At 42.5% G+C, this 72,089-nt stretch overlaps 1 protein-coding gene and 2 pseudogenes across 1 annotated transcript; all 3 read left to right on the top strand.

Moving 5' to 3' along the window:
* The first annotated feature begins 13,953 nt into the window (after positions 1 to 13,953).
* LOC148342087 (uncharacterized) lies at positions 13,954 to 27,323 on the top strand (annotated as a pseudogene).
* Positions 27,324 to 28,822: 1,499 nt separating this feature from the next.
* On the top strand, positions 28,823 to 32,036 carry LOC148342088 (uncharacterized). Its single transcript, XM_088286810.1, has 2 exons — positions 28,823 to 28,959; positions 30,723 to 32,036. The coding sequence occupies exons 1-2, from the start codon at positions 28,836 to 28,838 to the stop codon at positions 31,700 to 31,702; spliced, it is 1,104 nt and encodes a 367-aa protein (XP_088142936.1). The 5' UTR covers positions 28,823 to 28,835; the 3' UTR covers positions 31,703 to 32,036.
* Positions 32,037 to 36,266: 4,230 nt separating this feature from the next.
* On the top strand, positions 36,267 to 46,108 carry LOC148342089 (uncharacterized; annotated as a pseudogene).
* Positions 46,109 to 72,089: the final 25,981 nt, after the last annotated feature.

The raw sequence follows: 72,089 nt of genomic DNA on the forward strand, positions 1-72,089 counted from the left end.
CACCTCAATAAACAAACACCCACTTACGACAACAAACCACATCATACAAATCAAACACCACATAATCTCGGAACTGGAATCAGCAGCGTCCATCCTGTAAATCAGCCTGAATTCATCAACAACAAAATCAACCAAACAGGAAAAATAAATGGTTAGGGTTAAAAATTAACAAATATAGCATATCATTCTCCCAGAAGGTGATCCGCAACCTGCAAAATCAACATAAATCACATAACCAACACAGCGTCTGTTCCTTTAGCAACGGCTGAGCATTCAAGCTGAAAAAAAGGTTAAAAAACAAAACATTCCACGAAGTCAGAAATGTCTTTTGGTCTCAGTCTCTGGCACGAATGCCATATATAGGGTCACTGTCCACGTTTTTCGTCTCATAGTCGACATCTGTGTCACCTCTCATACAGTCCAAAGTCATTCACAGCTGGTACAGTCGTGTCCAGCACTATTACCGCAATAGGCCTTCTCCATTTGACTAATTTGGTTGTCAAATGGTGCCATAAGGTGTACCACTTCCAAATTATTCGTCCACACAGATTTGGTCAAGAACCGTCACCGATCAGTCAGTGTATCCCATTTGTTGAACCGCACAGTTTATGCAGTATTTAGTTCCAGGTGAGAGGAATTTATCCTCTTATCTTGATCACATCATCTCCAACTCTCAATGAACTTGAATATCTTCACACATGCCTCTTCAAGCATGCTACCTTTTATCAATTAAACAATTCACCGCGTGGTTGATTGACTCCCATTCTCAATATATAGTCTAAGTGTATTTTAATGGTGGCCACCCACACACACACACACACACACACCCCGCACTAGTGACTGACACATTTCCATCCTCTCACAAAACCTTTAATCACACGCAAATGAGTCATTTCACAGAATCAGAGCTAATTTTCTTCAATCAACCGCTCCAATCCACCATTACCAGTATTATTGCTTTCCCCAACTCCTTTCCAACCAATTGTAGTCCAATAGATTAGATGGATATCAAGTGCAAGACCTAATTTACCTTGAAAACAACTCCGCCTCCTCATTGGCTCTAATCTCCTCAAATTAATCCTAAAATGAATATTGAATTGTATGTTTAAAGTTCTTCCCGTGGCCTTCCCAAATACACCTATAATCCTAGAACATGGTTCAAATCCCCTCTTTGTTCGCTTCAATTGTTAACAAAACTGTAATACCTAAGGTTGTGCTGTATCTTCAAGTTCTTCTGTTTAATACATCTTGGAATACAACTGTTCTTTTTCTTCCCACATCCATGTGTTTATCTTCTCATTTGTAGTCATCCCGAACCTCTCTTGCAGGTTGTCAAACTCTATTTTGTTTTGTCTTGATTACTTACTCGTTTATTTAATTATTTGTATTTCCTCAATGTCAATTTACTACGTTCATGCCTCCCCTTTTTCTAGGTCATTTTATTGTCTTCGGTGTGTAATTCCTTGGTGTTGTCACATGATCTAAATTACAGTAGTTAAATGTATATAATTTCTTTCTGTTTTGTAACCCCCTATAAGATTTCTCTGACTAAAAGTTTGTGGTCATTCAAATTCACTGTTCGAGCTGCAAATCGTTCGTTCCTAATCAATCTACGAAGGCTTTTTCCTCAAGAATTAATCTGTCAAGATAACTATGGGAACCCTACAATGTCCCCCCTTGAGTGTTGCCTCAAAAGAAGAAAGTTCGTTTTTTTTTTTTGTTTTTTTTCTTTTCCCACGTTGGTGTCAACCCAGAAAGTATTGATAGAAATGTATCGCCTAATCATCTGATCAAATCTGGTGATTTATAATTTACCACTGGCAATTTCTAACTGAGCTGCATTAAGTCCCACTGTTAGTTGTCGCCACGTGTATATTTTCCTTCTATTTTAATTTAATTCCATATGACTGCTACTCTTCTAAGATGTAACTCACAAGTATTTTATAAATCAGTTGCCCTATACGAATAGTTAAATTGTTTCCTCTTACTAGAGTTCGTATAGTTAGATTGAGTGATTTAACAGTCCAGCCACCTGCAGACTGAATTGAAGACAGCTCAACTTCCATTCCATATTCTAAGTTTCCCAATCAGGTCATTTGTACTCTGCTTCTTCCACCCAGGCTTTATGAACCCAACTCAGTGGGGGAGGCTGAGCTCCCCCCTTTGACACCCCTCGTTGTTCACTACCTCAAAGCAAAGGCAGAAGACATCTTCTGTTGGGGTCAGAAAAAGGAGGTGAACGCAGGATTCTGGATCTGCCTGTTAAATATTTAGACACAATGTTAAATAACATTCTATTTATGAAAAGTCATTAGTTATGGCTAGCCTACTTGTAACTGTATATTCCAATTCATGGAATTCCATGTTGTATACTCTAGTATTTCTGTAGTGCTGTATGGTTCTGGCCATATTTATCAAACATTTTCCTGCCCCTGACCAATTAAATCTCTTGACACCACACGTAACTTACTCAACTTCCCCAAATTCTTTTTTCTAACCATTCTCACTGTCCGCCAAGAAAATATTTCACTGAATCCCTTCATTAAGAATTCATTTTCTTTCGTTCTTCCTTAAAACAGTTCTCAACCCCTCATTTTGCACTTCCTCATTCCTTCAAACGTCATTCATTTTTCCAATCGTACACTTCCTTAAAACAAGTTCTCAACCCTTCATTCGTTAATTATGTAAATTACTCGTCCTCTCCTTGGCCGCCCTCGTGTGCAAGCCTATCCTAGACGCTCACAGCAGAAATAGAAGGGAAGGGGGGGCGCCTCACTGTTCATACGCCGATCACGCTGTCCCCGGGTTACCAGGGGTTACGCCCCCTACCAAAGGCTCCAGTTTACCGGCCACTCCTCCCTGCCAATTTACGAGCAGGCAATCTCAAGCCAATGGCAACAGCTCCTACCCCCTAAACTTTCCACTCGTTCCAATTCACTTACGTTTTTCTTACTCAACCTACCTTGCCTCTCAGTTAGAGAACCAAATTCTGCCCCCGCACCTCAGGTTTGACACCCCTTAAAATTTCACATTTTTTGTTTTTCAAGGCACAATTTTGATAGAACATTCCTTATCGATCTCGTGATGCCCCCCTTTAACCATTTAATGACTCTTTCCCCACATTTTGACACACAAACAGACGCAGACAGACACAGACACGGGCCCACTCCATAGAAGACAATGTTCACGAAAAGAACAGACACAAACAATAAACTGACAACAATTCAATCTATTTCATTTTGGCTTATGATAATTCTCGTTTTGATGGCTATTTTTCTCGAAGCTATTTCATGTACACAACCCTCTAAGGTTGGCGGCCAACGGCCACGCGTGCACGCGTAGCACAAAGACGTGTGCGCGTTTTGGATTTTCCTATATTCAGTCATTTTTGCCATCCTTACTTTCTTCATCCTTATATTAATACAATCACATTATAGTTAATATTATTATCGGTACGTCTCTATTGATTTTCAAAGCGCTTGTCTATCATTATCATTACTTCTGCAGACTTCCAAACATTTCTCTTGTGTGCACATATCATTCATTTACTGGTATACCATTATTAAACCCCCTAATTAGGCCTAATTTCCACGTACTTTCATCACAACTCTTTATAAACCCCTGCGCACATCCTGGGCCAATACGGGGCGGACCGCAGCCGGGTTTTTGATTTTGCGTGGCTTTTACCAGAGCGCATTTGATCACCGGATATGTCTCAAACAGCGGAATCGAACCGGCTTGACAAGGAACCTCCGTAACATACCGATCACAACGACAGCTCCTGGCTCCGCGCCGTCAACACTGAAGTGCGTCTCGTGCCTCAAATGCGCTCCATGCCTCGCTTGCCCAATACTATACGTGGGAGCGCACTCTCTACTTCTGTGCGGATTTCTGTCATTCCAACACTGTCCGGACTTATCTTTTCATCTTCTATTTCTCTCTTTTCATCTCATCTCTTCATAAACCCCTGCGTACATCCTGGGCCAATACGGGGCGGACCGCAGCCGGGTTTTTGATTTGGCGTGGCCTTTACCAGAACACATTTGATCACCGGATATGTCTCAAACATCGGAATCGAACCGGTTTGACAAGGAACCTCCGTAACATATCAACCACGACGACAGCTCCTAGCACCGTGCCGTCCACTGAAGTGCGTCTCGTGCCTCAAATGTGTTCCATGCCACGAAGTGCCGAATACTATACATGGTTGCGCGCTACTCTTCTTATCTCATGAGTTAATTTTTTCATCCCAGAATTTCCTTCTAAACTTACGCCCTGGCCAGGGCTTATCTACTACTTTATTGTCTATAGCTCGCTTCTTAACTTCTCAATAGCAGTTTCAGAATTTTATACTTCTTGTTTCTCATCTCTTTAACCGCTAGAACTTTTTTTTTTTTTTTTTTTTTTCTTCATCTTCTGCATATTTCTCCCGCACTAGTCTCTTTACTTAGTTTCTTTCATCATTTTTCCTACTTTATCTAATGTTCTTGCATAGTGCGGTTACTTTGACCTTTTCTCATGTCTTAATCCTTACAGTGGCCTTTCCCACTCCAAAAACCAAGACATAGGGACAGCATTTTCCATGACCAACCAACCAGCAGACCCACACGCACAAGCTCTCTTTAACTGCCCCAGAACCCCCGACCGCTCAGACACAGGCGCCCATCCATTGTGAGTAAAAGCATCTCACCTCAAGTTCAGCCGGCCGGCTGTTGAACGCCTGCACCCCAGCACCCGGAGGCCCTCGCTGGAGCACGAATCCTGTTCGTGACGCCAAAAATGTGGTAAATTTCCGCTGTTGATGTGCGGGTCTGGCTCAGCTCCCCTCCGGACAGGTCGCCAGGCAAGGTTGGCTTGGTGATGGAAAAAACTTCTGACACACACCGGTGGTTGGAAGAAGATTTTATTGATCTCAGCTGATGTCAGAAGTTCCCAAAAGAAAAAGGTGTCCCCTTCTCGTGCCTTCCCTTCTTATAGGGAAGGCAAACAAAGGACATGAATATCTAATTTTCCCTTATTGCATATGCATTTTATCCAGCTGTCTCTTAGCTGACTCCTCAAACTGCCCCCATGGCTGCGGGGCACAGACTCCGCGAAGGTGCGACTTCCCGGCGCCAAACCCCTCTTTTGTAAACCCCCTCCTTGGTACGCAGATAACCCCTGTTCTGCTTCCTGACCCCCCGTAGATAAAGTTAAAGTCTCGTGCCTCTCAGGGCGGCAATCTACGTGTCAAAGGGGGAGTCAGGAAGCCCTGAGGGAGTTCAAAGCAACAGTTGTCATGGCCATAAAATAAGTTGTCTATGTCAGACCTTGTGAAAATACACTACATTGGCTTTAAGGCTCTGGTAATGTTTTTTTCTTTTTGCTTATCACTAATAATGCACCCTTTCAAAGTTTTGATGTCTGTTTGAATTCGCCCTTGCTTATTGACTCTGATATTAAGGTCCAATTGTGTCAGTGCATCACGGCCTAATAAGTAAAATGCACGTTGATGTAGATCTCCTTCTACACACACTTTTATATGTTTGTTTGTTTGTTTTTTTTACGTCACGTGATCCTCCGTCGCTACCACGACTGGTCCTGAAAAAGTAATGTTTAAAACAGGACTTTCTGCTTTCTCCTTTTTTCTTCCTTTTCCTTCCTTTTGCTCAACACGTTCATGCTTTTTGTGCATAATTTATAATTTTCTTTTCCATTTTACAAGTTGGCCAATTTAAATTAGGTTGTTTTTGTGGCGGTTCTAAGAACCGAGCGGGAAGAAGACTGGACCCACAGGCAAGCGTTGAGGATTGAGGTAGGTTTATTGATAGGATCGGGGGGAGAGGAGCGGGCTCGGAAGCCAGGGAAGGAGGGCAGGTGGCGGAGCGGCGAGCCGGTGCAAGTGCGCCCGCAGCAGTGGAGAGATGCGCGCCGGCGGAGGTGCAGCGGGTGCGACGGGCGGAGAGCAGACCGGCGCTGTGGCGGGAGGAGCGCGGGCGAGGAGATCGGCGTGGAGGCGAAGACGGCGGCGAGCAGGCGGAAGCGGAGAATGGCAGGCAGGCGGCGTAGGGACGGCCGAGATGCGAACGGCGCTCTGGAACTCTGCGGCTGGCAGCGGAGGGTCGGGCTCGGACAGGCGCTGGGCGGCTGGAGGGAGAACGAGGACAGACAGGGGTTAACTCGGAGAGCATGTCACTAGAACCAGGCGTGTGCGAGGCGAACGACGACGACATGAGCCAGGTACCACGGTAGGTCACTGGATCATCCGGCGTCTGGCTCCTGGCAGCGCTGAGCTTTTAAACCCCGCGGTGATTGCTGTTGACAAGCTGCAGCTGTGCGGGAGCCGACGCCCTCTCCAGCCGGAGGTGTGCCTGGCGGGAGATTGCCGGAAATCTGAAAAGAGAGAAACTCGCCAGGCCCCCCCCCAAACCCGAACCCCCACAGTTTTATTTGAAAAGCCTGTATTTTTTTTCTCATTCCTGTTTCTTTGTCTTTCCCTTGGAGTAGTTTATTGGGCATTTCTTGGAGGTCTTCAGTACTTGATTGTGGTCCTGTGGTTATTAGGTCCAAGCTGTAGAAGGTGGAAGGGCCTCCTTTTCCTTCCAAGATCATCATTTGTTTGACTTCCTGTCCTCGTTTCATCACTGTCATTTTTTCTCCTTCTACAGTGAGAACGAGCTGGAGGGTTTTGATTAAGTCTCTTCCCAAAAGGTTGGATGGACATTCTGGAACTACGACTAACCTCTTGCCTCGATATAAACTTCCATCTTCATCTTCTATTGTGAGGGGTTTGGTATAAAACCGTTGCGCTGCCTTTCCTCCTACTCCTATCACCATGACAGCTTTATTTGACAGTTTGGTCCCTGCAGGTAGGGCCTTTTGATTACTGAACTTTCTGCTCCAGAGTCAACTATAAATTGTTTTGTTGTTTTCTTTGTGCCTAATTGTAGTGTTCTCATTGGTGGGTCCACTGAAGAAGCCATTCCAAACAAGACAGATAAATCTAAAACGACCAGTGGTGATTCTGAGGTTACTTCTTCTTCATCTTCGCTATTGCTGAGCAGCCTTTGCTCAAGTTGTTCTTCGCCTTGTGGCTGGTAACTTACTAGTCACATGTTACCGGTATAGCCTTCTTCTGGTGTGGTCTTCCTGGGTGGTTGACGGCAGTCTCTGGCAAAATGTCCTAGTTTGCCACAATTGTAGCAGCCGTCATCTCTGTTGGAAAATCGTCCTCGACCTTGTCCCCTAGCACCATAATATTTGCCGCGCCTTCGTCCTCGTCCTCTGTCCCCTTGACCTTGATAGTAGATGGGGGCGGAGGCCGCTGTGGAAAGGCCCTTCATTACAGCAGCCAAAGTGGTCGATGTGTTTCGCTCCTTCTCTTTCTTCTGGATTTCCTCGGCATGGGAGGCATATTCGATGAGCGTATCGAGGTTCGCAGTTCGCCATCCAACGTGGTGTTTGCAGATGAAGTCTCTGGTGGATTCATGGATGCCATCTAGGTAGGCCGACTTCAAGAGGATTTGGTACGGGCTGTTGTCTGCATTGTCTTCCTGTAGGCCGCAATAGAGCCTGTAGACTCCAGATAACCTTTCCACATACCGGCGGACAGATTCCATGTCTTCTTGGCGGCATTGTCTGATCTTTGTGTTGTCTGGTTGCTTCTTGAAGATTTTTCTTGATTCATCAAACATGGCGCGGATTGCGTTTGCGAGCTCGGGAGCTCCAGGCTGGAGGGGCTGGCCTATGGCATTGTAAGGGTTGAAGGCACCTCTGATTCTGCCATATCTATATCCTAGGATCATTCTCATGCATGTTTCAAATTCTCTTCCATTCAGGTGGTAGCTATTCATCAGGTCGTGCATATTCTCAATCCATTTCTCCACATCCGCTTCGATTGGTGGGATTGATTGGCAGGCCGCCTTGCATTCATCTTGGGTCCAGGGCCTGTAGACCATGATGGTAGGTTCATGTGGGTGGCCATTTGCATCATCAGTCCCAAAAGCTGGGTTGGCTACGGCCACCATCGGGTAGGCCTCTACACTGGGTAGCGGTGGGTAGAGGTTCGTGGCTTGAAAGACTTGTGCTCTTTCGGGGTTAAGTGATTTTTCCATCGGCTGTGCTTGTGCTCTCTTTTTCATTTGCTCCCTTGTTCCAGCCGCGGGGGGTCGCTGTGTGGAATCGAATGAGGCAGGAGGGGCCGTGTGTGAGGAGCGGGAAGTGTCATTTTTCTCCTTGCTCTCCAGGGGTGGCATCTCATCGTCACTTGGCTCCGCCTCTGGGGCTGTGGCCGCCTGTCTTCCTGCTTGCGCGGCAGTGTGAGTTCGCTCGTTGAACAGTGCACTTCCTCTCTTGCCTCTGACTCCGGTCTCGTCATCTTTCTTTACTTTCATCTGATAAACCTTTTTCTCCTCTTTTGTTTTTATATCTTCCACTCTCTTCTTACTCTGTTCTACCCACTTTATGATAGCCCTCAGTTGCCTGTCCACTGATTTAGTGTTTTCCCCCTTTCTTATCTTCCTCTTTCTTTTTTCCATCAACGCACTTTTCACTGCTTCAAAATTCGCTGGATCTTTCAGACGTGGCTTAAAGTCATATTTCTTCACCCACTTCTCCAGAAATTGGCAACAGTCCGGGTCATACCCGTTCATAAACTTCACATCTGGGTTTGCTTTTAACTCTTTTGCTACATTCTGACCCATTTTCTGCTATCGTCTGGTCCGTTACTTCTGTTAAATCACACACACACACTCGTACATGCACGTACACACGCTTCCACACTCAATCACTCCCCACTCCTTTCTCTTTCCTTTGTTACACACACACACACACACACAGCTGCTGCGGCGCCAAAATTCACGCACACACCTCTCAATCAAAATGAGCAGTCTGCTTGCAAAAGAAATTCAAATAAAAATAATAAAAACCACCAAAAATAATACCTTATTATTCCCTAAATTTTAATGTGAAATTGTGAGTAGACCTCTAAGTAATAGACGCTACCGTGATGTCGGTTTGAACGAGTTACGACCTAATTTCTTCTTTTTGTAACTCCCTAAACAACACGATCGTGGTTTAGACGTACCTCAGAACGTTCTTTTATACTACCGTGCCCTCCGTAGGGGAGATCCAGCCTCCCGAGAAGTCCAGCTTCCCTTCAGCGCAATGAGTTATGGCCTAATTATTTTTATATAACTCCTTAGACTAGCACGATCCAGTTTCTTTTCTTTTCGACCGAACTACTGCAAAACGGCCGGCGCGCGCTGTCTCCCTCACCTTTTTCACTCCCTTTCCAATTATTTTAATATTTTAAAATGTAAAATGGTGGTACAAAATAATTTGAAAAACAATACCTGGTCTCCTCTGGATCAGCCTTGTCCGCTAAGGAACCGACATCCGGGCAGAGGCCGTAGCAGGAACTTGGAGGCCCGCTTTCTTTCAATGGGAAAGCGCTGACGTCAGATTCGGTGGCGTCCAAAATATCCAGCGACGAGCGTCTGTCCAGGTGTGGCTCCCCGGGTTTAGGCACCAATAAATGTCAGGTTTAAAAGGGTCCTGACGCCTTCATTAGACTGAATTAAATTTGCAGAGACCCAGAGAAACACCAGATAAAGCTTTGTCTTTTGACCGTTCGCGAAGTGGAGAGGGGTCAGGCCGGAACGAGTGTCTTACTCTGTTCAAGCCTTTGCAACCTCTGACTCTCACACCCTGCTCTGGCCTTTTATTAGAAGAAGAAAACCCAACCCTCAGCAGACAGAAGATTAACTGACAGTGGAGGTCTGTTTAGCCTAAACTAAATCACCAGAAGACAGGAGATTACTTAACAATGGTGGTCTGTTTTAGACTAAACTAATCAGCAGAAGACAGAAAAACATCAATAACTAATCATCAGAAACTCCAGCAGGCAAAAATCACAAATCACAGTGTAAAGGTCAATTTAACTATACACATCATCAGGATACAGTGTCTGTGTGTGTGTGTGTGCTAAAATAACACCGTAAGTGTGTGAAAGAAATTATCATTGATACAAATAATACAAATGAATAAAAAGATGATTAGAAATACACAAAATGACTACATAACGTTACTTGAAGTTATTGATCTTCAGTTTATCTCACAGCTGACAATAGGGTTCCCTAATTGGGGGTAGGTCAACAGTTTGGGTTTTGTTTTCTCTCGAGAAGACCTTCTGACTACTTGTTCTGTTTCTGGGACAATTTCTTCATTGTCAACAGGTTCTGATTCCTTTTCATTTCCTTGAGTTTGACTTGTTTCCTCATTATTTGTCTCATATGAATCTGGGAATGTGTCCATATCCTTGAGATGAGAATTCCGTTCTCCTTCCTTTTTAGATGTCCGGACATTATCCAGTTCCGCAAATTTTTCCACTTCAGGCAATTTGTCGGTTTCCGATAAATCTTTTGGAGTATTATCGGGCGATGTCAAAAGATCGGAATCTTTAGCATTATTCGATTTATGTGGTCCATCAGGAAGATTTGAATGAGTTCTGGGAAGAACTATCTTGTATTCCTCAAGTGACCTAGAGATCTCCTGTGGAGGACCTGATGGGTAACACGAGGGGTAGTTATCCTCTTCCTCAGAGTTGTACTCAGGTTCAGCTTCTTCAGGATCAGGCCTTTGATGTTGTCGTGTGTTCGGCCGACGAGGCTTGTCTTTGACCTCAGTAGATTTCACTGGGGCAGTTGGCAAAAATCCACATGGTAACAAAAGGTCTCTGTGAAGAGTTCTTGTAGGACCATCGTGATACTCTGGTCTTACTGTATACACAGGCAAGTTATCCTTTTGACTCACAACCACATGGACAACAGACTCCCACTTATCAGCCAACTTGTGCTTTCCCCTAATTCGGACATTCTTCACAAGTACACGATCTCCAACAGTTAGGACAGATTCAGTTACATGCTTGTCATATCTGCTTTTATTACGTTCAGCAGTTTTAGCAGCATTTTTGATAGCCACTTGGTAACTCTCTTGGAGATGAGATTTGAGGGCTTTAACATACTGGGAATGAGATTGTTGTTGACGTTGGTTCAGAGGAAGATTGAAGGCAAGGTCTATTGGTAGTCGAGGCTGCCTACCAAACATTAACTCGTAAGGCGTAAAACCTGTACTGTCATGTCTGGTACAGTTATATGCGTGTACAAGTGGTTTCACAAAGTCATGCCAATGCCTCTTGTCTTCATCTTTAAGTGTACCTAACATGTTTAGTAATGTCCTATTGAATCTTTCAACAGGGTTTCCTCTGGGATGGTAGGGTGAAGTTCTCACTTTCCATATTCCAGCAAAGTCACACAGTTCTTTGATAGTTTTTGATTCAAAGTCTGCCCCTTGATCACTGTGAAGCTTCTCCGGGAAACCATAATGGATGACGAAGTTCTCCCATAGGGCTTTCGCTACAGTTCGAGCCTTTTGGTTTGAAGTAGGGGTTGCAACTGCGTACTTTGTGAAATAGTCTGTGATTACAAGGACATCTTTTGTAGCACTGCTGTCTGGTTCAATTGACAAAAAGTCAATACATACTAACTCGAGGGGTCTGGTAACTTGTATGTTCACCAAAGGTGCGGCTTTCTCTGGCAGTGTTTTTCGGCAGATGCACCTGGGACAAGTTTTTAACTTTTCTTCAATGTCTGATGCCATTTTTGGCCAGAAGAATCTGGTTCTGGCTAGGTCAAGAGTACGATCAAACCCAAGATGGCCCATGTCATCATGAAGACTTTTTAACGCCATGGGTCTCAGGCTTTCAGGAAGAATGAGTTGATATTGGATTTCACCTACGTCTCTCTTTCGGTACAAAACACCATTTCGCAGCTCAAGTTTTTTTACTTCACGTAAAAATATGGGAAGTTGTGGGATTTCCTTCCGCACAGTCGGAGCAGATGTTTCACCTGTTTCAAGATGGTGTATAATTTCATTTATAGCAGGGTCATTTCTTTGACTTTGTCTTAACTCCTCTTCCGACATGCTTGAAATGACAGGAAGAACGTCACACTGGTCAAAACTATCAGGAATAGCATCAGCGGACATGGACAAAGATGTTACAAGTGGGTAAGTAAAAGCGTTGTCATCTGAATCAAGAGATTGGAGGACAAGATGTTTGTCACAAAGTGTTTTTACTACAGGAGGAGGAAAGTGAGTGAAAGGATCTGTACCAGGTAAGTGATGTTGAACAAACTGGCGGATTCTCTCTTGTTCTTTCAAGGAGACACTGTCATTTATTGGCTCTGGGTGTGGACGGCGCGATAAGCCATCTGCATCAGCGTTTTGATTTCCTGCTCTGTACCGTAGCTGGAACTCGAAAGAAGAGAGGGCAGACAACCAGCGATAGCTCGTTGCATCCAGCTTAGCGGTTGTCAAAATGTAAGTTAATGGGTTACTGTCAGTTATTACTGTGAAAGGACTTCCATATAAGTAATCACAAAACTTTTCGGTTACAGCCCACTTGAGGGCAAGAAACTCAAGTTTGTGAGCAGGATAATGGCTTTCACTTCTTGATAGTCCTCGACTCGCGTATGCAATTACACGCATCACTCCATCCTGTTCTTGGTACAGGGCTGCCCCCAGCCCAGTTGTACTTGCATCCGTATGCAATACATATGACAAGCTATGGTTAGCGAAACCCAAAACTGGGGCAGAAGTCAGTTTGTTTATTATTGTTTCGAATGCTTGTTGGCAGCTTTCTGTCCACCTTTCCCCAAAGGGAGAGTTTGGGTGGAAGTACTGGACATGGTTTGACTTGGAGCCATTCTTCTTCTTCAGCGGTGGATATCCAGCAGTGAGATTGGTAAGGGGTTTGACGATTTTTGAGAAATCTTTAATAAATCGTCTGTAGTAGCCTGCGAACCCTAAGAAGGAACGTAGCTCTCTTAAATCTTTGGGACTTGGCCATGTTTTTAAGACTGCAACTTTCTCTGAATCTGTTTCAACACCGTGCTGGGAAACAATGTGACCCAAATACTTCACGGATGTCTGAAAAAACATACATTTTTCAAGTGATAGCTTTAGACCATATTCTTTCAGACGATTAAGCACATGGAGAAGTCTTGTTTCATGTTCTTCGAGTGTTTCCGAAAACACTATAATGTCGTCCAGAAACACGAGGACTTCTTTTAGGTTGATGTCACCCATACATTTCTCCATCAATCTTTGGAATGTGCTGGGCGCGTTTGTAATACCTTGCGGCATGCGGTTGAATTCAAAGAATCCCAACGGACACGTGAAGGCTGTCTTGTATTTATCTGTCTCGTCTACCTCAATTTGGTAATATCCACTTTTGAGATCAAGGACGGAGAACCACTTTGATCCTGTGAGTGCCGAAAAGGTCTCTTCCAAATTAGGAAGTGCATAGGCATCCTTGATGGTGTTGAAATTCAGCTTCCGGTAATCCACACAAAGTCTTACATCTCCGTTTTTCTTCCTGACCACAACTATTGGCGAGGAAAACGGCGATTCAGATGCACGGATTATCCCTGCTTCACTCAGTTCTTGCAAATGCTGGCGTACAGCATCAATGTCTTGTGGTCGTATTGGACGAGGTCTGTGTTTGAAGGGAGTTTCATCACTGAGTTTGATTTGGTGCTTGACTTTGTTAGTGCAACCAAAATCTGTATCATGTAGGGCAAATACTTCAGGCATAGAACCCAATTTCTGCATGATTCGCTCCTTCCATTCGGCAGGGACTGGGGAATCAGAAAAATTTAGATGTAGCTTTTCAGGCTTCAAGATGGATTTCTTGTTGGGCTGCAGTACCTCTTGCACAGCATGCATTTCCGCTATGACACTGTTAGCAGGAATAAATATGTCATGTTCACTTTCATTTCTTAGGACAATTGCAAGCTTTTGTGAGGGGTTTTCAGGAAGGGTAAGTAAACAATTAGTGACAACAACACCACCAGGCAAGGAGGATGAGGAAGGGGACTCGACCACGACCCATTTTCCTGGCATTTTAGTGTCGACATGAACTGTCCCCTCAAAAACTTGACTTTTCCCAGCAGGAAGGATTTCAGGCTCTTTTCCCGACAGTGTGACAAGACCAAGGTTGCCTTCCTTTTTCCTTTTGTGCCTCTGTTGCAACACGTTCAGTACCACTCGGTAGCCGTGTGGAAGGACACTGAAATCTGTGTCAGTCAAAAGAAGACTTTCAAAGAGAGGGTCAAGCGCGTTAGTGCCAATCAGGAGAGAAGACTGGACATTAGAGCGCGTGTCTGGAACAATTAATGCAAGAGTGGGCACGATGATTTCAGTCCCAAAACAGTCCTTTGGAAAGGTAATATCAACACCAATGTAACCTGAATATGGAACATTTTCACCATTTGCGGCTTCAACTTCCAACAGGTCCTGAATTGGATGGATTTTAAGGTGTGAGAGATAGCTTTTGTAGAAAGACTGGGACACTGTAGTCACTTGTGATCCAGTATCCAGAAGACAATTGCATGTTTGTTCGTTGATTTGTACTTGAGCAGTGTATTTAGCTCCAATCAGACCTTTGGGTATTTCCACAGCGGTAGATCGTTTACGCGGGAATGGTTTTTTGGGTTTACATGAATGTTCAGTGGGACTAGTCTCAGTTTCAGCACTCAATTGTCCCGCCATGAGTGCTACTTTTAGTTTAAAGACTGGGTCTGACTGTTTTGTTTATCCCAGAATGATGGTTTCTCTCTTAGTTGTTTTCTTTTATAGGCAACTAAGGATGGATTTGGATCGTTGGTACATGAGGAAATGATGTGACCATCTTCGCCGCACTGGAAACAGTACCAAGGCTTCGGCCTTTTATTTGCAGTGGGAATTCGTTGAGGTACTACAGATTCTGCTTTTGTCTTGGTTTTATCTGTCGATGGGTTATGGTTTTTCTTCTGGCTTTGGGGCTCCAGCCTAGTTAATTGGCTCTGGAGTTCAGTGATTTGTGCTCTTAATTCCGTGACCATGTCGGGTTCGGGGACTTTCTCTGGGTGCTTTTTCTTCGGGTTTAATCTTGTCAGTTGACTTTGCATCGCAGTTATTTGTGTTTGCATTTCAGTGAGGTCATTTTGCATTGTTGAATCGGGAATATTAGCATTGGCTGCAATAACCTGTGATACTACTTTTGGTCTGGAAGCAGCAAAATGGTCCTTCATCCGATTTTTCTTTGCATTATGTTTATCTTCTCCTACTCTCAACTGTAGTAGTAGATTAGTGAATGTAGGTGGTTTATCTTTCATTTTTTCAAGCTGAAGATCTGCTAATAGGGCATTATCCCAACATCCGCGGCAGAATTGACGCAGAAGGTGACGGTCAGCTTCACTGGCAACTATGCCACCTCTGTTCAAAGCTTTGGAGAGAGCTGTTTGTAACCGATGGAGATAATGTGAAGGCTTTTCACCTGGGTCCTGAAGTGTGTTAAGGAATTTGGCAAAAAGCTCATCGCCATCTTCTACGGTACCAAAAGCTGAGTTCAGCAGTTCAAGATAAGCTGATGGTAAGGCATTAGGCCCAAGAGGTTTCACCACATTAGCAGCAGGGGAAACAAGACTGTCTAAGATTTTGCGTGAACGATGCAAATCAGATAGACAAGGATCTTGAAGGATGAGCTCAACACTGTGGCGCCATGTATCAAAATCAACCTCAGAAGTAGGACAAGGTATTTTACCTGAAAACTGTCTAAGGCGAAAAGAGGCAGTCATCTGTGAGACAGGAGCTTCACTTCGGACTATGTGCTCTACAACAACTTTTTGCACTTCTGGATGAGTTAAAAAGCTTGCTGGTATATCAGATGGAAGATCACTTTGTGGATGAGTGGCTGGTTCAAGAAGATTGATGTTCATGTCAGGTTTAGTCAGTTCTACTGTTTCACCTTGTGGTTGCTCATTAACTTGTGTTGGTCTATCCACAGTGGTTGTTGGTTCATTTTGTCTTTCTGAGATTGAACTCAACCTTTCAGGTGTTCCTGGGTTGCTTGCAACTGACTGAGCACACTTGGAAAGGTGCTCATGCAAAACAGCTTCGAAAGATTTTCCGCTTATCTTGGCAATTTTCTGCAGTTCACCGAAAAAACTGTGGGTGGCGCTGTTGGTAACAGCTGATACATACTCAGGTGACAGAGCTCTGATTTGGTAGGTGACTTCGTTCGAACACTCAAGTGTGTAGGGCAATAGGGGTTCAAGCGCTGTCAAAGCAGCACCACTCTCATATTCCACAATGGCATTTTTGTGGTAGGGAGACTGGGGTTCATCTATTCTTAGAGTTCTAACAATTTTCCCGTACCTGTTCAGAAACGCAGTTAGCTCCTCATCAACGTCTGTATCAGTTATCCCACTAATTATAACGGAGTTATGAGCTTCAATATTTTCTTTATCGACAATGTCCATTTTTTTTTTTTTTTACCTGTTTCGCCTATTTTAATGTCTGGGTCAAGGACAATTATCTGGTTTATTTCTCCTGGCTGGCTCGCCACTTCTGTAACACCTCTAGAGTGATTACAGTTAATTATAGACCAGTACTAGGTTCGACTATTAAGATATAGATATAGATAATATTAACAACCAAATAAAGGACCACAGACAATAGAATAAGTTTGAACTGCCGGCGTAATTTAGTAAATAACAGTTGTAGACATAGAAATGACATACAATTACACACAATTGACATACAATTTACACACAGTTGACCCAAAGGAAAAAGGGTTTCCCCTTTCTTTCAAGTGAATTTTTCTTTATCAATATCCTTTTCTGTTCAACTATTATTTAGTTTGGAAAATATAATTTCAACCCGGGTTGTTGTTTAATAAAGTCTAATTTTATGTTCAAATCTTACCTAATCTATACTCAATTACCTTACCTCACTTTGTTGAATAAAGTTCAGTAAGAAGTAAGTATTTTGTTTGATCAGTTAAGTCTAACTTCAATTTTCAACCATTTCACTGGATGTGGTTCACACAGTCAACATTTCAATAATACCGTTACAGCATTATCATGCATGGTTTACAAAAATAAATGTGACACAATGTACAAAACTCAAAAACAATTCAGCAAAAGACTGAATCAATCCCAATGTCCAAGTGTCTTGTTTGAATATTTGTGTTCCTCTAGTTGTCCTGAATAGTCAATCCTGTGTTCCGGGAATCCACTGCAGTGTAGCAGAGTAGAAAACGGATTAATCCTACCAGGTTGATGAATCAACACAACGTCCAGTAACTGCTCTCCGCTCCTGCGTGAGAAACAGCTCAAGGGGCTCGTGGGTGGCTCGCCATCTTGTGTCTCGTTCAAGAGTTCAGCTCCGTCATTTAGCTCAGAAGTTTCTGAACCAAACTTTAATGGCCAAGACCCGTTCAGTAATTAGTGCATCACCAATTGAAGGACAGGTTGGAAAACTAAAAAACGACTCCTTCAACATACAAAAATAACATTGAATAGCTCGGTCTCTCTTTCGTTTAACCGTAGTTCTCCTTCAGCTTCTTTATCAGGTATGAGAAGAATAAAATAAAGTGCGCATTTCTAGTCACGTGACAAACGGCATTATGTCGCTACGTGCCTTTCAAAATAAAAGCGTTCACTTAGCGCGGAATCATTTTGAATAATTACAAAAACACTAATTAAACAATGAATTTACCAGTGTTTAGCCTTTTAATATATTTCTATGTCATGTTGATCATTTTTTCCGCATCTACAATGAATATTTTGTTAATGACTGTTTTAATAACAGGCTCTTATTTTATGAGGCTATGTTAACCAGGGTTACACTCACAGTGGAGAAAAACCCTTTTCCTGCTCAGTTTGTGGCAAAAGCTTTTCTTATAAGTCAAATTTAAAAAGGCACACAAGAACACACACTGGAGAAAACCCTTTTTCCTGCTCAGTTTGTGGCAAGAGTTGCTCTCGAAAGTCTCATTTGATAAATCACACAAGAACACACACTGGAGAAAAACAATTTTCCTGCTTGGTTTGTGGTAAAAGCTTTTCTCTAAAATCAAATTTAACAAGTCACACAAGAAAGCACAGTGGCGAAAAACCTTTTTCCTGCTCAGTTTGTGGCAAAAGCTTCTCTCAAAAGTCAAGTTTAACAGAACACACAAGAATGCACAGTGAAGAAAAACCTTTTTCCTGCTCAGTTTGTGGAAAATGCTTCTCTCAAAAGGCACATTTAACACAACATACAAGAACACACAGTGGTGAAAAACCATTTTCCTGCTCAGTTTGTGGCAAAAGCTTCTCTGTAAAGTCAAGTTTAACAGATCACACAAGAACACACACTGGAGAAAAACATTTTTCCTGCTCAGTTTGTGCCAAGAGTTTCTCTCAAAAGTCGTATTTACGACGCCACACAAGAACACACAGTGAAGACAAGACATTCAGTTGCAGCGTTTGTGCTAAAAAATTCTCCACTAAACAGCATGCGGAGAGTCACAATTGTGCTGGTGAGAAAAGCAGCGATCCTTGAAGCTTAAAAAAAAGAAAACAAAAAACTGAAGGAACTGACTCTTTGTGGTAAGATGTAAATGTGATTTTGAATAAAATACGATATATTGAATTTTGCAAAGCTTTTTTATTGACATTAAGCGTGTGATCCGTGCCAGAAGAACCATTGTGTCTGAGTATTTGTATTTGTATTTGTTTTTATTTTTGAAAGTATACAGGGACAATGCATATTAATCAAACAGTTTCCTGTAAATATGCCAAATTATAGCCAATGGCTAATTTGCATCCGTTGTCCCTGAGTGATGATGATCTTTTTTTTGTTTTCATATCAAACATTATTAATGAAATTAATTGCCTTTGCCTGGAACATTTGTTAACATTATGCTTTTCAGTTGTCTTTTTAAACGTACTTAATGGAAAAGGTGTGAGAAGAAACAGTGCTTATGAAATCGTTGCCTTCCACAATCATCAATTAAATCACTCGTTCCACTTGCTCAACTGGCTTTCATTACGCTGTGTGAAAAGGTGAAAAACGTAACTAGAAGTTGAACTATAAAAAGAACAAGAAAGAGAAACGCAAATAGTCTCAGTTTCTCTCAAAGGTCTTGGAATGTCAGGAGTTGGCAACTTGATGGCGACTGGAGTCAGCGCTGGTTTTCTCGTTGTGTTTGGCTGGCTCGTATATGTATGGTCCATTGAACAAAACTCAAACTCTTCAAATATCCCCTCACATACATTTAATATTTCGCTTTCTGAATAAATTTCTGACTGGCTAAATACACTTTCTAGGTTGAGCTCCATCAAGCGTTTGGCGTTTGTTGCTAAGCAGAATCTCACTTCGGAAAAATATACCAAATATTTTTTTTCATGCTTTATTATATTTTTTATACATTTGGATTATTTATATAGTGAAAAAGGGAAATATTAAAATGTAAAATTGGAAATCACATACAGACTTAATTCAATTAATAACAAATATAGAAACATTTTATAAATATTGAACTCATTGAGAAGAGTCCTGATCTTGAAATAAATATTGAATTATAAAAAATACTAAAAAATTAATTCAATAACCCGACCCTGGATGAGTGGCAGAAAATGGCTGGATGGATGGAATAATTTAAATTGCACACATATTCAAAAGAACAAATTTGTTAAGAAATATTCAAGTGTGAAATAAAAAGGTTTAAATTGTTGAGAATTTTACATATTAAAATAATTGAATAAATATTGTATTATTACATAAGCAAGCTTAAATATAAATTGAAATAAATGAAAAAATAAGTTGTGTATTTTTAAATGGCCTAATTTAGATATGGGAAGTAATTCTCTTTTTGAAACTATGAAGGGACTGGAGCTCACAGAAGTGACCAGTCTTGGTTCTGAAGTTCCGATGTAACCAGATACTGCCCTGAGAGAAAATAGGCCTGAGCATTGTTTATGGTGGGGGCAATTCTCTCGCCACGTCAGTGACCTTCCAGGGTGTGAGAGTAATTTAAGGTGGTCACGAGTAGACTGGTCGTATCAAAGGGGAGACGCATCTGCTCTCCCTCTGGGGGACTTCTGGAGGGAAATCCAGAAGACTAGCGGGATGGGAATTGCATATGAAACAAGGGAAATTAGATATTCATGTCCCATTTGGGCATTCCCTAAAAGAAGGGAATGTCTGAGAGGGGGCTCGCACGTTTTTGGGGAGACTTCTTTTGACATCAGCATGTGACGAGAATAAAATCTTTCTTCTTTCTTTTGTTCTTTTCCATCACCAATCCAGCCTTGCTCGGCTGCCTCTCAGAAGGCAGCAAGGACCCACACTTCAAAGACAAAATATACTACATATTGAAAGAAAAATAATACTCAAATATTGAAATAAGTATAGAATTGAATGAATAAACAACAAAGAAATAAATACCTCCTGGAAAATATCATTATTTGCAACATTTGTCAACATTTTTCTTTCTTGCACATTATTAAACAGTCGTAATTTTTTTTTTTTTTTACTTTTACTTTTTAAGTTACTTCAGTGCATTTTACACCTGTGCCTTCGGGGAATTCCTACTTTGTTCTACTTGAATAAATCCCCATCAAAATACCATAATTTATGACACCACGGCTGGACAAATAATATCCAGAAACACACTTACGCACCACTGAGTGAGTGTTGGACGATATAGCTTCTCTTGAAAGGTCCGACTTGAAAATGTCCTTGCAAGTGTATCTGCAATAAAAAATCACACTTTTCCCTCCTTCGGCCATTGTGGTTTAAAAAAAGAAAGAATATATTTCAGATTTTTGAACGGTCGCCAGTTACGACTTTTTGGTGTGTTGGTTCGGCATAGCGCCGCACTGCCCCGCAGTATTGGAACTCACTGGATTTGCATCTTCATTTGAAGTTTGAAAAACACAACAAAAACCTACGATATTTCGTCCGAAAATTGACAGTCGGAAGTTTTCTTACCTTCTGCGCATGTTTACAAGTGGCGACAAGTTCGTTCAAATCCGAACATTTCGGATTCTGACATGACTAAAGTAGCTCGCATATTTTTAAGTAGACAATTCAGTTGCGAGTAAGGAAGGGAGTAATATTTGATTATTGGCTGTTAATTCATTAGCTCCATGATGTGACCTGACATAGTGTCAGTGACTGTGTTCTGTTTATGCTATGAAAACAAGACTGTGTAATTGTAATTCTGTTGTAATTCTTTCGAGGCACTGTCCGAAAAAAAAAATTCATGCAATTTGTAATCAGACACTTTGTCATCCAAAAAGTCACTCAGGGCAAGGTAATTTAATCTTTGGGCAAGAGAAAAAAAATTGTCACTTGCCCAAGTTGGGCAAGTAATTTGGCCACTCGGGCAAGGCAAATTTTAGTGGCACTTGCCCTATGGGCTAGCAGTTTTTAAAGTTAACTTCGAAGCCTACGAGTGAACCACAGCATTGTTGCAAGTTCGGTCGGAGAAACGTAAACGTCCCACTGCAGTTGCAGCAGCGGATTCTCCGGGCAAAGGCGGAAGTGACGTAAGAGCTGACTCGCCAATGTGGCGTTAATTTAGTTATTTTGTTAATTTTTTTTATCAACCGATTTCAAATATTATATAAAATATATATTAAAATAGAACAGGGGTAAAAACAAACACAGAGGCAAAGAAAGATATTTGAAAAATACGTGCTTAAAGCATGACGTCATTAGCAAGCGCGCAGCTTCCGAAGGACCTCGACCACATCCACCGACCCGTCCACACCGGAACAAAAAATCCCACCGCTAAATTCTTCTGATTTAGTGTGGAACTGACTGTAATTTTCTGACAGAATGTCCAGTGCTACTCTAAAGGACTACGACATAATTCATTAAGTCTTTGTGTCCCGATAACCTCATCTTCGCGCGTTGATGCTTTTCGGCGTAGTTAGCTTAGCTTGCTAGCTAGCTAGCCGCTAGCGAAAAGAGGCACATGACTCATCGCCAAGCAGAGATCAAGTGCGGATTTTTTGGAATTATCATTTGAAAATGTGTGCTAGAACGACACCCAAGTACAAAGAGGAACTTTGTGAAATAAAAGAAGAGAACGAGCAACATCTTCAACTGCTGGGCGAAGGTTACAAGCAGCTTCGTGTTGTGCCACTCAAAGCAGGTTTGTACACGTCTTACTCTCATTTGCTTTGTAAAGAACGACTTTCTATCGTTCGAAATATACATCACAACATTAAATTATTTGGGGAAATGCGTTCAAGGTTATTGCCGTTTTATTTTTATTTTTTGCTTTTCACTTGCCGGTCTGCTGAACATTTGTTGATGCCAAATTTAATCAGTGCAGGAAATAAATGCCATAGAAAAACCATTAGTGGGGGGTAAACTCCATGTTTTTTTCCAGTATAAAATTTGAACTGATTATTTAACATTTGACATATGACAATGTCAAAGTGTTCATGTTTTTCCATTCTTTATGAGTTTGCATTTACAATTTGCTTTGCTGTGCTTCAATAAAACGCCGCACAGGAGCGGGAAAGCTTTTCTCTTTGGCGGACTGCTCCTCGCAAGTGACAAAGACAATCTTGGCTGGGTGATTCATTTGTGCAGGCTTGTCTCGTTTTTGGCAAAAACTCTGACGTATCTTGTTCAAGCAATTCCTTACGGAATGATTGAACCTGACTCTAAAAACTGTGCACACTGTGGCAAAAAGATCAATGGCGTTGATGAATTTTAGTGGCTATAACACAATGGATTAAGTTTTTGAAAAAATCAAGTATGTATTGGTCTTATTTATTTATGAAATTTTTACTGGCTCGGCCAATGAACCTCGGGTGGTCCTGCACAGTTTTGTGCACGTGTGCATAGTTTCACCTCATCCAAACATTTAAAATTCATTGAATGCATCCATTCAGGGTTGCACGGATCTCATCAGTGAACAAGCGCATGCTGCAAGGAATGCATCTGCATCTTTTGCTAACTATGTGCTTAAAAAGGGAGAACGTCACAACCCCCTTTTCCACCAACAAGTCCAGGAACATTTAGTTCCTGGTCATAACGTTCCTGTGGCCCAGGTGGTTTGCATCTCCCCCGCAACTCAAAGTTCTTGATAATTTATGCAAATGGCAATTATGATGTATCAGAGGGAGGTCTTGTGTTACTTTGTTACTCATTACTGACACCCTATGGCTGTTAAGCATCATTGCAGTTACAAAATAATTCAGTGAACTCTAATAATATTATGGTGTATCTTAGTCTAATTTTAATACATATTGGATAACTTTAAAATACACCTTATTCATATATGTCAGAGTGAAAGTGTTGTTGCTTAATTTATACGTAGGGATTTTGATTCTTCACACGTAATTTTGTTTTCAAATTTATTTAGAAACAGAAATTTTATAAAAAAAATTAAAAAGGGGAATGTTGGAATGTACGAGAAACAATATAAGACAAAGTCGCTGCATGAGGTTTGACTTGACCAAACCAAATTTGTCTTTTTGTGTCCTCCAGACGTCAGTGCAAACGATCTCCGTTCTGTGAAAGAGGAGCCAAACTTGACTCACATCAAGAAGGAGGAGGAGGAGATTAACAAGTCACCAGTGAACGTTGTCCCTAGAAAGAGTGAAGATGAAAACAAGGATGAGAGTGAGGACAAGAGAGGGGCGGAGCCTCCAAGGAGCAGTTCAAGTCATCACGTGACAACAGAAGGTGATGAAGACCACTGGGGGCCATCACAAGCACATAATGAGGACACATTATCAGATGCTCATCATGATGATGATGGTGATCATGATGATGATAATGGGCAAGCTAAAGGTGAAAGGGCACGTCACACTGACTCATTAACTTTGTGTTTAAAAGGGCACAAAAAAACACACAGTGGTAAAAACCCTTTTTCTTGCTCAGTTCATGGTAAAAGCTCTCAAAATGCAACGTTAACAAGACACACAAGAACACACACTGGAGAAAAAACATTTTCCTGCTCAGTTTGTGGAAAATGCTTCTCGGAAAAGACATATTTAACAGAACACACAAGAACACACAGTGGTGAAAAAACCTTTTTCCTGCTCAGTTTGTGGCAAGAGTTTCTCTCAAAATTCAAGTTTAACAATCCACACAAGAACACACATTGGTGAAAAACCTTTTTCCTGCTCAGTTTGTGGCAAGAGTTTCTCTCAAAAGGCAAATTTAACAAGTCACACAAGAATACATAGTGGAGAAAAACCTTTTTCCTGCTCAATTTGTGGAAAAAGCTTCTCTCAAAATTCAAGTTTAACAATCCACACAAGAACACACAGTGGTGAAAACCCCTTTTCCTGTTCAGTTTGCGGAAAAGGTTTCTCTCAAAAGTCTCATTTGGTAAGGCACATGAGAACACACAGTGGTGAAAAATCTTTTTCATGCTTAGTTTGTGGAAAATGTTTCTCTCAAAAGGCGAATTTAACAAGCCACACAAGAACACACAGTGGAGACAAGCCATTCAGTTGCAGCGTTTGTGCTAAAGAATTCGCCACTAAACAGCAAGCTGAGAGACACAATTGTGCTGGTGACAATAGCAGCGATCCTTGAAGCTTAAAAAAACTGAAGGAACTGACTCTTTGTGGAAAGATGATGTTGGAGTTCAGTCACCATGGAAATGAGAAGTAGTTTCGTAAATCAACCTTTAAAAGCCAGACTTACTCCAATGCGTGTTAGTTTTTTTGTACTCAAGAAGAAAAGGGTCAAATAAAGACTCAACAACAACTGATTAGAGTTCCGATATTTAGTTTCTTCAATTTCTGGAGTTCAGGAAATAGTACAAAGACATATATCTGGGCGGCTTTTTCTTAATCTCACGAGAAACTGCACTCGGGCGAGCACAGTCAAAAAATGCGGGCCATCTTTCAGCCCAGCTCCAGTTTTTATAGGAGTTTTTTATGTCAAGGGTAATGTAGGTTAAATCGGTCGTCCTCGCTCTCTCCCACGGCACGGGTCCACGTCCAAGGGAAGGTCCTCCCCAGGTTAGTCATCGTCTGGATAAGTTGATTCCCGTCTGGTCCCTAAGACTGGCACGCCAAGGCTGGCCTTCCCTGGCGGGCAGTCTCTCCGTCGCTCGCCTCGCTGGCATTCCTCTGGAATCTTGTCGGAGTGCATGTGTGTGCAGGTATACCTGTATGTGCGTGTGAATGTGCAGGTGCTCCGATCTCCAATTGTTCTGTCTTTCGGAATGTGTTTTTTGCGATAGCGTCTGTGTGAGTCCTCCAGTGCCCAAGTTGGTATGTTTGCATCTCTACAGCCAATGTGGAGAATGAGCGTCGTATTAGACCATGAAGTGCTGTGAATGCAAGTCATGGAAATGCTATGTGTGCAAATTTGTTCTCACTACCCAAAATTTCAATAAAGTTCACACATTTCAACTAAGTACTCTAAATTTAGCATATGAGAATAATATAATAAATCAGAAAACATCAGGACTACAATCCCAGTTATTCTTGTGACCCGTGCTTCTAGTTTCATTGGATACATATTCAGTAAATATGCTCCTACTAACTTTAATTATCGACATACTGTCCCGTATGTGTTCAAAATAATGCCAGTAATCGTAATACAATCCTACAATGTAAATTTAGATTTTGAATAAAATATGATATATTGAATTTTGAAAAGCTTTTTTTATTGACATTAAGCCAATGTGATCCGTGCCAGAAGAACCATTGTGTCTGAGTGAAGATTTTTTTTGTGTTTACATCAAACATGAAAATAAAATTAATGGCCTTTGTGTGGAACAACATTTGTCCGCGTTATGCTTTTTAGTTGTCTTTTTAATTGTACCTAATGGAAAAGGTGTGAGAAGAAACGGTGCTTATGAAATCATTGCCTTCCACAATCATCAATAAAATCACTTGTTCCACTTGCTCAACTGGCTTTCATTACGCTGTGTGAAAAGGTGAAAAACTGAACTAGAAGTTGAACTAGAAAAAGAACCAGAAAGAGAAACACAAATCGTCTCGGTTTCTCTCAAAGGTTTTGGAATGTCAGGAGTTGGCAATCTGATGGCGACTGGAGTCAACGTTTATTTGTCACCACGGAGATGATCCCCATCACGCAGTTCGTTGCTGCGGCTGTCTGAATTGGAAAGGTGAATTGCCGTAGTTTAATGAATACTGAAAGCAATAATGAAATATTTAAGTAATTAAATAAACACTGAAATAATTTTTAACACTCTAACATTTCAATAAAATAGTGAAAAATTTAAAATTCGCAACCATATACAGACCGACTGGTTAGCACGCTTGCCTCACAGTGAGAGACAGCATCGGGCGTGGGTTCGATCCCGGCTCCGGCCATCCTGTGTGGAGTTTGCATGTTCTCCTCGTGCTTGCGTGGGTTTCCTCCAGGTACTCCGGTTTCCTCCCACATTCCAAAAACATGCATGGCAGGCCGATTGAACACTCGAAATTGCCCCTAGGTATGAGTGTGAGCGCGGATGGTTGTTCGTCTCTGTGTGCCCTGCAATTGGCTGGCAACCAGTTCAGGGTGTCCCCCACCTACTGCCCGAAGATAGCTGGGATAGGCTCCAGCACCCCCCGCGACCCGAGTGAGGAGAAGCGGTATAGATAATGGATGGATGGATACAGAGTTAATTAAATTCATAATAAAAATAGAATTATTTACTAAATATTGGACAAATTGAAGGGTCCAAATTTTGAAAGATAAACAATAATAAATGAATTTTTAAGTATGAATTAATTCAATAAATAATTAAAATAATTCCACACATATTTAAATTGACAAATATTCAAGATTGAAATAAAAAGTATTTAAAAATATTAATAGAATTTTTACATTTTGAAATTTTTTAATACATATTGGAGTAATACATAAGCAAGCTAAAATAATTACATGAAAATCGATTTAAATACTGAAAGAGGTAAAAAAACGTGAAAGAAAAAAAAAACTTAAATATTGAAGTGAGTATACAATTAAATGAATAAACAACACCTCATGGAAAATATAATGTATCAACATTTGTCAAACCACAATGTGAAATTTTGATCTGAAAGATTTCTTTCTTGCATATTCTTAAAGAATCTTCATTATTGTTTTTCTTTTACTTTTTTAGTGACTTAACAGCTCAATCCATGTGAAATGTCCCCTTGTGAGAAAGAAAACATCACATGCAAAAAATAAAGAGCAACCTATTGTTTTTTCGGACAATCAAGGCACCATAGCACTGTCGAAAAAGCCTGTAAAAAGGCAAAGGTGCAAACTTGACAAAGTATCACTTTATCACATCAACTGTTAATAATGGGAAAATAGATTTGGGATTGTCACTGATGGTGTAGTGGTACATTCGCCTGATTTGTGTGCGGGCAGCATGGGTTCGGTTCTCACTCAGTGACAGTGTCTATGTCTGCCTTGTTCCTGGCTGGCGACCAGTTAAGGGAGTTGTGCACCCTTCGCCCATAGACAGCTGGGATAGGCTCCTGTGATCCTTTACAGCAGGGATGGGAAAACATTTTGATTGGCGGGCCACAATGGGTTCTAAAATTTGACAGACGGGCCGGACCAGGAGCAGATGGATAAAGTGTTTTGGTGCCCTCACGTCATCTGAGAAAAAAAATACATTTAATTTTAAATGAAAGTGGAAAAAAAGCATTAAAACAGTATATGTCTTTGAAAACCCACAGTATTTAGAAAATAAAACATGAACAAGGTTTATTCATTTAATTTTTTTTAAAGTTCGGCAGGCCGGATTAAAACATTTAACAGGCCGCATGTGGCCCCCGGACCGTGGTTTGCCCACCACTGCTTTCCAGGATAATCGGTAAGAAATACTGTCCAACCGACAACATGGTGGCAGATGTGTTAACAAAATCAGAAATGTTTGTTAATGTTAATAAAGTTTTTTTTTAAACGTATTCGTAAATATGTATCATGTCACTGATGCTGTAGTGGTACACTCGCCTGAGTTGTGTGCAGGCAACGTGGGTTCAGTTCCCACTCAGTGACGATGTCTAAATCTGCCCTGAGACTGGCTGGCGACCAGTTCAGGGTTTGGTGCGCCTTTCGCCCGAAGTCAGCTGGGAAAGGCCCCAGCACCCTCCCGCGACCCTGCACAGGATAAGCAGTGAGGATAATGACATGACGTGACAAATATTTGTCCTCTCATCAATATTTGCACAACAGAGTACTGAGTTTCTAGATCATCACTATAATAGTTCTCAAAATTATATTTGTTATCAATTTAGGTTAGTTCAGAAATATTTTATTGACAATCTAACATCAATCTACAAAGACAGAAAAAAATGGTGGTGGGGGGCGCGAATCTTTTTCTTCTTGGGAGGGGCGGGCGTGAAATAATTGAGAGCAACTGCGAGTATATGCAGACATTATATTCATACAATCTTGCAGCCCGAGTGAACCACAGCATTGTTGCAAGTTCGGTAAGAGAAACGTAAACGTCCCACTGCTGTTGCAGCAGCGGCTTCTCGGGGCAAAGGCGGAAGTGACGTAAGAGCTGACTCGCCAATGTGGCGTTAATTTAGTTATTTTGTAAGATTTTTTTATCAACTGAATCAAAATATTATATAAAATATATATTAAAATCGAACAGCCATGGGTAAAAACAAACACAGAGGCAAAGAAATATATTTGAAAAATACGTGCTTAAAGCATGACGTCATTAGCAAGCGCGCAGCTTCCGAAGGACCTCGACCACATCCACCGACCCGTCTACACCGAAATAAAAACAGCCACCGCTAAATTCTTCTGATTTAGTGTAGAACTGACTGTAATTTTCTCATCGGATGTCCAGTGCTACTCTAAAGGACTACGACATAATACATTAAGTCTTTGTGTCCCGATAACCTCATCTTCGCGCGTTGATGCTTTTCGGCGTAGTTAGCTTAGCTTGTTAGCTAGCTAGCCGCTAACGAAAAGAGGCACATGACTCATCGCCAAGCAGAGATCAAGTGTGGATTTTTTGGAATTATCATTTGAAAATGTGTGCAAAAACGACACCCAAGTACGAAGAGGAACTTTGTGGAATAAAAGAAGAGAACGAGCAACATCTTCAACTGCTGGGCGAAGGTTGCAAGCAGCTTCGTGTTGTGCCACACAAAGCAGGTTTGTAGACGTCTTACTCTCATTTGCTTTGGAAAGAACGACTTTCTATCGTTAGAAATATGCATCACAACATTAAGTTGTTTGGGGAAATCGTTCACGGTTATTGCCATTTTATTTTTAAATGTTGCCTTTTACTTGTCGGTTTGCTGAACATTTGTTTATGCCAAATGAAATCAGTGCAGAAAATAAATGCCAAAGAATAACCAATAGTGGGGGGTGAACTCCATGTTTTTCCCAGTATAAAATTTGAACTCGTTTAACATTTTACATTTTCTGGGTTTTATATCTTGTTCAAGCAAGTCCTGACGGAAGGAATTCTGCTCGACTCTAAAAAATGTGCACTCTGCGGCGAAAACATCAATGGCGGTTGATCAATTTTAGTGGATAAAACACAAAATATTAAGTTTTTTTTTTTAAATCAAGTACGTATTGGTTTTATTTATTTATTTATTAACTTTGTACTGGCTTCGTCGGGTGAGAGTCAATGAACCTCGGGTGGCCTTGCACTGTTTTGTGCACATGTGCGTAGATTCACCCCATCCAAACATTTAAAATACATTGAATGCATCCATCCAAGGTTGCACGGTTCTCATCAGTGAACAAGCGCATGCTGCAAGGAATGCATCTGCATCTTTGGCTTACTATGGGCTTAAAAAGGGAGAACGTCACAACCCCCTTTTCTTCCAACAAGGCCAGGAACATTTAGTTCCTGGTCATAAAGTTTCTGTGGCTCAGGTGGTTTGCATCTCCCCCGCAACTCATAGTTCTTGATAATTTATGCAAAAGACAATGATGATGTCTAATTTTGTCCATGTGATGTTCTGCTCTTATGCAGCTTGCACTGTCAAAGTGGGAGGTCTTGTGTTACTTCGTTACTCATTACTGACACCCTATGGCTGTTAAGCATCATTGCAGTTACAAAATAATTCAGTGACCTCTTAAAATATTATGGTGTATCTTCGTCTAATTTGAATACATATTGGATAACTTTAAAATATACAGTCATTATTCAAATATGTCAACACGAAGGTCAGAGTGAAAGTGTTATTGCTTAATGCTTATGTGTAGGGATTTTGTCTCTTCAAACATAGTTTTGTTTTAAATATGATTTAGAAACAGAAATTTTATTTTAAAAAAGGAAAAAGGGGAATGTCGGAATGTACGAGCAGGATAAATGTCATTTTGGGTAAAAAAAACAAAAAACAAACGTAAATCATGCAATAAATAGCCACTCTGATTCCAGGGCCCCTTTAATTCTTTTCGGGATCCAGATTATAATGGAAGCAAAAAGTACCCGCGATGAAACTATCTCTAAATGCAAAATGAAATAATTGTAAACATATTTCACTTGAAGGATTCCTATTTTATCGATGTCATTTTGTTGCGATGGCCCCCATCAAGATGTTCGGGTCCCACAACAGGCGTTCCATCAGACGCACACAATAGCCTGTGTGTGCTAACTTCAGCTCGCTTCCAGAAACGTCTGTGACTATGTCAGGAATTAAATCGGGCATCAGCCGCAACGTGCTTCCTTTTTAAATGCTCGTTTATCACTGTTGTGCGGCTAACGGGAGGCTTACATCGTAGGACGTAATTTTGTGAAATGTCCCCGATGGTCCGGTCCAAGTTGGGGTCGCACGCATTGCTCCGTGTGCGGCAGGCACAAGTCAAGGTAGCACGGTAAAAACAATATAAGTCGAAGTCGCCCCCTGAGATTTGACTTGACCAAACCAAATGTGTATTTGTCTTTTTGTGTCATGCAGACGTCTGTGAAAACAATCTCCGTTCTGTGAAAGAGGAGCCAGACTGGACTCACATCAAAAAGGAGGAGGAGGAGGAGGAGATCAACAAGTCACCACTGAACTTTGTCCCTATAAAGACTGAAGATGAAAACAAGGATGAGAGTGAGGACAACAGAGGGGCGGAGCCTACAAGCAGCAGTTCAAGTCGTCACGTGGCAACAGAAGGTGATGAAGACCACTGGGGGCCATCACAAGCACATCATGAGGACACATTATCAGACGCTCATGACGACGATGATGATAATGGGCAAGCTAAAAGTAAAAGGGCATGTCACACTGACTCATTCACTTCAAAGCTGTCTTTAAAAGGGCACAGAAAAACACACAGTGGTAAAAAACCTTTTTCTTGTTCAGTTTGTGGGAAATGCTCCTCTCGAAAGTTTGATTTAACAATCCACACAAGAATGCACAGTGGAGAAAAACCTTTTTCCTGCTCGGTTTGTGGAAAATGCTTCTCTCAAAAGGGAACTTTAACAGAACACACAAGAACACACACTGGAGAAAAACCTTTTTCCTGCTCGGTTTGTGGCAAGAGTTTCTCTCAAAAGTCGCATTTAACAAACCACACAAGAACACACACTGGAGAAAAACCTTTTTCCTGCTCAGTTTGTGGCAAAAGCTTTTCTCTAAAGTTCCGATTAACAGAGCATGCAAGAACACACACTGAAGAACCTCTTTCTTGCTCATTTTGTGGTAAAATCTTCTCCCATAAGTCACATTTAACAAGACACACAAGAACTCACAGTGGAGAAAAACCTTTTTCCTGCTCAGTTTGTGGAAAATGCTTCTCTATCAAGTCAACGTTAACAAGCCACACAAAAACACACAGTGGAGATAAGCCATTCAGTTGCAGCGTTTGTGCTAAAAAATTTGCCACTAAACGAAATGCTGAGAGACACGATTGTGATGGAGAGAATATAGGGCTGGGCAATATGACCTAAAATCAATATCGCAATAAAATGAGCAATTTTACCTCGATAACGATGAATCACGATAAATTTCCGCCCATGGACAAAAATCAAAATAAATGCAGGAAATACATAATAACTGTTTTCTTTATTGACCAAGTGGTACACATTACTTTCAATGGAAAATAAAAGTACAAAAATCATGTGTAGAAGCCTTCCAAATATCTTACTTTGCATGACTTGAACAATGTGACAAAGAACAGGAGAAAAAGGGAACTTCTCGCAAAATCTTCTCTGCAAACAGATTGTGCCAAGATGCTGTAATGCCATGTGCAAAGGCGCTAGTCGCCTGTCAACAAAATGCTAAATAAAATGAAAAAAAATGTCAATGGAATGCCAATGCCAAATAAAAAAAGTGTACTTCATCAGGAAAATGCGCCGTCTCGAGTACTCCGGTGCGCGGTCGCCACTTGTCGTCAATGTCATGCATAGTCGGGCTCAAACAGGGGTCCATGTTGCGACTCGACCACAAGTCGGATGTGGATGCAAAACGCTTGACATGTCTCCGCTCCCGTCCCGATGTTGTCCATATCGGGAAGTACGGTTTGCAACAAATATTTTCGTACCTCTTGTCGACTACTTTTATGAGGCGTTTAAATCTTGTGCGCACTGTCGCTCGAGGAGCTACATCTTTAGCAATGTGCTAGGCCAGTGTTTTTCAACCTTTTTTGAGCCAAGGCACATTTTTTTCATTGAAAAAATCCCGCGGCACACTACCAGCTGAAAATGTGAAAAAAAGTGTTTTTTAACATTGAAAAATGACCTATTAAAAGTCTTGAATATGAATCAAATAAACAAAGAATAAAGTATCGTAAAATCTTTCACATTTATACTCAGTGTGAAACCTGTGCCTGTTTGGATGAAGACAGAGCTGATATATTGGCAGGAATCAAAGTATTAATTCCTCTGCCACGAGTGAGACTTTTTTTGATTTAGCCACAAGTTCAGCGACGTGGTAGCTAGCTTTAAGGGCTCTCTCGCTTACCTTTGCGGTTTTTCTCATGAAAGTTGCTTGTTTCTCCGTGTGTTCACTCAGGCGAACAAAATACGCCACATTTTTGTTTTGAAGTAAAGGGCGTTTCGTTTGGAGATGGCGTTTAAGCGTGCTTGGGACCAGAGCGCCGTTGGAGAGCTTTTCACCACATACCAAGCACAACGGAGTCGGTGTCGTTGCATCTCCGGTAAAAGTAAATCCAAATGAAAGATAGTTTTCGCTGTATTGCTTCACGGCAGAAACTTTGCAGGTCGTCTTTGCTTTTTTTTTTTTTTTACCTCCACTCATACTAGGGCCTTCATCTAGGTCTGGGTTTTGTCCAGGGTCCAGTTCAGAGTCAGCATTTTTTTTCTCTTCAAAAACATATCCATTACTTTCACCGTCGTTCTGTTATCCACTTTTTTCATTCTGCTATCCACTTCTCGCTTGTCTCCAAGCACAAGGCAATTCACTACCTGCTGCCGCCGCCTACTGGTTTGGAAGAGTACTACATTTTACTACTCAACTCTGCAGGCGCTAGACCGCACAGGTACACAAATGGAATAATTTCCCACGGCACACCTGACAATATCTCACGGCACACTGGTGTGCCGCGGCACAGTGGTTGAAAAACACTGTGCTCGGCTATCACGTCCACCTCTTAGACGTTCTCTCGTATGGTGTCGCCTCCGTTATGGGCTGTTGTCACTTGTCCAACCTTGCTTCTCACTTTGAACTTTTAGCACAAGCTCCAAGTCAACAGCATGGTTGTGTTGTGGGTGGTGAAAAAGAAAAGGTTGGACGCGCTGTTTCAGGTGTTTGCGACGCACTTTGTAGTTCGTGTTCTTTTGCTCAAACATCGTCTTTTTGGAACCCAAAACATTTCTTAACGACAGATGTCGGAATTTCTTTTCGGGACAAGCGAGACAGGAACAATTTCAACGAACATTACGTCGTCTTCAGCCGTGTCAGCTGCTTCTGGATTTGAATCGCCAGCAACGACCGCGTCGTCAGTTTTCTTTCTTGTTCACCTCTTTTTTTTTTTTTCTTTTGCTTTCTTTTCTGCCCCCTTTTCCCCCGGCTGGGGGATTAGGTGACGGTGACCCACTAGGAAGTTTAAGGCATTGACCAACTGGGCATGCACCTGTTCCAGTGATGTCGTCTTCCTGCAGCGCGACATTTGATCAATTTATTTATATACTTTAGCATCTAATTTAATTATTTGTTGGCCTGTTTACTGCCGCTTCTTCTCTTTTCTGCCCCCTCCTTCCCCTGCTTGGGAATTAGGTGATGGGGACATGCTTTGAAGATTACGGCACTGACGAACCGGGAAGGGACCTGCTCTGCCGAAGTTGTCTTCATGCAGCGCCTTTTCTGATTTCCTTATATTTCAGCACTTCATTGAACTACTTGTTGGCCTGTTTGCTATTTCTGTTCTTTCTTTTCTGTTCCCAATTCCCCGAATTAGGTGATGGCGATTCACTTGGAAGTGGCTGTACTGAATTTACACCAACTGACTGGTACAAGATCGAAGGCTCATCTTCGGATATGCTGCCATGGAGATTACGGCCCTGGATGAGGACGCACTCCACTGAAGTCATCTTCCTGCAGCACTTCATTCAATTGACTCTCACATTATCTCATCTATTATTGCATAGCATCATTGTATGTGTCAAATGTTGCCCAGTTGGCATCCATTGCAGCCTGGTAATCCTGGAAGGGGGATTCCCCCATCTGTGGTCCCTTCTCAAGGTTTCTCACTTTTCCCCTAATGAGGTTTTGTGAGTTTTTCCTTGCCCTCCTGGGGGTTAAGATCACTGGATGTCGATTGTGGTTATGTAAAGCCCTTTGAGACTGTCTGTGATTAAGAGCTATGCAAATAAAATTGACTTGACTTGACTTGACCTGGGTGGAGTCACGTGACTACAGCCGCTCAAGCCGTTTTACAGGGGCATGAACATTGCTGCAGACTAAAAGGACTTCTTTTTTTTTTTAAACACCGAATTAACCGACATGGGCAAAATGATTTTATTAAATTTCGATCACGGTAAATTTTCGGTTTATTGCCCAGCCCTACGAGAATAGCAGCGATCCTTGAAGCTTAAAAAAAGACAAAAAAAACCCTGAAGGAACCGACTCTTTGTGGTAAGATGTAAATGTGATTTAGAATGAAATATGATATATTGAATTTTCAAAGCTCTTTTATTGACACAAGGCCAATGTGATCAGTGCATTGTGTCTGAGTGATGATGATTTGTTTTGGTGTTTACATCAAACATGTAAATAAAATTTATTGCCTTTGCCTGGAACAACATTTGTTAACGTTATGCTTTTCAGTTGTCTTTTAAATCGTACCTAATGGAAAAGGTGTGAGATGAAACGGTGCTGATGAAATCGGTTCCTTCCACAATCATCAATAAAATCACTTGTTCCACTTGCTCATGGCCTTCATTACGCTGTGTGAAAAGGTGAAAAACTGAACTAGAAGTTGAACTCTAAAAAGAAGAGGAAAGAGAAACGCAAATCGTCTAAGTTTCTCTCAAAGGTTTTGGAATGTCAGGAGTTGGCAGCTTGATGGTGACTGGAGTCAGCGTTTTTTTGTCACCCCGAAGGAGATGATCCGCATCACGCAGTTCGTTGCTGCTGCTGTCTTAATTGAACCCTGGAGGTCACCCGCCAGCGTCCCTGAATTTCACCGGCGGATATTCAGCTATCCCACGTCTGACCCCAGATTGTTGTGGAATTTTCATCAGTAAGGGAAGATCAATGAGATAGTCTGGAAAATAAATTGTCTTTTGGGTCAGTCTGCTGAGTGATCTCAGTGGGAGAGGTGCGTGGGAAGATACTGATGCACACAGGAAGATGAAGATTTATTTGACAGGAACTGTGTAATCTTAAAACAAAAAGATACTTTTTCTGCGTTGAGCCTACTTATCAGTCAAGGTCGTGTTGTTTTGGCTTCACAAAGAATTCTCTCGTACAAGAAGCTAAAGGCACTTTCTTCAAAAGCAGGTGGCCACAATAAATAACAAAAACCTTACTTGCTAAATAATTGTCCATAATATTAAGATTGAACAAAATAGTGACACAAATATTGAAAAAGTAAACAATGTCACGATTAAACATTGAATACTAAATTATTACTAAAACAGTTAAATGAATCTTGAAATAAATAATGAATCACAGTAGTTTAATGAATACTGAAACGAATAATGAAATATTTAAGTTAGTTAAGTTGTGAACACTGAAATCATTTTTTAAGACTATAACATTTAGAGAATAAAACAGTGATGTATTTTAATTTAAAATTCGCAACCACGTCGCTGGCGAAAAACCCTGTAAAAAGGCAAATATGTTGACATAAAGTTTCACTTTATCATGTCAACTGTTTATAATAGAGAAATACATTTGGAATACTGTCCAACCAACAACATGGTGTCAGATGTGAAAACAAAACCAGCAACAAAAGTAAAATTCAATACATCTCTCAAGTTCATATTTGGGAACTAAAATGTTTGTTCATGTGCATCTTAGGTATTTCTCTATGTTTAGAGGAAGATAACGATGATTTGCATAGCAAATGGCGCCATCTGTCGGTGAGTTGGTGACAGTGCTCCACACAGCCAGCAGCCAATCATATCACAGCGGGGTGTGGCCTGTTCTTCCGCTTTCGTGAGGAACAGGAAATCCTTTCATTGGGACTTTGAAAAACGATGCCATCTTTCTTTCATCTCGTCGAAGAAAGAGAAGCACACGAGTTATCGCCAAGCAAAGACCAAGTGCGGATTTTTTGGAATTATCATTTGAAAATGTGTGCTAGAACGACACCCAAGTACAAAGAGGAACTTTGTGAAATAAAAGAAGAGAACGAGCAACATCTTCAACTGCTGGGCGAAGGTTACAAGCAGCTTCGTGTTGTGCCACACAAAGCAGGTTTGTACACGTTTTACTCTCATTTGCTTTGTAAAGAACGACTTTCTATCGTTAGAAATATGCATCACAACATTAAGTTGTTTGGGGAAATGTGTTCAAGGTTATTGCCGTTTTATTTTTAATTATTGCCTTTTACTTGCCGGTTTGCTGAACATTTGTTTATGGCAAGTTAAATCAGTGCAGAAAATAAATGCCAAAGAATAACCAATAGTGGGGGGTAAACTCTGTGTTTTTTTCCCAGTTTAAAATTTGAACTGATTATTTAACATTTTACATATTCCGGTTTTTATACGTTGTGAAAGAAATTAAGTTTGTCATGTCATCATGTTTCAAAACTATGCTTACGGGTTAATAGAAGGTCACAAAAACATGGACCTCTTAAACAGGAAAACGTGAGTTCAGTGGTAAAAGAGTTGTGTCTATGCTGGCAGTTTAGCAGGAAGCCACAAAAACAGATGCACGTCTTGAACCGTGTTTGACAGGAAACCGTTTAGCTCGCATTGAACAGAAGTGTGGCCCAAACATGTCTTGTAAGCTGAAACCGTTCGAACAACAGGAAGAGTGTGGACGGGTCTGATGAAGTCAAAGTGTTCATGTTTTTCCATTATTTATGAGTTGACATATACAAATTGCTATGCTGTGCTTCAATAAAACGCCGCACAGGAGCGGGAAAGCTTTTCTCTTTGGCGGACTGCTCCTCGCAAGTGACAAAGACAATCTTGGCTCGGTGATTCATTTGTTCAGGCTTGTCTCGTTTTTTACAATAACTTCTCTGGCATATCTTGTTCAAGCAATTCCTTAAGGAATGATTCAACCTGACTCTAAAAACTGTGCACACTGCGGCAAAAAGATCAATGGCGTTGATGAATTTTAGTCGATAAAACACAAAATTTTTTTTTTTTTTGAAAAATCAAGTACGTGTTGGTCTTATTTATGAATTTTTTACTGGCTCGGTCAAGGAACCTCCGGTGGCTCTGCACTGTTCTGTGCACGTGTGCGTAGTTTCACCTCATCCAAACATTGAATGCATCCATCCAGGGTTGCACGGATCTCATCAGTGAACAAGCGCATGCTGCAAGAAATGCATCTGCATCTTTGGCTTACTATGGGCTTAAAAAGGGAGTACGCCACAACCCCCTTTTCTACCAACAAGTCCAGGAACATTTAGTTCCTGGTAATAAAGTTCCTGTGGCCCAGGTGGTTTGCATCTCCCCAGCAACTCATAGTTCCTGGTAATTTATGCAAATGACAATGTTGTGTTACTTTGTTACTCATTACTGACACCCTATGGCTGTTAAGCATCATTGCGGTTACGAAATAATTCAGTGAACTCATAATATTTTGGTGTATCTTAGTCGAATTTTAATACATATTGGATAACTTTAAAATATAGCGTCATTATTCAAATATGTCAACATGAAAGTCAGAGTGAAAGTGTTGTTGCTTAATGCTTATGTGTAGGGATTTTGTCTCTTCAAACATAATCTTTTTTAAATTTGATTTAGAAACAGAAATTTTATAAATATAAAAAGGGGAATGTCGGAACTTACTCGCAGGATAAATGTCATTTTGGGTAAAAAAAAAAAAAACCAAACGTAAATAATACAATAAATAGCGACTCTGATTCCAGGGCCCCTTGAATTCTTTTAGGGATCCCGATTATAATGGAAGCAAAAATACCCACGATGAAACTTTCTCTAAATGCAAAATGAAATAATTGTAAACATATTTCACTTGAAGGATTCCTATTCTATCAATGACATTATGTTGCAATGTCCCCCAGTGGTCTGTATCAATATGTTAGGGTCCCACAACAGGTGTTCCATCAGACGCACACGATAGCCTGTGTGTGCTAACTTCAGCTAGCTTCCAGAAACGTCTGTGACTAAGTCAGGAATGAAATAGGGCATCAGCCGCAACGTGCTTCCTTTTTAAATGCTCGTTTATCACTGTTGTGCTGCTATAGGGAGGTTTACATCGTAGGACGTAATTTTGTGAAATGCCCCCATGGTCCGGTCCAAGTTGGCGTCGCACGCATTGCTCCGTGTGCGGCAGGCACAAGTCAAGGTAGCACGGGAGAAACAATATCAGACAAAGTTGCCACATGAGGTTTGACTTGACCAAACCAAATTTGTCTTTCTGTGTCCTGCAGACGTCAGTGAAAACGATCTCCGTTCTGTGAAAGAGGAGCCAGACTTGACTCACATCAAAAAGGAGGAGGAGGAGGAGGAGGAGGAGATCAACAAGTCACCAGTGAACGTTGTCCATATAAAGACTGAAGATGAAAACAAGTATGAGAGTGAGGACAACAGAGGGGCGGAGCCTACAAGCAGCAGCTCAAGTCATCACATGACAACAGAAGGTGACGGCGACCACTGGGCGCCATCAAAGGCACATAATGAGGACACATTATCAGACGATGATGATGATGATGATGATGGGCAAGCCAAAGGTGAAAGGGCATGTCACACTGACTCATTATCTTCAAAGTTGTCTTTAAAAGGGCACAGAAAAACACACAGTGGTGAAAAACCTTTTTCCTGTTCAGTTTGTGGCAAAAGCTTCTCTCGAAAGTCTCATTTAGTAAGGCACACAAGAACGCACAGTGGAGAAAAACATTTTTCTTGCTCAGTTTGTGGCAAAAGCGTCTCTCGAAAGTCTCATTTAGTAAGGCACACAAGAACGCACAGTGGAGAAAAACGTTTTTCCTGGTCAGTTTGTGGTAAAAGCTTTTCTCAAAACTCAACGTTAACAAGCCACGCAAGAACACACAGTGGAGAAAAACCTTTTTCCTGCTCAGTTTGTGGCAAGAGTTTCTCTCAAAATTCAGGTTTAATATACCACAAAAGAATACACAGTGGAGAAAAAACATTTTCCTGCTCAGTTTGTGGAAAATGCTTCTCGAAAAAGACATATTTAACATATCACACAAGAACACACAGTGTTGAAAAACCTTTTTCCTGCTCAGTTTGTGGCAAAAGCTTCTCTCAAAAGTTTGATTTAACAATCCACACAAGAACGCACAGTGGAGAAAACCCTTTTTCTTGCTCAGTTTGTGGCAAAAGCTTTTCTTTTAAGACAAATTTAAAAACATACACAATTACACACTGGAGAAAAACCTTTTCCCTGCTCAGTTTGTGGCAAAAGCTTCTCTCAAAAGTTTGATTTAACAATCCACACAAGAACGCACAGTGGAGAAAACCCTTTTTCTTGCTCAGTTTGTGGCAAAAGCTTTTCTTTTAAGACAAATTTAAAAACACATACACAATTACACACTGGAGAAAAAACTTTTTCCTGCTCAGTTTGTGCCAAGAGGTTCTCTCAAAAGTCGTATTTACGACGCCACACAAGAACGCACAGTGGAGACAAGCCATTCAGTTGCAGCGTTTGTGCTAAAAAATTCTCCACTAAACGGAGTGCTAAGAGACACGATTGTGCTGGTGAGAATTGAAGCGATCCTTGAAGCTTAAAAAAAAGACAACAAAAAACTGAAGGAACTGACTCTTTGTGGTAAGATGAAAATTTTGATTTTGAATAAAATATGATACAGTGGAACCTCGGTTCTCGACCATAATCCGTTCCTGAACCCTGTTCGAAAAGCGAATTGTTCGAACACCGAAACCATTCCTTTGCTGCTTGCACTGACTTTCTTTGGAGGCATGATTAGAGGCTAAAACACTTCGTACACCTATATAAAACGCGAGAGCAAAACGCAGCACGTCCGCACGCGACAACAGTTGGTCAGAAAGAGAGAAAGAGAGCGATCTACACCCGTACGCCGCTCAGCCCCCACCCTCGCGTGCGCACTCACGCGTCATACCGGCATTCGAACTCCGAGGTTTGTTCGAACTGCGAAGCAAGAATTTCTCTTTTTTTTTGTTCGAACTCCGATTTGTTCGACCTCAGAGTCGTTCGAGAACCGAGGTTCCACTGTATATTGAATTTTGCAAAGCTTTTTTTTTTTTTTACATTAAGCCAATGTGATCCGTGCCAGAAGAACCATCAATGTCTGAGTGATGATTTTTTTTTTGTTTTTATATCAAACATTAAAAATGAAATTAATTGCCTTTGCCAAGAAAAACATGTGTTATCATTATGCTTTTCAGTTGTCTTTTTAATCGTACTTAATGGAAAAGGTGTGAGAAGAAACTGTGCTCATGAAATCGCTGCCTTCTACAATCATCAATAAAAAGACTTGTTCCACTTGCTCAACTGGCCTTCATTACGCTGTGTGAACAGGTGAAAAACTGAACTAGAAGTTGAACTATAAAAAGAACCAGAAAGAGAAACGCAAGCAGTCTCAGTTTCTCTCAAAGGTTTTGGTTTGTCAGGAGTTGGCAACTTGATGGCGACTGGAGTCAGCGCTGGTTTTCTCGCTGTGTTTGGCTGGCTCGTATATGTATGGTCCATTGAACAAAACTCAAACTCTTCAAATATCCCCTCACATACATTTAATATTTCGCTTTCTGAATAAATTTCTGACTAGCTAAAACCTCTTTCTAGGTTAGAAATCAGAATCAGAAATCCCTTTATTGTCATTGTACTCAAGTGTGCAACGAGATTAGAGGGCTCCCCTCTCCAGTGCAATACAACAATATGACAGACAAATATATAAATTAGATAAATAAATAAGAGAGTGCAATGGAATTTAGTACTGAATAGGGCATATAGAAACACATCACAATGCTGTTCTGCAAGGTAGGGGTGTTCTCGTGTGTGTGTGAGAGTTCAGTATGGAGATGGCTCTCGGAAAGAAACTGTTTCTCAGTCTATTGGTCCTCGGTTTGATGCATCTGTAGCGCCTGCCAGAGGGCAACAGGTCGAACAGGTGTGAGTTTGGGTGGGTATTGTCTTTGACGATGTTGAGAGCCCTTCTGAGGCACCGGGCGGTGTAGATGTCCGACAGTGAGGGGAGAGGGCAGCCAATAATCCTTTGCGCTGTTTTGACTGTCCTCTGGAGCCTCACTCTGTCCGCCTCAGTGCAGCCGCTGTACCAGGTGGAGACACAGTACGTCAGCAGGCTCTCGATGGACGAGTGGTAGAAGGCCAGCAGCAGCTTCCTGTCCAGGTTGAATTTCCTGAGGACTCTCAGGAAGTGCAGACGCTGGTGGACCTTCTTTACCAATGCTGTGGTGTTGTGAGTCCAAGAAAGGTCGTCGGAGATCTGTACTCCCAGGAACTTGAACGTGTGGACCCTCTCCACACACACGCCTTCGATGCAGAGGGGGGGCGGCACCGTCTTGTTCCTCCTGAAGTCGACGACAATCTCCTTTGTTTTTGCAGTGTTAAGGTGCAGTCTCTTGTCCTTGCACCAAGCCGTCAGCCTCTTTACCTCCTCTCTGTAGGCTGTCTCGTCACCTTCCGAGATCAGACCGACCACTGTCGTGTCATCAGCAAACTTGACGATGGTGTTGTTGCCATGGGCCGGGCTGCAGTCGTAGGTGTAGAGGGCGTACAGGAGAGGGCTCAGCACGCATCCTTGAGGGGAACCGGTGCTCAGCATGCGGGTGGAGGACGTGTAGGGGCCGAGCAACACAGTCTGGGGTCTGTTGGTCAGAAAGTCCTTAATAAAGATAAAGATAAAGATGTCCTTTATTAGTCCCACAATGGGGAAATTTGAGGTGTTACAGCAGCAAAGATATAGATCACACAGAGTCGGCGGCGTAATGTAGCCGTTAATGTATAACATTAGCAGCAGACATTCATAAAAAGCATGCAAATATACACAGTATAAACGTATCTAAGTGTAAGGAAACACTCCTAATGCCTGTCCATTATACAGAGGGGGAAACACTGTAATGATAAAAACTACTGAATGATTGAAAATACTGCAATGATAAAGATATTACACTGATAAAAGTACTGTAATGGTGAGAGTACTGAAATGACAGGAGAGTACTGCAATGATAGAAAATACTGCAATGATAAAAGTACTGTAATGGTAAAATATACTGCAATGATAAAAGTACTATAATGGTAGAAGTACTGCAACGATGGAAAAATACTGCAATGATGAAAGTATTGTAATAGTAAAAGTACCGCAATGATAGGAAATACCGTAATTATAAAAGTACTGCAATGATAAAAGTACTGTAATAGTGAACATCCTGCAGTGGTAGAAATACTACAGTGATAGAAGTATTGTAATAAGAATACTGTAATGGTAAACAAAATACATCATTGGTCGATGTTTAAGTACACCCTTGGCTGAAAGTACAGTAGTAGTGTATTTTGCATCCTAGGACTGCACAATTGCACTAATGCCCTCCCGTTTGTAGGCCTGACCCAATGTTCTTGTTAAAAAGTCTGACAGCAGTCGGCAGGAAGGAGCGGCGAAATCTCTCTTTGGTACAGCGAGGGTGTAAAAGTCTGTCACTGAAGGAGCTGTAAAGTGTTCTCAGAGTGTCATTGAATGGGTGGGCTGGTTTGTCCAGCATTGATGACAGTTTTGCCGTCATCCTCCTGCCCCCCACTGAGTCCACAGAGTCCAGGGAGCAGCCCAGGACAGAGCTGGCCCTCCTCACCAGTTTGTCCAGTCTCTTTTTGTCTCAGCCCGAGATGCCTCCTGCCCAGGAGACCACTCCATAGAAGATGACTGATGAAACCACTGAGTCATAGAAGTTCCTGAGGAGTGTTCCCCGAACGCCAAAGGACCTCAGCCGCCTGAGTAGGAAGAGTCTGCTCTGACCCTTCCTATAGAGAGCGTCTGTGTTGTCGCTCCAGTCCAGTTTATTGTTCAGATGAACACCCAGGTACTTGTAAGTTGAGACCCTCTCAACGTCTGTTCCCTGGATATTCACTGGTGCAGGTGGAGAGTGCCGACGCTTGCGGAAATCCACCACCAGCTCTTTGGATTTCCCAACGTTGATTTGGAAGCGGTTCTGCTGACACCAGTCCACGAACCCCTGCGTAACCCCTCTGTACTCCCGATCGTCATTGTCAGTGATGAGGCCGACAATCGCAGAGTCATCAGAGAACTTCTGCAGGTGACAGGTTGTGGAATTGTATTTGTAGTCCGAGGTGTAGAGGGTGAAAAGGAAGGGAGCCAGCACAGTTCCCTGCGGCGCTCCCGTGCTGCAGAGGAGCACGTCAGACACACAGTCCTGTGTTCTCACGTACTGTGGCCGGTTTGTGAGGTAGTCGTGAATCCATGTGATGAGGTGGTGGGCCACTCCCGCCTGCTCCAGCTTGTCTCCCAATAAGGCGGGCTGGATGGTGTTGAAAGCACTTGAGAAATCAAAGAACATGATCCTCACCGTGCCCCCCGCCTTCTCCAGGTGGAAGAGTGAAGTGTGGAGCAGGTAGATGATGGCATCATCCACACTGATGCCAGGCTGGTATGCAAACTGGAGTGGGTCCATTGAGGAGCTGACCAGGGGGCGCAGATGGACGAGGACCAGTCTCTCCAGGGTCTTCATCAGATGAGACGTCAGCGCCACTGGTCTGAAGTTGTTGAGCTCCTTCGGATGGGGTGTCTTTGGAACCGGAACCAGGCAGGATGTTTTCCACAGCTGGGGGACTCTGCCCAGCTTCAAGCTCAGGTTGAAACTTGTGCTGGACGATTCCACACAGCTGGTCTGCGCAGGATTTGAGGAGCTGGGAGCTGATCCCATCTGGGCCTGCCGCCTTCCTCGCCTTCATCTTCCTCAGCTGGTTCTTCACCTGAGATGTTGTGAGGAACAAGGCTGAGCAGGAGGAAGTGGTGGTTGTCTGATGAGGCTGGGAACTGGAGCCTGTGGAGAGAGAGAGGGGCGAGAGAGGGGGAGAGAGGGTCTTGTTCGCAGTGGCAGGAGGGGTGGGTGGGGGCTGCATCAGGGAAGCCTGAGCGGGGTCAGACATTTGATCAAACCTATTGAAAAATAGGTTCAACTCATTTGCCCACTGAAGCCCCCCCCCTTCTGGGTCTTACCTGGTTGTCCGTGGCCTGAGATGGTCTTCAGGCCCCTCCAGACATCCCTGGCATTGTTCCGCTGCAGTTGTTCTTCCATCCGCATCCTGTAGGACTTTTTCCCCTCTCGGATCCTCCTTCTCAGCTGACGCTGCACTCTCTTCAGCTCGTCCTTGTCGCCTGAAACAAAAGCCCTCTTTTTCTCCATCAGGAGAGCTTTAATGTCCGGTGTGATCCAGGGTTTGTTGTTGGAGAAACATCTTACAGTCCTGGTGAGAATGGTGTTCTCCATGCAGAAGTTAATATAGTCTGTAACTGTGTCTGTTAGACCATTAATGTCCTCACCGTGAGCTTCGCTGAATACCTCCCACACAGTTGTGTTGAAACAGTCCTTCAAGGCCTCCTCGGCTTCTCCGGACCATCGCTGAACTGTGCGTGTCACAGCTGGCTGCCTGCGGACGGGAGGTTTGTACACAGGCAGGAGAGCAACCAAGTTGTGTTCAGCTTTGCCCAGCGGGGGGAGGGGCAGTGACGTGTACGCCTCCTTGGTGTTGGCATAGAAGAGGTCCAATATTTTATTGTCTCTGGTTTGGCATGTTACATATTGTGTGAATGAAGGCAGAGAAGAGGAAGGAGAAGCATGATTGAAGTCACCAGAGATAAGGAGCAAGGCATTTGGGTGCTGTGTTTGTAGCCTGCTCACAGCTGCAGTCAGTACGTTACAGGCTGTCTCACCGTTAGCGGAGGGTGGCACGAACGCCGCCACCGCGATCACATGACTGAACTCTCGCGGTAAGTAGACCGGACGCATGCTAACAGCTATCAGCTCAATGTCCCGACTGCAAAGTTGATCCTTAACAGTTATGTGCCCAGGGTTACAACATCTATATCATTAACAAACACAGCCAGCCCTCCCCCTTTTCTCTTACCGCTCTCCAGTGTCCTGTCCGCGCGTAGTATTTGGAAGCCGTCCAATTCCACGACGGCGTCCGGCGTTAGCTCTGTTAGCCACGACTCCGTGAACACCAGCAAGCTAGCCTCCCGGAAAATCCTCTCGTGCCGGTTTCGCGCTGTTACCTCGTCCATTTTGTTGGGGAGGGATCGAACATTCCCCATGATAACGGACGGGAGGACGGGGTGGTATCGTCTCCTCCTTGCCTGGCGTTTAGCCCCCGCACGACATCCCCGTCTCTTCCTCCTCAGCTCGCGGGGGATATCGGGTCTCGCTCCGGGAGCCGACGCGGGGTTAGCACGGAGTGCTAACAGCTGATCTCTTGTGTACACGATCGATCCGTAGCTCCGAGTTTCGTCTCCGGACACGATCGCGCAAGAAATAGCCCCCAACAGCAGCAAAACCACCACAAGTTGTAGGTCCATTGCTGAGATGAGGTAAAAATAAAATAAAACAGGGTAAAGGGAAAAAACACACGAAAAAGGCTCAATAGTGAGCCACGCTGCTGTAAACAGGCAGCCACTCGCGTGGCGCCGGAACCGGAAAATGATAGAAGATCATGTGACAATTAGTTACACTTAGTAACACTTGATACTTATACTGCTCACTCAGGTGGGTGTGGTTGTTGAGTAGACTGTCCAGTGCCATCTTCAGCAGAGCAAAGTCACTCTCACGACCGCTCTCAAACACTGGTAGCGTTGGCTTTGGAATGCCAAAGGCAGAAGCGATCAGCATATCTGCTCCGAGTTGTGGCTGTAGACCAGAATAGGGGGCAGGTGCTGATGTAGGAGCCTGGAAGGGAATGGAAGAAGCTCGAGGATGCTCCCATTCTTGTCCTGTCTGCTGGAATGACGGGCCGTGAGTCGTATTAAGTTGCTCACTTTGTAGTGGAGCAGCCGCTCCATCATGGATCGTTGTTGGCGCTGCCGTAGGCAACGGTTGTGCTGCAGCAGCTGTTTGGACTAAATTAGGGGATTGTTGTTTGCCCATTGTTGGATATGAGTTGGCGTGAGGAGGTGCAAGGTTGCCTGGTGCAGGACTAGCTGGTGGGATCGGCTGATAGGTGCTTGATGTGGGGCTGTTCGTACTGAGCATTGACGTGACCAGTTTAGCTAGTTCCACATCCGCTCTTAATTGTTGTAGTCTGCGGCTTTGTTCGAAGCGTTTGCTAATGGCCTCCTTTGCTTGTATGGCTTCTTCTTGTGCCTGTTGCGCTGCCTTGGCTTGAGCTTGCAGTTGTTTGAGTTCGCGCTCAGCTTCCTCATCTTCGGCCAGCTGTCTTTGAAGATTAACCATGTGAAGTTGTTTAGCATTCTCATCTTGCGGATAGTGGCCAACGGAATAGGTTGTGTGCCTCCCTGAGTAAGAACTGGAGTTGGTTACAGAGCGATGGGATCTCCTCGAAGTACTTCTGAGTCTGCCGCTGGAGCGGGATGAAGTGATTGGAGGATGTGATCCGGGGACTGAATAGCCAACTTCATAGTCCATTAGATGAGGGGGCAGACGGGATTCTCTGCTGGGCCGACTTGATGTCTCTTCCGTAGTTGCTGCAGGGTCCATAGTGCTTTAGCTTTGCTCCAATCCGGCTCGAAGGACCACTTGTTGTAATGCAGTGTTGTCCACATTAGCTGAGAAATTACACTGGCTGAAGCGGGCAGTATGGGCCGTTGATTCCGGTTAGAGAATCAGGAAACTGGAATAATTTGAATGTTTTAATCAGTAGACGCACACCAACGGGTGCCGCGAGAGGAGCGGAAGTGTTACCTTGTTATGAAACCCGTCCTTGTATTGCGTCGATGCGGAACGAAACTTTGGTTCCCCCCCAAGTCTTTCTGACAGCCGGTTTTGTTATCTGCCACCATGTTGTCTTTTGGACTGCATTGCAAATCTATTTTCCTATTATTCACAGTTGACGTGATAAAGTGCTTCTTAATGTCAACATGTTTGCACCTTTGCCTTTTTACAGGCTTTTTCGCCAGTGCTGTGGTGCCTTTTATTGTCCTCAAAAACAATAGGTCGCTCTTTATTTTTTGCATGAGATATTTTTTTTCTCCCAATGGGATATTTCACGTGGAATGAACTGTTGAGTAACTAAAAAAGGAAAAGAGAAAAAAAACTAAGATTATTTAAGAATATGCAAAAAAGAACGTTGTGGTTTGACAAACGTTGATAAATTATATTTTCCACGAGGTATTTGTTGTTTATTCATTTAATTGGATACTCACTTCAATATTTAAGTATTTTTTCCTTAACAATTTTTTACCTCAGTATTCAGTATTTAATTCGATTTTCATGTAAATATTTAAACTTGCTTATGTATGACTACAATATGTATTCAAAATTTTTAATATGTAAGAATTCTATAAATATTTTTAAATACTTTCGATTTCAATCTTGAATATTTGACAACATATTTGTTCATTTAAATATGAGTGCAATTATTTTAATTATTTATTGAATTAATTAATACTTAAAATTTGATTCATTATTTTTATCTTTGAAAATGTGGACTATTCAATTTGTTCAATATTTCGTCAATGTTTCTATATTTCTTATTAATTTAATTCCTCCCCGTGCCTGCGTGGGTTTCCTCCGGGTACTCCGGTTTCCTCCCACATTCCAAAAACATGCATGGCAGGCCGATTGAACACTCTAAATTGCCCCTAGGTATGAGTGTGAGCGCGGATGGTTGTTCGTCTCTGTGTGCCCTGCAATTGGCTGGCAACCAGTTCAGGGTGTCCCCCGCCATTACAGTATTCTTATCATTACAGTATTCTTATTACAATACTTCTATCACTGTAGTATTTCTACCACTGCAGGATGTTCACTATTACAGTACTTTTATCATTGCAGTATATTTTATCATTGCAGTACTTTTACCATTACAGTACTTTTATCATTGCAGTATTTTCTATCATTGCAGTACTTTCCTGTCATTTTCAGTACTCTCACCATTACAGTACTTTTATCAGTGTAATATCTTTATCATTGCAGTATTTTCAATCAATCATTCAGTAGTTTTTATCATTACAGTGTTTCCCCCTCTGTATAATGGACAGGCATTAGGAGTGTTTCCTTACACTTCTATACATTTATACTGTGTATATTTGCATGCTTTTTATGAATGTCTGCTGCTAATGTTATACATAAACGGCTACATTACGCTGCCGACTCTGTGTGATCTATATCTTTGCTGCTGTAACACTTCAAATTTCCCCATTGTGGGACTAATAAAGGACATCTTTATCTTTATCTTTATCTTTACTGCCCAAAGATAGCTGGGATAGGCTCCAGCACCCCCCGCGACCCTCGTGAGGAGAAGCGGTATAGATAATGGATGGATGGACGTATATTGTTGCAAATTTTAAATTGAACATTTTCACTATTATTTAAATGTTAAATTGTCAAAAATATTTCAATGTTTATTTTATTACTTAAATATTTCATTATTAATTTCAATATTCATTAAACTACGGTACTTTTCCAATTCAGACAGCAGCAGCAACAAACTGCGTGATGCGGATCATCCCCTCCGTGGTGACAAATAAACGCTGACTCCAGTCGCCATCAGATTGCCAACTCCTAACATTCCAAAACCTAAGAGAGAAACTGAGACTATTTGCGTTTCTCTTTCTGGCTCTTTTTATAGTTCAACTTCTAGTTCAGTTTTTCACCTTTTCACACAGCGTAATGAAGGCCAGTTGAGCAAGTGGAACAAGTGATTTTATTGATGACCGTGAAAGGCACCGTTTCTTCTCACACCTTTTCCATTAAGTACGATTAAAAAGACAACTGAAAAGTATAATATTAACAAATGTTGTTCCAGGCAAAGGCAATTAATTTCCTTTACAAGTTTGATGTAAACACACAAAAAAATTAATTATCACTCAGACATAATGGTTATTCTGAAACTGATCACATTGGCTTAATGTCAATAAAAAAGCTTTGCAAAATTCAATATATCATATTTTATTCTAAATCACATTTACATCTTACTACAAAGAGTCAGTTCCTTCAGTTTTTGTTTTGGTCGTTTTTTTAAGCTTCAAGGATCGTTGCTTTTCTCACCAGCACAATGATGTCTCTCAGCACTATGTTTAGTGAAGAATTTTTTAGCACAAACGCTGCAACTGAATGGCTTGTCTCCTCTGTGTGTTCTTGTGTGGCTCGTTAAAAGCAACTTACGAGAGAAACTCTTTCCACAAACTGAGCAGGAAAAGGGTTTTTCGCCACCGTGTGTTCTTTTATGATTGGTTAAAGTTGATTTTTGAGTGAAACTTTTCCTACAAACTGAGCAGGAAAAAGGTTTTTCTCCACTGTGTTCTTGCGTGGCTTGTTAAATTAGACTTTAGAGAGAAACATTTGCTACAAACTGAGCAAGAAAAAGGTTTTTCTCTACTATGTATTGTTGTGTGTTTTATTAAATGCGACTTACAATAGAAACTCTTTCCACAAACTGAGCAGGAAAAAGGGGTTTCTCCACTGTGTGTTCTTGAGTGACTTGTTAAATGTGCCTTTTCAGTGAAACTTTTCCTACAAACTGAGCAGGAAAAATGTTTTTCTCCACTGTGTATTGTTTTGTGTTTTATTAAATATGACTTTAAAGAAAAGCTTTTGCCACAAACTGAGCAAGAAAATGTTTTTTCTCCACTATGTGTTCTTGTGTGCGGTTTTAAAGTCAACTTTGAAGTTAATGAGTCAGCATCACATGCCCTTTCACCTTTGGCTTGCCCATCATCATCATCATCATCATTAGTATCATCATGGTCATGAGCGTCTGATAATGTGTCCTCATTATGTGCTTGTGATGGCCCCCAGGGGTCTTCATCACCTTCTGTTGTCACGTGATGACTTGAGCTGCTGCTTGTAGGCTCCGCCCCTCTGTTGTCCTCACTCTCATCCTTGTTTTCAACTTCAGTCTTTATAGGGACAACGTTCAGTGGTGACTTGTTGATCTCCTCCTTCTCCTCCTTTTTGATGTGAGTCAAGTCTGGCTCATCTTTCACAGAACGGAGATCGTTTTCACTTACATCTGTAGGACACAGAAAGACAAACACACATTTGGTTTGGTCAAGTCAAACCTCATGCGGCGACTTTGTCTTATATTGTTTCTACCATGCTACCTTGACTTGTGCCTGCCGCATACGGAGCAATGCGTGCGACCCCAACTTGGACCGGACCATGGATGCGATTCACAAAATTACGTCCCTGTTAAATGTGCCTTTTGAGAGAAGCATTTTCCACAAACTGAGCAAGAAAACGGTTTTTCTCCACTGTGCGTTCTTGTGTGCCTTACTAAATTAGACTTTCGAGAGAAGCATTTGCCACAAACTGAGCATGAAAAGGGTTTTTTCCCCACTGTGTGTTCTTGTGTGCATTACAAAATGAGACTTTTGAGTGAAGCATTTACCGCTAACTGAGCAGGAAAAAGGTTTTTTTTCCACTGTGTGTTTTTGTGTGGATTTGTAAATGTGACTTTTCAGAGAAGCATTTTCCACAAACTGAGCAAGAAAACGGTTTTTCTCCACTGTGTGTTCTTGTGTGCCATTTTAAAGACGACTTTGAAGTTGATGATTTCCCACACTGAGAACATACCCAACTGTCAGTGTGACATGCCCTTTCACCTTTGGCTTGCCCATCATCATCATCATCATCATTAGTATCATCATGGTCATGAGCGTCTGATAATGTGTCCTCATTATGTGCTTGTGATGGCCCCCAGTGGTCTTCATCACCTTCTGTTGTCACGTGATGACTTGAGCTGTTGTTTGGAGGCTCCGCCCCTCCCTTGTCCTCACTCTCCTCCTTGTTTTCATCTTCAGTCTTTATAGGGACAACGTTCACTGGTGACTTGTTGATCTCCTCCTCCTCCTCCTTTTTGATGTGAGTCAAGTCTGGCTCCTCTTTCACAGAACAGAGATCATTTTCACTGACGTCTGCAGGACACAAAAAGACAAATTTGGTTTGGTCACGTCAAACCTCAGGCGGCGACTTTGACTTATATTGTTTCTACCGTGCTACCTTGACTTGTGCCTGCCTCACACGGAGCAATGCGTGCGACCCCAACTTGGACCGGACCATGGGGGCATTTCACAAAATTACGTCCTACGATGTAAACCTCCCTTTTGATGCCCTATTTCATTCCTGACATGGTCACAGACGTTTCTGGAAGCGAGCTGAAGTTAGCACACACAGGCTATTGTGTGCGTCTGATGGAACACCTGTTGTGGGACCCTAAAATATTGATGCAGACCACTGGGGGCCATCGCAACATAATGTCATTGATAAAATAGGAATCCTTCAAGTGAAATATGTTTACAAGTATTTCATTTTGCATTAAGAGATAGAACTAAATGTTCCGGGGCTTGTTGGTGGAAAAGGGCATTGTGACGGTCTCCCTTTTTAAGCCCATACTAAGCCAAAGATGCAGATGCATTCCTTGCGGCATGCGCTTGTTCACTGATGAGATCCGTGCAACCTTGGATGGATGCATTAAATGTATTTCAAATGTTTGGATGAAGTGAAACTATGCGCACGTGCACAAAACAGTGCAGGGCCACCTGAGGTTCATTGACCGAGCCAGTACAAAGTTGATAAATAAGACCAATACGTACTTGATTTTTAAAAAAAAAAACGTAATCCCTTGTGTTTTATCCACTAAAATTCATCAACCGCCATTGATCTTTTTGCCGCAGTGTGCACAGTTTTTGTCAAAAACGAGACAAGCCTTCATAAATGAATCACCCAGCCAAGATTGTCTTTGTCACTTGCGATGAGCAGTCCGCCAAAGAGAAAAGCTTACGCGCTCCTGTGCAGCGTTTTATTGAAGCAGAGCAAAGCAATTTGAATATGCAAACTCATAAAGAATGGAAAAACATGAACACTTTATCACACCCGTCAAGTTGGCAACTCCTGACATTCCAAAACCTTTGAGAGAAACTGAGACGATTCGCGTTTCTTTTTCTTGTTCGTTTTATAGTTCAACTTCTATTTATGTTTTTCACCTTTTCACAGCGTAATGAAGGCCAGTTGAGCAAGTGGAACAAGTGATTTTATTGATGATTGTGGAAGGCACCGATTTCATAAGCACCGTTTCTTCTCACACCTTTTCCATTAAGTACGTTTAAAAAGACAACTGAAAAGCATAATGTTAACAAATGTTCCAGGCAAAGGCAATTAATTTTATTTACATGTTTGATGAAACACACAAAAAAAAAATCATCACTCAGACACGTTGCTTCTTCTGGCACGGATCACATTGGCTTAATGTCAATAAAAAAAGCTTTGCAAAATTCAATATATCATATTTTATTCAAAATCAAAATTTACATCTTACCACAAAGAGTCAGTTCCTTCAGTTTTTTGTTTTCTTTTTTTTAAGCTTCAAGGATCGCTGCTTTTCTCACCAGCACAATTGTGAATCTTCGCATGCTGTTTAGTGGCGAATTTTTTAGCACAAACGCTGCAACTGAATGGCTTTTCTCCACTGTGCGTTCTTGTGTGGCTTCGTAAATGCGACTTTCGAGAGAACCTCTTGGCACAAACTGAGCAGGAAAAAGGTTTTTCTCCACTATGTGTTCTTGTGTGGCGTCGTAAATGCGACTTTTGAGAGAAACTCTTGGCACAAACTGAGCAGGAAAAAGGTTTTTCTCCAGTGTGTGTTCTTGTGTGACAAGTTAAATTTGACTTTACAGAGAAGCGTCTACCACAAACTGAGCAGGAAAAAGGTTTTTCTCCACTGTGTATTCTTTTGTGTGCTATTAATCTTGTCTTTTGAGAGAAACCTTTTCCGCAAACTGAGCAGGAAAAATGTTTTTCTCCACTGTGCGTTCTTGTGTGCCTTACAAAATGAGGCTTTCGAGAGAAGCTTTTGCCACAAACCGAGCAGGAAAAAGGGTTTTCACCACTGTGTGTTTTTCTGTGCCCTTTTAAAGACAGCTTTGAAGTGAATGAGTCAGTGTGACATGCCCTTTCACCTTTGGCTTGCCCATCATCATCATCATCATCGTCGTCATGAGCGTCTGATAATGTGTCCTCATTATGTACTTGTGATGGCCCCCAGTGGTCTTCATCACCTTCTGTTGTCACGTAATGACTTGAGCTGCTGCGTGTAGGCTCCGCCCCTCTGTTGTCCTCACTCACATCCTTGTTTTCATCTTCAGTCTTTATAGGGAGAACATTCACTGGTGACTTGTTGATCTCCTCCTCCTCCTCCTCCTTTTTGATGTGAGTCCAGTCTGGCTCCTCTTTCACAAAACGGAGATCGTTTTGACTGACGTCTGCAGGACACAAAAAGACAAATTTGGTTTGGTCAAGTCAAAGGTCAGGCGGCGACTTTGTCTTATATTGTTTCTACCGTGCTACCTTGACTTGTGCCTGCCGCACACGGAGCAATGCGTGCGACCCCAACTTGGACCGGACCATGGGGGCATTTCACAAAATTACGTCCGACGATGTAAACCTCCTTTTAGCAGCACAACAGTGATAAACGAGCAATTAAAAAGGAAGCACGTTGCGGCTGATGCCCGATTTCATTCCTGAATTAGTCACAGACGTTTCTGGAAGCGAGCTGAAGTTAGCACACACAGGCTATTGTGTGCATCTGATGGAACACCTGTTGTGGGACCCTAACTTATTGATGCAGACCACTGGGGGCCATCGCAACCTAATGTCATTGATAAAATAGGAATCCTTCAAGTGAAATATGTTTACAAGTATTTCTTTTTGCATTTAGAGATAGTTTCATCGTGGGTACTTTTTGCTTCCATTATAATCTGGATCCTGTTGGAATTTATCTTTAAATCAATGTTAGAATTTAATTTTAAACCAATGTAAACTCAAATTAATAATCTGACTCCAATTTGTGACTTTACCCAACTCTCATTCATCCAACAATATGCGCGCTCGTTCTGCAATAGAAAGGTATCAGGAAGCCGGCATTTTCACACACGAGTGGATTTATTCCTAACACACAAATCTACAACTTGAGTTTGGGTCCCTCTCAATACAGCTCTCTCTGTCTTCGCTGTTCAGCATTAATTTATAGACACAATATGCAAATGACACAGAGACAAAGGCATCCTGGCATGATTCTATTGGCTATGTGTATGCTGCAGTTAACTTTAGCTTGCTTCTCTTGGTCTTTCTTCAAGTGGTGGCCCCTCCTGCTTGTGGCTGAAGGGTCGAGTTTCTTGTCGACCCCTTCCCGCTCGAGGTGTCTGTCTGCGCCAGGCACCAACCTAAAACCTCCCAAACCTCACATTCTTTCACTTTCTTTTTCCAACTTCACCAGCCACCCACACAGCATTCCACAGAATAACAGTGACACAAGATGCAGGACATCGAATAAAACTAGCCAGGTTTAAACTCTTCCACTCCTTTAATCCCTAAAAGAATTAAAGGGGCCCTGGAATCAGAGTCGCTATTTATTGTATGATTTACGTTTGGTTTTTTTTTACCCAAAATGACATTTATCCTGCGAGTAAGTTCCGACATTACCCTTTTTATTTTTATAAAATTTCTGTTTTGAAATAAATTTTAAAACAAAATTACGTTTGAAGAGTAAAAGTTCTTACACATAAGCATTAAGCAACAACACTTTCACTCTGACTTTCGTGTTGACATATTTGAATAATGACTGTATATTTTAAAGTTAGCCAAAATGTATTCAAATTTGACGAAGATACACCAAAATATTTTAAGAGTTCACTGAATTATTTTGGAACTGCAATGATGCTTAACAGCCATAGGGTGTCAGTAATGAGTAACAAAGTAACACAAGACATCCCACTGATACATCATCATTGTGATTTGGATAAATTACCAGGAACTATGAGATGCAAACCACCTGGGCCACAGGAACTTTATTACCAGGAACTAAATATTCCTGTACTTGTAGGTAGAAAAGGGGGTTGTGACGTTCTCCCTTTTTAAGCCCATAGTAAGCCAAAGATGCAGATGCATTCCTTGCAGCATGCGCTTGTTCACTGATGAGATCCGTGCAACCCTGGATGGATGCATTAAATGAATTTTAAATGTTTGGATGAGGTGAAACTATGCACACGTGCACAAAACAGTGCAGGGCCACCGGAGGTTCATTGACCGAGCCAGTAAAAATTTCATAAATAAGACCAATACGTACTTGATTTTAAAAAAAACGTAATCATTTGTGTTTTATTCACGAACATTGATCAACCTCCATTGATCTTTTTGCCGCAGTGTGCACAGTTTTTAGAGTCCGGTTGAATCATTCCATAAGGAATTGCTTGAACAAGATATGTCAGAGTTTTTGTCAAAAACGAGACAAGCCTTTATAAATGAATCACCCAGCCAAGATTGTCTTTGTCACTTGCGAGGAGAAGTCCGCCAAAGAGAAAAGCTTTCCCGCTCCTGTGCGGCCTTTATTGAAGCACAGCAAAGCAATTTGTATATGCAAACTCATAAAGAATGGAAAAACATGAACACTTTGACTTGATCACACTCGTCCACACGCTTCCTGTTGTTCGAACGGTTTCAGCTGACAACACATGTTTGGGTCACACTTCTGTTAAATGCGAGCCAAACGGTTTACTGTCAAACACGGTTCAAGACGTGCATCTGTTTTTGTGGCTTCCGGCTAAACTGCCAGCATAGACACAACTCTGTTACCACTGAACTCACGTTTTCCTGTTTAAGAGGTCCATGTTTTTGTGACCTTCTATTAACCCGTAAGCATAGTTTTGAAACATGATGACATGACAAACTTAATTTCTTTCACAATAATATAAAAACATTCGCAGATATCGCAAAAACAAATTGGACAAGCTGTGGAGCAGAGCACAACATCAGTCAGGTCCACAACCCCTCTGGCAGAGACGCAAACAGATTTCGCTTCAGAGTGACCCATTCACTGTCTACCAAAGTGTCGAAATTCGGAAAATGTTCCATAACAGAAGAATTCGTAATGGGTGCTGAAACACCACACCCTGCTAGTGACATGGAGTATTCTACATCTGAAATTAACTCTGCCAAAAGTCTTCACCAATGGGCCTAAATCTTTAGTATGATGATGCGCACCGATAGTTAATGTGATTTGTGGCTCAGCGATCATAGACAATTCATAGCGTTTCCTCTGCTCTGGGGCAAGGCACACATGCGAGGCAGCACCGGTAGACATCACAAATACATAATCCTAATGCAAGATGCACTTCTGACCCTCGAAATTGGGTGAATGCTTCCTGACAAACCAAATCATCATAACTCAGTGTTCAATGCAAAGGACCAATTGGCGGTTTGAATGGGTGGAGGCGGCTACACCACGCAGACCAGAGCAGGAACAGGACGTACCACCCGCGGGAGGATGGAGACCCTGGTCTCAGAGCTGCCCAGTCGACTGGAACGGAGGACAACATATGCTTCCCCGGCGGAAGTGCACAGTCAAATTCAGTCCCACTCGAATTCCAGTGTTTCACAGGTGTGGGTTCGGTCCATGGCAGTGACTCGGCCAATGTCAAGAGTCCCACAAGGGTGACAGTGTTTTTGCTCACTGGGATATGCAGAAGGAACTTGCAAAGCGTGGAATATCTTGTTCCACCATCAAAAACTGTTGTCCATCAATCGTCACCGGAATGCCAGGACCTGCCGGTCCTTGAATGCTGAGGCTCCGCGGGCACCCCTATCGTGGAATGGGTTCCCAATCGGGTTGAGGCGTCAACTGTGCGTTTGGAAGCCATCGAAGCGTTGTCGGAGGAGGGGGTAGCGATGGCGCCCCCGTGCTAGTGGACCTCTTTGTGACTGGCGTGGCGCTGGACCACAGGATGGCACATTTCAGGAAGTGGCTCGGTTTGGACCGCTCATCACCCAGTGACCCCACAGCAAGAGCACGTCACACTCACAACCCATCTCTATAACCACCCCTACTTCTGTTACGTGACCTTGACCCAAGGAGCAGCGGAAACAGAAAGAGCAGACGCAATGGGAGCTGCATGCGTCGGATGCTGCATTAGCTGCCCCTCCCGCTTTTATTTTATTTTTTTTCCCATATTCTTTTTTCCTTTCCCTGTGAATTAGCACTCTTGTCCCTCTGAACCCGCAGGTGTAACAATTCTTTTTCTCCAGCCAATACAATATTTTCTTTCATTGATGCAAAAACGGGGGTTCTACTCATTCTGATTAGCAGTTTCTCATTGACGGACTGTTTCGCATGATTTCAGTAACAGGGAGGCGCACATCCTCGAGGACGGCCACCCGGCACAGCTGTGTGGTGGTGACACTATTGGACGGGTCACTGGCGGAAGCTTCAATCCATTCGTGTCTCGCCCCGTCTCCCATAAGAGCTCACCAACTTAATCCCTCATCATATTTTACAAATGCCAATGCCAATTGGTTTTGTCTTCTGTTTATGATTCATATTCAATCCCCATGAACACAACTATAATTTAGCTATTCTTTTTTAACTAACTAATACAGTGATTCTCAAATAGTGGGGCGCGCCCCCTGGGGAGGCGCGGTGCGATGCTGAGGGGGGCGCGTGGGACCATGGGGAACCAGCTTTTTTGCATGGTTTTGGGACCAAAAAAGGCGATCTCAGACAACAAGTTTGAGCTCGTCAAAGTTGTTTGTGCCCCGAGTTCACGCAGTACTGATTAAAAAAAAAAAAAAAAAAAAAAAAAAGCGTCGCCCCATCGCTCGTTGACCCGGAAGTGATTTCTTTCGCCGCTCCTTAAATGCCCCGCGCCAAGCTATCTTGCGCTGCAGCTGAGCGAGTAAGGAGGCGCTAATCGCTAAAATGAATTGCTCGATGGACGCTCGACTTTGAAAAGAAGTCTGACTCAAACCGCGTTCGGGCGGAGAGCCAGCAGCTATGAACAGAAATGTTGTATTGCAACCATTACGTATCCAAACAAAATAAGACGATGGCTACGTGAGCAATTTAGCAGACGCTCTCAGGCTGGAACACGGAAATGGCTGACGTCATCAAAACAAAGCGGTTCAACGTCAATCAGATTGTAAACATAAAAAAAAAAAATGTATAGTCAACATATTCAAACTGTTGCTTTGTTATTTATATAGAATTTTTGTTTGAAATCCCCCTGGCCTTTTGTCTTTTCTATATTATGTATGTATTAATAACTGTCTGGTTTGTTCATGTTAATAAAGTTAAAAAAAAACTAAACAAAAACGTAGAGTAAATATTTATCATCCAGTCAATATTCGCACCATAGAGTGCTGAGTTTTGAGATCCTCACAATAGTCGTTCTCAAAATTATATTTTTTTTTCGATCAATTTATCTTTGTTAAGGGCTATTTTATTGACAATCTAACATTTATAATACAAAGAACATGTACATTAGAACGAAATGTAAAAACAATTGTGGTGGGGGGGCGCAAATCTATTTTCTTCTTGGTAGGGGGGGCGTGACAGGAAATAATCGAGAACCACTGAAGTAATATAACCCCGTTTTCCTCAACCAATGAGTCAGTATTCTTTGAAGTGGATTATGCGCAGACTAAAAAATTGTAATTTAATTCATAATCTAATTTAATCCATCACAACATGATAATTCATCATATTCCTGTCATTTCCATCTCAAAATGTTGTTCCATTAATTGAATTACCCTTGTACATCCGTCGCCAAATTGAAGTATGGAACATGAGATGTTTTTTTTTTGTTTTGCATGACCTTTAACCTTGCATGTTCTTTTTCAACAAAATTGTATCTCTTATCAGTATCCCTGTTTCATGAGTTCCTGCCGGGGGCAAAAAGGAGGAGTTCAGAGAGGAATTTCACCCTCAGGGGCAATCCCAAACTTTTGTTTCCAGGACATTGTAACACTCTGGGCTGGTTTATTGTTCTTCTTATTGCAATTTTACTGCGTTCAGTCTTCCTCGAGACTGAATACGTTCTCGTGTTGGCCAAATAGTTAATCGTAGTTTCTCACTTTAGCTTTTCACAGTCAAGATATGAACTTTTTCAACTGCACAATCACTTCATTGAGGTCTAATTATCAATTGTTTACCATAGTCAGACTTTTGTCGTCAAAGAGACCTGTTCCTGAACCATAAGTTCACGTTTTCATCACTCAGGGTTTTTCCGTGTTGACAAATCAGATTCCATGGAACATGCATTCATCCTTTTATGATCTTAGATTTCTCTATTTAAATTACCCCTTTTTGCAATGAAGATTAATTTCACCCCAATGATTATGTAGCCAATTATCTTTCTCATTCTAATTTTGCTTTAGTTATTATCCAAATTTTTAAACATTTTTTATGCTGCATCTTTCAATGCACACTAGGACGCACACGCGTTAGTTGAACTGATAAAACGGAATATTAATGCAATAACATTTGGGTTTTCGAAGGGGCAATTCTTTCTACAAAGGAGGGACTGGCACTGGTTTATAACTATCACCCCTTTTCTCCTGCGTGGGGGCTGCCTGACTTCTTGGTCCCACAGTAGATGGTAGCCAGGTTTTTGATTTTGTGAGGCCTTTACCAGAACACGAGTAATCACAGGGTACGTATCTGAACAGCGGAGTCGAACCGGCCCAGACTTAATGCATTACTCTTGCTACGCACCAGCGAAACCGTCGGCTCAGCTCCGGGCTCTCCACACAACGGTACGCCTCGATCCTTACTGTGTTCCATGCCACAAAGTGCCCAATACGATACGTGGAAGCGCGCTGCTCTTCATTATTTCTATTTTCAGCTCATCATTTTCCTGCTAAAATTTACACCCTGGCCAGGGTCTGTGCTCAAACTGAGTTTATTCACGACTATGCTGTCTAGAGGTATAGTTTTACACTTCTTATTTCTCATTTCTTTAACCACTAGACCTTTCTTTTCTTTATCTTCTGCACATTTCTCCCGCACTAGTCCCATTTACTTAGTTCCTATCATCAATTTTTAAATGCATTTATTTTTTTTAATACTTTTTATAATGTTCTTTTATCGTGCAGTTACTTTGGCATCTTTTAAAGTCTTAATCATTATAGAGGCCTCTTGTTTAAACAATAATTGAAACTAACACAGGGACATTTTCCATGACCAATCAGCCAGCAGACCCACACGCACAAGCTCTCTTTAACGACCCCAAAAGCCCCGACCGCTTGGACACAGGCGCACAACACCCATTGTGAGTAAAAGCATCTCACCGAAAGTTCAGCAGGCCGGCTGTTGGGCGCCTGCGCCCCAGCACCCTTGAGACCCTCAATGGAGCAAAATGCCAAAAATGTGGTGTATTTTGTTGTTGATGTGTGGGTCTGGCTCAGTTTCCCTCCGGACAGGTCGTGGAGCATGGCAGAATTGGTGATGGAAAAAAATTCTCTGACACAGTCATTTTGGTTAGAAAGAGATTTTATTCTCGTCACATGCTGATGTCAAAAGAAGTCTCCCTAAAAAGAAAAAAGGGAAAGGTGTCCCCTCTCTCCGGCCTTCCCTTCTTATAGGGAATGGCCACACCGGACATGAATAATGAAGGATTGTATTACGATTGCTGGCATTATTGTAAAGATAAGATAAGATAAGATGTCCTTTATTAGTCCCACAATGGGGAAATTTGAGGTGTTACAGCAGCAAAGATATAGATCACACAGAGTCGGCGGCGTAATGTAGCCGTTAATGTATAACATTAGCAGCAGACATTCAGAAAAAGCATGCAAATATACACAGTATAAACGTATCTAAGTGTAAGGAAACACTCCTAATGTTTGTCCATTATACGGAGGGGGAAACGCTGTAATGATAAAAACTACTGAATGATTGAAAATACTGCAATCATAAAAATATTGCAATGATAAAAGTACTGTAATGGTAAGAGTACTGAAATGATAGAAAAGTACTGCATGATAGAAAATACTGCAATGGTAAAAGTACTGTAATAGTAAAAGTACTGCAACGATAGAAAAATACTGCAATGATGAAAGTACTGCAATGATAAAAGTACTGTAATAGTGAACATCCTGCAGTGGTAGAAATACTACAGTGATAGAAGTATTGTAATAAGAATACTGTAATGGTAAACAAAATACATACACTTACGGGACAGAAGGTCAATTATTTAATTTAGCAGGTTCATATTTACTGAATATGTTAAACATTGATTAAACAAAAAGCATTTATCAAATGAAAGTAGAAGTACAGTGCATCGATAAGATTGACTGGGATTGTAGTCATGGTGTTTACTGATGCATTCATATGCTAAATTGATATGACTTAGTTTAAATGTAAGACCTCAAAATTGCACACATAGTATTTTCACGACCCACACTCTCATTCAGAACAAGCAGATTCAGTCTGCTCAGGTCAAACTGATGACACCCCAGATAGCACTTCATGGACAAATACGACTAAACACATTCTCCACATAGGCCATCGAAGATTCAAACATATCAAGTTGGGCGGAAGTCACAGGGACGCTATCAAGAACACCAAAAAACATAATTTGATCTGTGAAAACATACACCACACAATCTGTACACTGACGAGATTACAGGGGAATTTGAGCAGGAGAGACGGAGAGACTGCCGCCTGCCTGAGAAGGTCAGCCTTGGACGTGGAATGTGGACCGGGCCGGGGGGAAGGAGCAAGGACGACCGATTCAACCTACATGACCCTTGACATAGAAAATAAAATGTGAGGCTGGGCTGAGATCAGCGCGACATTTTTCGATTGTACTCGTCTGAGTACAGTTTCTCGGCAGATTAAGAAAAAGCCACCCAGATATCTGTCTTTGTACTATTTCCTGAAGTCCAGAAATCAAAGAAACTAAATTTCGGAACTCTAATCAGTTGTTGTTGAGTCTTCATTTGAACCTATTCTTCGTGAGTACAAAAACGAACAGGCATTGGAGTAAGTTTGGCTTTTAAGATTCATTTGCTAAATGTTTCTCAATTCCTTCCGTAAAGAATTGCTTGAAAAATATATAAAAATTAGAACATGTAAAATGTTAAATAATCAGTTCAAAGTTTATACTGGGAAAAACACGGATTTTACCCCCCACTATTGGTTATTCTTTGGCATTTATTTTCTGCACTGATTTTATTTGGCATAAACAAATGTTCAGCAAACCGGCAAGTAAAAGGCAATATTTAAAAATAAAACGGCAATAACCTTGAACACATTTCCCCAAACAACTTAATGTTGTGATGCATATTTTTAACGATAGAAAGTCGTTCTTTACAAAGCAAATGAGAGTAAGACGTGTACAAACCTGCTTTGTGTAGCACAACACGAGGCTGCTTGTAACCTTCGCCCAGCAGTTGAAGATGTTGCTCGTTCTCTTCTTTTATTTCACAAAGTTCCTCTTTGTACTTGGGTGTCGTTCTAGCACACATTTTCAAACGTCAATCTCAACAAATCCGCACTTGGTCTCTGCTTGGCGATAACTCGTGTGCTTCTCTTCGTTCGATGAGATGAAAGAAAGATGGCATCGTTTTTCAAAGTCCCACTGAAAGGATTTCCTGTTCCTCACGAAAGCGGAAGAACAGGCCACACCCCGCTGTGATTTGATTGGCTGCTGGCTTTGTGGAGCACTGTCACCAACTCACCGACAGATGTCGCCATTTGCGATGCAAATCATTATCTTCTTCTAAACATAGAGAAAAACCTAAGATGCACATGAACAAACATTTTAGTTCCCAAATATGAACTTGAGACATGTATTGAATTTTATTTTTGTTGCTGTTTTTTTTCTACATCTGACACCATGTTGTTGGTTGGATAGTATTCCAAATGTATTTCCCTATTATGAACAGTTGACATGATAAAGTGAAACTTTATGTCAACATATTTGCACCTTTGCCTTTTTTCAGAGTTTTTCGCCAGCGACGTGGTTGCGAATTTTAAATTCACTGTTTTATTACCTAAATGTTAGAGTGTTAAAAATGATTTCAGTGTTTATAACTTAACTAACTTAAATATTTCATTATTCGTTTCAGTATTCATTAAACTACAGTGATTATTTATTTCTAGATTCATTGAACTATTTTAGTAATAATTTAGTATTCAATGTTTAATCGTTACTGTCGTTACTTTTTAAATATTCGTTTCACTATTTTGTTCAGAATCAGAAATCAGAAATCCCTTTATTGTCATTGTACTCAAGTGTGCAACGAGATTAGAGAGCTCCCCTCTCCAGTGTAATACAACAATAATACAGACAAATATATAAATTAGATAAATAAATAAGAGAGTGCAATGGAATTTAGTACTGAATAGGGTATATAAAAACACATCACAATGCTGTTCTGCAAGGTAAGGGTGTTCTCGTGTGTGTGTGTGAGAGTTCAGTATGGAGATGGCTCTCGGAAAGAAACTGTTTCTCAGTCTATTGGTCCTCGATTTGATGCATCTGTAGCGCCTGCCAGAGGGCATCAAGTCGAACAGGTGTGAGTTTGGGTGGGTATTGTCTTTGACGATGTTGAGAGCCCTTCTGAGGCACCGGGCGGTGTAGATGTCCGACAGTGAGGGGAGAGGGCAGCCAATAATCCTTTGCGCTGTTTTGACTGTCCTCTGGAGCCTCACTCTGTCCGCCTCAGTTGCAGCCGCTGTACCAGGTGGAGACACAGTAGGTCAGCAGGCTTTCGATGGACAAGTGGTCGAAGGTCAGCAACAGCTTCTTGTCCAGGTTGAATTTCCTGAGGACCCTCAGGAAGTGCAGACGCTGGTGGACCTTCTTTACCACTGCTGTGGTGTTGTGTGTCCAGGAGAGGTCATCGGAGCTCTGTACTCCCAGGAACTTGAACGTGTGGACCCTCTCCACACACACGCCTTCGATGCAGAGGGGGGGGCGGCACCGTCTTGTTCCTCCTGAAATCGATGACGATCTCCTTTGTTTTTGCAGTGTAAAGGTGCAGTCTGTTGTCCTTGCACCAAGCTGTGAGTCTCTTTACCTCCTCTCTGTAGGCTGTCTCGTCACCTTCCGAGATCAGACCGACCACTGTCGTGTCGTCAGCAAACTTGGCGATGGTGTTGTTACCGTGGGCCGGGCTGCAGTCGTAGGTGTAGAGGGCGTATAGGAGAGGGCTCAGCACGCATCCTTGAGGGGAACCGGTGCTCAGCGTACGGGTGGAGGACGTGTAGGGGCCGAGCAACACAGTCTGGGGTCTGTTGGTCAGAAAGTCCTTAATCCAGATGCATGTGAGGTAGGGCTGGGCGATATAACATAAAATCAATATCGCGGTAAATTGGGCAATTTTACCTCGATAACGATAAATGCACGATAAATTCCCCCTGATGGCCAAAATAAAAATAAATGCAGGAAATGCATATTAACTGTTTTTTTATTGACCAACTGGTACACATTACTTTCAGTGAAAAATAAAATTACAAAAACCATTTGTATAAACATTCCAAATAGCTTGCTTTGCATGATTTGAACAATGTCACAAAGAACAGGAGAAAAAGGGTACCTCTCACAAAATCTTTTTCTGCAAATATATTGTGCCGAGATGATGTAATTCCATTTGCAAAGGCCTAGATTTGTGTAAAGGTATCGTGTAAACAATCTGAATAATGCCATGTGCAAAGGCGCTAGTCGCCTGTCAACAAAATGCTAAATAAAATGGAAAAAAATGTCAATGGAATGCCAGTGCCAAATAAACAAGTGTGCTTCATCAGGAAAATGTGCCGTCTCGAGTAATCTGGTGCGCAGTCGCCACTTGTCGTCTATGTAATGCACAGTCAGGCTCAAACAGGGATCCATATTAGAATTAGAAATCCCTTTATTGTCATTGTACTCAAGTGTGCAACGAGATTAGAGGACAAGACCACAAGTCGGATGTGGATGCAAAATGCTTGACTTGTCTCCGCTCCCGTCCCGATGTTGTCCACTGTTTGCGGCAAATATTTTCGTACCTCTTGTCGGCTACTTTCATGAGGCGTTTAAATCCTGTCCGCTCCACTGTAACTAGAGGAGCTCTATCTTTAGAGCTATGTGCTCGGCTATCGCGTCCACCTCTGAGACGTTCTCTCGTATGGTGTCGCCTCCGTTATGGGCTGTTGTCACTTGTCCAAACTTGCTCCTCACTTTGAACTTTTAGCACAAGCTCCAAGTCAACAGCATGGTTGTGTTGTGGGTGGTGAAAAAGAAAAGGTTGGACGCGCTGTTTCAGGTGCTTACGACGCACTTTGTAGTTCATGTTTTTTTGCTTAAACATCGTCTTTATGGAACCCAAAACATTTCCAAACGACAGATGTCCACTTTATTTTCGGGACAAGCGCGACAGGAACAATTTCAACTAACGTTACTTCGTCCGCAGCCGTGTCAGCCGCTTCAGGATTTGAATCGCCAGCTACGAACGCGTCTTGTTTACATTCTTGTTCAGAAGGGAGGAGTCACGTGACTACACGCGCTGGAGCCGTCTTAAAGGGGCATGAGCATCGCCGCAGACATAAAAGACTTATTTTTCTTTTTTTTTTTTTAGACTCCGAATTTACCGATATGGGCAAAATGATGTCGGTCATTCTAATAAATTTCGGTAACGGTAAATTTTCGGTTTATCGCCCAGCCCTAATACATCATATTTTATTCAAAATCACATTTACATCCTATTAAAGGAGTCAGTTCCTTCATTTTTTTTGTCTTTTTTTAAGCTTCAAGGATCGCTGCTATTCTCGCCATCACAATCGTGTCTTTCAGCACTATGTTTTGTAGCGAATTTTTTTATCACAAACGCTGCAACTGAATGGCTTTTCTCCACTGTGTGTTCTTGTGTGGATCCGTAAATGTGACTTTTCAGAGAAGCTTTTTCCGCAAACCGAGCAGGAAAAAGGTTTTTCTCCAGTGTGTATTCTTTTGTGGTATGTTAAACCTGAATTTTGAGAGAAACTCTTGCCACAAACTGAGCAGTAAAAAGGTTTTTCTCCAACGTGTGTTCTTGTGTGGATTCGTAAATATGACTTTTCAGAGAAGCTTTTACTGCAAACCGAGCAGGAAAAAGGTTTTTCTCCAGTGTGTGTTCTTGTGTGGCTTGTGAAATGCGACTTTTGAGAGAAACTCTTGCCACAAACTGAGCAGGGAAAACGTTTTTCACCACTGTGTGTTTTTCTATGTTTTGTTAAAGCCGAGTTGTCAGAGAAGCATTTTCCACAAACGGAGCATGAAAAAGGTTTTTCGCCAGTGTGCGTTCTTGTGTGATTTATTAAATCAGACTTTCGAGAGAAACATTTACCGCAAACCAAGCAGGAAAAAGGTTTTTCTCCACTGTGTGTCCTTGTGTGCCTTGTTAATCGTGACTTTAGAGAAAAGCTTTTACTGCAAACTGAGCAGGAAAAAGGTTTTTCTCCACTGTGTGTCCTTGTGTGCCTTGTTAATCGTGACTTTAGAGAAAAGCTTTTACTGCAAACTGAGCAGGAAAAAGGTTTTTCACCACTGTGTGTTTTTCTATGTTTTGTTAAAGTTGATTTTTGAGAGAATCCTTTGCCACAAACAGAGCAGGACAAGGTTTTTTCTCCACTGTGTGTTCTTGTGTGCCTTGTTAAATGTGAGTTTTGGGAGAAGCTTTTACCACAAACTGAGCAAGAAAAAGGGTTTTCTCCACTGTGTGTTCTTGTGTGCGGTTTTAAAGACAGCTTTGATGTTAATGAGTCAGTGTGACATGCCCTTTCACCTTTGGCTTGCCCATCATCATCATCATCATTAGTATTATCGTCGTCATGAGCATCTGATAATGTGACCTTATGTGCTCGTGATGGCCCCCAGTGGTCTTCGTCACTTTCTGTTGTCACGTGATGACTTGAACTGCTGCTTGGAGGCTCCGCCCCTCTGTTGTCCTCACTCTCATCCTTGTTTGCATCTTCACACTTTATAGGGACAAAGTTCAGTGGTGACTTGTTGATCTCCTCCTACCCCTCCTCCTTTTTGATATGAGTCAAGTCTGGCTCCTCTTTCACAGAACGGATATCGTTTTCACAGACGTCTGCAGGACACAAAAAGACAAACACACATTTGGTTTGGGCAAATCAAACCTCATGTGGCGACTTTGTCTTGTATTGTTTCTACATGACTTGTGCCTGCCGCACACGGAACAATGCGTGCGACCCGGTGTGAAAGAAATTACATGTCATGTCATCATGTTTCAAAACTATGCTTACAGATTAATAGAAGGTCACAAAAACATGGACCTCTTAAACAGGAAAACGTTAGTTCAGTGGTAACAGAGTTGTGTCTTTGCTGGCAGTTTAGCAGGAAGCCACAAAAACAGATGCGCGTCTTGAACCGTGTTTGACAGGAAACCAAAGATGTTTTGGAAGCTGAAACCGTTACAACAAAAGGAAGCGTGTGGACGGGTGTGAAAGTGTGTCTATTTTGTATGAGTTTGCATATTCAAATCTGCATCAATAAAAAGCCACATGGGAGAAGAAATCTTTGGCTTTCACTCTGGGAACTACCATATTTTCCGACCCATAGGGCGCTCTTTAAAGTCCCGAATCTTCCCCAAAACAAACAAAGCGCCTTGTAAGTCGACGCGCCCATTATATGGACTAAGTATCACTCGCGACCATCAACCCTTTTACTCATTGGGCTGTTTGGAGTGCATGTTAGCACACCCTGCTGGACAAAGTGTGAGTCATCTATGCTTCTTATTGACCGTGACTTATACATTATGTGACTATGGTGTTTGGGTGATGGTGAAGGAGAAAGCTGGACAAAAGGGCAGCTGTCCACAATGTTGTAGTCTGTCTTATCATTTATGTTATAGCAAGCAAGAAACGTCCCAGGTTTAGACAACAGACAAAAAGCCCAAAGCACATCTCTCTAAACAGTCATGTGATTGGCTGAGTCTGAGTGGCTCCCAAGAAGCCATTGCTATAATCATTTTGTGTTATTTTTATTTCTTTTGGGTTTATTGATGGCATGAGAGATACATGTTTTGTGTTAATTTTATTTCTTTGTTTCATTGTTTGCTTGTATGCTGAGTTTTTTTTTGTTTTGATTTGAAACCGTGACTCTAAGGAGTGTGGTGACCAGTGAAGTGCCTCCCCTGACGTTGTCTAGTATAGACTATTGCCAAGACACCGATTATTGGTTAGAGTCATTGTTAATGACAGTGATTCCCAATGGATTAATGGCATCTGTCATTGAAGTGGGGCAATTCCTTATGGTATTAAGTCCAAGTGAGTTGCCATCGGCTGAGTTAGCGCGAGCAGCTGAGCTGTAGCTGAGCTAACAGCAGCCGAGCTCGCCCCAACAGGTGATGCGCCCTTCGAGGCAGCGCGTCCTATGGCCGTAAAAATGCGGTAAATGTTCCTGGCCTTGTTGGTAGAAAAGGGGGTTGTGGCGTACTCCCTTTTTAAGCCCATTGTAAGGCAAATATGCAGATGCATTCCTTGCAGCATGCGCTTGTTCAATGATAAGATCCGAGCAACCCTAGATGGACGCATTCAATGTATTTTAAATGTTTGGATGGGGTGAAACTACGCACATGTGCACAAAACAGTGCAGAGCCACCCGAGGTTCATTGACTCTCACCTGACGAAGCCAGAACAAAGTTAATAAATAAATAAGACCAATACGTACTTTACTTTTTAAAATAACGTAATATTTTGTGGTTTATCCACTAAAATTGATCAACCACCATTGATGTTTTCGCCGCACTGTGCACATTTTTTAGAGTCAAGCAGAATTCCTTCCCTAAGGAATTGCTTGAACAAGATATAAAAACCAGAAAATGGAAAATAATCAGTTCAAATTTTATACTGGGAAAACACGGAGTTTACCCCCCACTATTGGTTATTCTTTGGCATTTATTTTCTGGACTGATTTCATTTGCCAAAAACAAATGTTCAGCAAACCGACAAGTAAAAGGCAATATTTAAAAATAAAACGGCAATAACCTTGAACGCATTTCCCCAAACAACTTAATGTTGTGATGCATATTCCGAACGATAGAAAGCAAATGAGAATAAGACGTGTACAAACCTGCTTTGAGTGGCACAGCACGAGGCTGGTTGCAAACTTCGTCCAGTAGTTGAAGATGTTGCTCGTTCTCTTCTTTTATTCCACAAAGTTCCTCTTTGCACTTGGGTGTCGTTCTTGCACACATTTTCAAATGATAATTCCAAAAAATCCGCACTTGATCTCTGTTTGGCGATGAGTCATGTGCCTCTTTTCGTTCGCGGCTAGCTAGCTAACAAGCTAAGCTAACTACGCCGAAAAGCATCAACGCGCGAAGATGAGGTTATCGGGACACAAAGACTTAATGAATTATGTCGTAGTCCTTTAGAGTAGCACTGGACATTCTGTGAGAAATTTACAGTCAGTTCCACACTAAATCAGAAGAATTGAGCGGTGGGTGTTTTTATTTCGGAGTGGACGGGTCGGTGGATGTGGTCGAGGTCCTTCGGAAGCTGCGCGCTTGCTAATGACGTCATACTTTAAGCACGTATTTTTCAAATATATTTCTTTGCCTCTGTGTTTGTTTTTACCCCTGGCTGTTCTATTTTAATATATGTTTTATATAATATTTCATTTCGGTTGAGAAAAAAATTAACAAAATAACTAAATTAACGCCGCATTGGCGAGTCAGCCCTACGTCACTTCCGCCTTTGCCCCTGAAACCGCTGCTGATCCAGCAGTGAGACGTTTCCGTTTCTCCTACCGAACTTGCAACAATGCTGTGGTTCACTCGGGCTGCAAGATTGTATGAATATAATGTCTGCATATACCAGCAGTGGTTCTCAATTATTTCACGCCCGCCCCTACCAAGAAGAAAAAGATTCGCGCCCCCCCACCACCAATTTTTTCTGTCTTTTTATGTTGATCTTAGATTGTCAATAAAATATCCATTAACTAAGCTAAATTGATAAGAAATATAATTTTGAGAAATAATATAGTGAGGATCTCGAAACTCAGTACTCTGTTGTGCAAATATTGATGAGATGACAAATATTTGTCATGTTATTGTTGGAGTTGAGTCATCGTGGAAATGAGAACTAGTTAGTAAGTCAACCTTTAAAAGCCAAACTTGTCAGGGTTGAGGAAGATGAGGACCCAAACGCAGGGAAGCCAGGCAGGGGTAACTTAAAGGGCATTTATTAAACAGAAAACTAAGGCAAACAAGGAACTTGGAAAAACTTAACGACAGGAAACCAACTACAGGGAGAGGCGACAGGAACTGGCAACAGGGACAGGCAACCGGGACAAGCGACACTTAAAATGACAATGAACCAACAAGAACTGAAAGCAACCAGGGAACTAAATACACACAAATTGACGAGACAACGAGGAGCACCTGGACAAGACATGGAGGGTTGGAAGGACCGGATTGGTTAACACTAGGGCTTGGGTAAACGAGCACAGGTGGACACAATAGACAAGACGAGACAAGACACATGAACAAGGCCAAAACATGAAACCAAATACTAAACCAAAAATAACAAATACAAATCATGACAGTACCCCCCCCTTAAAGGACGGATCCCAGACGTCCCAAACACAAACAAAAGAAAATTGTCCAAAATCAGGGTGGGCGGAAGGGGGCCAGGAGGCGGGACCACAGTCCGCAATCAAGGCTGGTCAGGCGGGCGTCCGGGAGGCCAGACCAGCGAGTCCAGCCGTGGCCCTTCAGGCGGCCGTCCGGGAAACCAGACCAGGGAGTCTAGCCGTGGCCATTCAGGCGGGCGTCCGGGAGGACAGACGCATAAGTCCAAGGGCGGCCATTCAGGCGGACGTCCGGGATGACCCGAACGCCGCATGGAGTCCGCTGACAAGGCTGAGACGAGACGCGGCGGCGGGACGCCGGATGCAGCCGAGACCGGAGCTTGGAGCAGCAACGGGGCGGGCGCAGCCGAGGCAGGCACTTGGAGCGGCGGCTGGTCGTCGAGCCCCGCCGAGACAGGAACGTGGAGCGGCGGCCGGTCGTCGAACGCCGCCGAGACTGGAACGTGGAGCGGCGGCTGGTCGTCGAACTCCGCCGAGACAGGAACGTGGAGCGGCGGCCGGTCGTCGAACCCCGCCGTTACAGGAACGTGGAGCGGCGGCCGGTCGTCGAACCCCGCCGAGACAGGAACGTGGAGCGGCGGCCGGTCGTCGAACGCCGCCGAGACTGGAACGTGGAGCGGTGGCCGGTCGTCGAACCCCGCCGAGACAGGCACCGGGAGCGACGGCGCTTCGTCGGGCGCCGCTGCGGCAGAGACGAGAAGCGACGGCGGGTCGTCGTCCACCGCCGAGGCAGGAAACTGGAGCGCCGGCGGATCGTCGAGTCCCGCCGAAAAAGGAACTTGGGGCGACGGCGGATCGTCGAGCACCGCCGAGGCAGCGACGGGAAGCGACGGCGTGTCCTCGGGCGCCGCCGGGACAGGGAATTGGGCTGGCGGCGGGCCGTCTGACACCGCCGAGGCAGGGATTTGGAGCGGCGGCGGGCCGGGCGCAGTGGGGACAGGGACTGGTGGCGGACGCAGAACGTGCTCCGCCGGAACAGGGACTTGTGGCGGACGCAGGACGTGCTCCGCCGGAACAGGGACTTGTGGCGGACGCAGGACGTGCTCCGCCGGAACAGGGACTTGTGGCGGTCGCGTGGCGTGCTCCGCCGGAACAGGGACTGGTGGCGGACGCGTGGCGTGCTCCGCCGGAACAGGGACTTGTGGCGGACGCAGGGCGTGCTCCGCCGGAACAGGGACTTGTGGCGGACG

Source organism: Idiotropiscis lumnitzeri, chromosome 2, assembly GCF_059441095.1.
Source record: "Idiotropiscis lumnitzeri isolate Australia: NSW breed Sydney's pygmy pipehorse chromosome 2, RoL_Ilum_1.0, whole genome shotgun sequence".
Classification (NCBI taxonomy): domain Eukaryota; kingdom Metazoa; phylum Chordata; class Actinopteri; order Syngnathiformes; family Syngnathidae; genus Idiotropiscis; species Idiotropiscis lumnitzeri.

Excerpts from the sequence above, each read along its gene's own strand:
- LOC148342088 (XM_088286810.1), top strand. The coding sequence starts at position 28,836 with ATGTGTGCAAAAACGACACCCAAGTACGAAGAGGAACTTTGTGGAATA. Across the intron at positions 28,960-30,722 it reads TGTTGTGCCACACAAAGCAG|ACGTCTGTGAAAACAATCTC; the intron begins GTTTGTAGACGT and ends TGTGTCATGCAG.